The sequence below is a fragment of the Triturus cristatus genome, chromosome 4_2, assembly GCF_964204655.1.
Source record: "Triturus cristatus chromosome 4_2, aTriCri1.1, whole genome shotgun sequence".
Lineage (NCBI taxonomy): Eukaryota > Metazoa > Chordata > Amphibia > Caudata > Salamandridae > Triturus > Triturus cristatus.
Genome location: NC_140586.1, coordinates 120,540,024 through 120,612,112, shown reverse-complemented (window position 1 = coordinate 120,612,112; position 72,089 = coordinate 120,540,024).

The window sequence follows — 72,089 nt, the reverse complement described above, 5'->3', positions numbered from 1 at the left end:
TCAAACATTTGGTGCAGGGACCATCTGACGGTTTTCGGAGACAAGCGCAGGACAGTGCTAAGTTTCAGCACTTTCGTGCAGGCCCCTCAGGAATTGCGGGGGGTGCCTCAGGAAGTACGGGGAGCACAGGGAAAAAAGGAGTGTGTTTTGACTTCAATAAACAAACATATAATAGAGCCCCAGGCACAGGTTCAAGCATAACTACGGTTTCTGCGGTAATGCATCACACCCCGAAGCCAGGTGTTTCAAGAAGTCCAGGGAGAAGGGAGCAAAAAAACAAGATTGAAGAAATGTCACTTGAAAAGGCTAGATCCCCATAAACACCAGCACCATGATCCCTTGGTTAAACATGTACAATTGCCCTGAGGCTGCAAGGATGATCAGGGAGGGCAGGTTTCAGAATCCCAGCAGAAGGTTACAGTGGTGTGGCATATTGCAGGAACCAACTCTCAGTGCAGACCAATGAGAGTATAGCAGCAGCAAAAATTGAGAAGGAAGTAAAACTGGGTAGGGTGGCAGGCCCATTCGATGGTGTACCAATGAAAGATTTTGTTTGCTCACCACTAGGAGTGGTTCCCAAAAGGGTACAGGGCGAATTCCGCTTAATCCACAATCTTTCAGCGCCAAGGGGGAATTCTGTGAACGAGGCCATTTCAGACACATTGTGTAGTGTGAAGTATGCATCTTTTGACCAAGCAGTGGACATGTTGAGGAGCCTGGGGCAAGGAGCATTATTGGCAAAGTCCGACATTGAATCGGCTTTCAGACTATTGCCAATACACCCTCTGGATTTTCTTCTTCTGGGTTTCCAATTTCTGGGGAAGTATTATGTGGACAAATGCATGCCGATGGGTTGTTCAGTGTCCTGCGCCTACTTTGAGAAGTTTAGCTCTTTCTTGGAGTGGGTTTTCAGGCAGGACACAGGGCACCAATGGGTGTTGCATTACCTCGATGACTTCCTCTTTTTGGGGGGATCGGGGGAGTGCAGGTCAGCTTTAACAAAGTTCTGCGCCCTCATGCAGGAGTTCGGTGTGCCATTGGCACCCGGGAAGACAGTGGATCCTAGCACAAAGATCAAATTCCTTGGTATCGAGCTGAATTCTGTCCAAGGGGTGTCTAGGTTGCCAGCAGAGAAGGTAAATGACTTCAGGGCAGCTTTGCAGCACTGCTTGGCTAAATACAAAGTGGCTCTGCATCAGTTGCAGCAAGTAGTGGGTCAGTTGAATTTCGCACTACGCATAATCCCAATGGCACGCCCATCTTCCCGCAAAATTGCACAGGCTATGTCCGGGCTCAGAGAGAAGCACCATCACACTAGACTATCCAGCAAAGTCAAGTAGGACATGCTCATTTGGAAGGCATTCCTGCGGGATTTCAATGGTAAGGTGGTATGGCCTAGCCCGCCCAGGTCCAGTTCCGAGTTGGGTTTGATGACCGACTCAGCATGGAGCGAGGGTTTCGGTGCCATTTTAGGGTCTGAATGGATCGCACAGCGTTGGCCGGGTTGGTGGAGGGACTCTGGACTCACAAGTAACATAAGGTTCCTTGAGCTCTTCCCCATCCTTGTGGTGTTGTCAGTTTGGCCCGTGCTTTTTAGGGACCAGTCTGTAATATTCTGGTCAGATAACATGGCAGTGGTGGAATGCATCAATAGTCAAGTGGCAAAGTGCAGCATGATCCTACGACTTTTAAAAGAGATCGTTTTACAGTGCATGAAATTAAATGTACTTTTTAAAGCAAAGCACATGCCAGGTATATTAAATCATGCTGCTGATGCATTGTCTCATTTTAAAATGCAGGCATTCAGGTCCCACCTCCCAGAAGCAGCGGTGCACCCAACACCTTTCCCAGAACAACTTTGGCAGCTTGGTGCCCCCAGTTATCGGACCTCGTGACATCTAGACTAGCACCCAGGACCAGGAAAGCTTATGAAGGGGCGTTTTGGTCTTTTTGTCAGTTCTTAGGGGATAGGTGGGAGGAAAAGTGGCACGACCCAGGGTCGGTGGTCGCTTATCTTGGGTTCATGAAGTATAAGGGGTGCCCAGTGGCGGGACCTAGACGTCACATCACTGCCATCTCCTTTTTTGCTAAAGCAAAAGGAAAAGGGGATCCAACGAGGAATGTTGTGGTACGCCAGGTTTTTAAGGGCTGGCAACGCTTGCAAGGGGTGCAACCCAACGACAGGAGACCAATTGGGTTGGAAACACTGGCTAAGTTGTTGGTAGCTTTACCGCGGGTTTGTAACTCCCCAAGGGAGGTTACTCTGTTTCAAGCAGCATTCTGTCTAGCATTCTATGGCGCTTTTAGGGTAGGAGAACTGATCTCAAGGAACAAACAGGATTGGCAGGGGGCCTACAGATGCAACATGTAACAATAAAAGGGGACTCCATGCTAATCTCCTTACATAGGTCCAATACTGATCAGGGAGGAAGTGGAGAGAGCATAGTGCTTCACAGGGCAAGAGGTAATACATGTTGCCTCATGGCCAGTTTGGAGACCTTTATGGCACAGCAAGTGAAGGCCACAGCGGGGCCTCTTCTAGTACATGGTGACGGGTCACCCCTCACTATCTTTCAGTTCAAAAGAGTCATGGGCCTGGCCATGCAAGGTGCTGGTTTTGACTCATCTAGCTTTGGGACCCACTCATTTAGGATCGGGGCAGCCACGGAGGCAGTAGCCATGGGCCTTAGGGAGGAGCAGGTCAAGAGGATCGGCAGGTGGTCCTCTCACTGCTATAAGCGATATGTGCAGCTACACATGCTTTAGCCAGTCCGTCCGTTTCACGTTAATTGCAAGTTTCTCATTCTGTGACTCAGAGAGGAGCTTGCGCAGGTACACGGTTACATATTGTATGTGCTGTTATGTTTGTGTTTAGCCAGACAATAGGGCAGTGCACTGATGATTGTTCTTTTCACGCTTGCCTGCAGTTTCTTCATCCTGTGACTCAGGGGAGAAGTCTGCATTGGCCCATCGTCGCAACAGGGGGAAGTCACCTCGTCATGCAGATGAACGACGGTCAACGGTCCAAGAAAGGACAGCTCAGGTTATGGCCCAGGTTCACTCCTGGGCCCCAGAACCGCAGGAAATTTGGATTGTTGGTCATTCATATGTCCGTCGTTTAAAAAATTTCTTTTCAGGGGCACACGAGGCCAGGGCGCGTAAGTTGGGAGCAAAAATAGTGTTTCATGGACAGGGAGGACTGTGCGTGGGGCAATTCAGGGAGCTGGTGAACGGCGCTTTATAAAAAAAGTAAGGGACCACCAGCAATCTGGATCCTGCACCTAGGGGGTAACGACTTGACTCGCCTGGGAAGGAGGGTACTAGTGGAGGAGCTCCTCACTCAGGTGGGTTGGTTGGCAAAGAGGTGCCCCGATACTGTAATCATCTGGTCTCACGTGATCCCAAGGTTCCAGTGGAGAGGGGGTGAGTCAGTGCGTGCATTGAATCACGCAGTAAAGCGGATCAACAATGAGTTTGATAGGCTGTTCAGGACCCCAAATCTAAAGTCAATAGGACATGGGTACATCCGGGGTGATCAGTTCTTTTTGCAAGATGGGGTTCACTTATCATCCAAAGGGAATCAGGCATCTATGGAAGACATCTTAGCATGGTTGTAGGGCACGAGACACAGGGCATGACCTCCTAGCGAGCGCAGGGGGGAGGCCAGACAGTCGGGCAACTATGCTGGCCTGTGGTGGTAAGGTCATGATTGGTAAGCATAGTCTTCGGCCCTTAGCGGCCAGCATCATGTAACTGCAGTGGCAGTGACAGACGGTCAGTAGGCTGTCGGGGTGCGGGGGCCAGGGGAGTCACACTTTCCAGTTTGCCGGTGGCCACCCTCGCATGCGCATCAGGGGTTTTCATCGGTAAAAGGGGCTTAGGCAAGTACCAGGCCATATGAGAAGTCTTGTGTGGTGGTGGCTGTCTCAGGAGAGCACTGTACACTTGCAGCCCTGGACGCTACCCCTCCCTCCTACAAGGAAGAAACTCGTTGTCTTCCAACTTGTCTCAATACTGCCTCCGCTCTCTTGGGTCAAAAGTCAGACTGCCTTGCAGCCATGCTGGGCATCTTAAACCGATCCCTACAAGAGCAGTAGAGCACCACAGCACAGCACCAACTTTTGTGGGACCCCGTCCACCTGGCGCCCGTACTTACAGACACTGCAATAGCTCCACCCACATACCCACTGCATGGGCCAGATCTAGCACAGATCGGAAATCAGATTTGGAATGAGCCAGAGCGAATTCGGACGTCGTAAGGGCAAGTTTGCTGTATAAAACACGGCTGCAGGCCAAGGGAAGCATTTGTTCGAGATCAGTGAGGCAGGGTGGACTCACTTGAAGATTGAGTCTGTAAGGTGCAGTGCAGTGTTGCTCCTTATGTTATTTATGTTTCTTTTATGACAGGCTTAAATTAATAATTACTGCACTTGTGCCAACTCACTGAGTCACCGGAAGCACAGGATCACCCATGCAGTCACTTAAGGATAGTGGGAAACTAAAAGTCTCACAATCTCATAATGCTGTTGGGGAACAACAGAGCGGAATTTCACCGACTTTTTTTGCAACTCCACGGAATTTCTCATAGTGCAACCCCAGGAGCTCCACTCACCCCTGCTTTTAACTTGCTAATAGTGCTACCCACATATAGCTTATCGAATTCACCCTTCAGTACATATACTACGCGGTCTGTATTATAGGTGATCCTGTCACGAATCGTAATACTGTGGCCCTCAGATGTCTGATACATCTTTTGATTCAATCCATATCTGCAAGCTTTACAGGAAATGTATTTAATGAAGCCCTTAGTGTTGTTTGACATCCACTTTTTTTTCTCCTCCAGGGTCAAAGAAATTACAAAATATCCCCCAATGATTTGTTTTATTTGGATTTTATTCATGGGCCAGTGCAAACAATATCTTTCAAATGTTCATCGTTATTTACCACATGCCAATTTTTTTGTAAGATATTATTCACACTGGATTGGGCCACATTATATTCAAGGAACAGCCTCTTCACCTTTTCATCATTTCGGACTGCTTTGTTGGTACAATAGCTGGTCCCTTTGGTTTTTGCTGAACCTCTCTTTTGCATTCTCCAAACACTTAAAGGATAGACCCATTTGGCAACTCTTTTCATTTTATTGAACTCCTCGTCAGTCGAACATATCTTCCTAACTCTCATCATTTTACTACAGGGGATGCTCCATTTTAAGACCCCTGGATGGCCATTATTGACATGTAGGATGGAATTGGTCTATATATATATTCACAGAAAAAAACATAGGTTTCAGGGGTGTTATAGTTAGCTGGCCATTTCACTCGTAAAAAACCATAGAAATTCCTCTGTTATAGTTAGTTCTGCTAACTATAACTCGCGCGCCCGCAATGCACCGCTGATGATGTCACATATTGCATCATTCATGACATGGTCAGTGACATCACTGATAACCTCACTGATGACGTCTCAAATGACATCACTGATGACATCACTGATTACATCATCCAGTGAATGTGGTTTAGTTTAAAATGTAAATATGTATTATATATATACCAATCAGTATTGAAGATTGAGTGGATATATAACTGTCTGGATGGAGGATTTAGTAGCTGTCTGGCTGTCTGTTTAAGTCAGTAATTAAAAGTGTCTCACTTAATACATGGATTAGTAACTAAACTATGTGAATGTGTGCAGCACTGTCTCTGTTGTTGTATAACAAGCTGCATCAGTCGGTCACTAACTACATGAGTGTGTATATTAGTTATTGATTAGTTGGGTGAGTATTTGTATGGGACACTGAGTTTGTGTGTGGTTGGATGGGGTGTGTGTAACTCTATGCAAGGATGTGTGAATGGTTGATTGACTAGGTGTATAGGTTTATGAGTGCATTTGGAAACAGTTGTTTGGGTGACTGAGTGTATTTATTTGTGTGTTGGTGAGCGAATATATGTTTTAGTTGTACATCTTCAACGAAGTAAAAAAATAAAAGGCATTGTATGTGATAGTTGGTGTATATAAATAAGTATGTGCAAGAGTCAGTGATTGTGAGAGTAACTATATGAATGAGTGTATAATTGTAATGGTGATTTTTTAACATATTAACTATGAGTTACTATGTGTTTGAATGAATGAGGTGTTGTTGGATAATTGTGTAAGTGAGTAAATGTAAGTGTGAATAATTTTTTTCATGAGTGTGTAAGATGACTGCATAACCGACTAAGATGACTGCTGATGTGTCAATGTCTATATATGTGTATAAGTGCATTTTGATAGTGTTCTATTAATTAGTTACTGCATGTATAAATGATTCTGTTGTTGAATGGGGAGTTTTGTGTGTAGACTTAGGAATCAGTGAATGGGTATGTAGTAACTGGTATTGGTGTGTCAATGGTTTCAAATATGGTACTCTGTATTTTACAGTGAGTGATGAAAGGTTACACTAGTGTATGATGAGGTGTATCAGATTGTCATGTAGACGATGTCATCAGTGATGTCATCAGTGATGTCATTTGAGATGTCATCAGTGATGTCATCAGTGATTTCACTGACCATGTCATGAATGATGCAATATGTGACATCATCAGCAGTGCATTGCGGGCGTGCGAGTTATAGTTAGCCGAACTAACTATAACGGAGGAATTTCTATGGTTTTGTACCAGTGAAATGGCAAGCTAACTATAACACCCCTGAAACCTGTGTTTTTTTCTGTGAATTTCTACGTTTTTTTAAATGCTAATTTCTAACTATAACGTCTTTGAAACCTATGGTTTTTTCAGTGAATTTCAAAGCTTTTTTAAATGTTCATTTCTAACTATAACGTCTCTGAAACCTATGGTTTTTTTCAGTGAATTTCAAAGGTTTTTTTAAATGCAAATTTTTAAGTGTGATAGTAGTTATACCTATTTTTTGTACTGATTTTCTACAGTTTTTTAACTGTTTATTTATAAATATTTTATTCATTAAATAACATTCTATATTTTTCTGAAAATTACACAATTATTTTTTTTAATTCAAACTGAAATATTGATTACTTTTTTGTTTTCATTTTTATTTTAATATATTTACATTATTTTCTTTTAAAAAACAACATTTCCCTAAAAATTTCGGAGTCGCACACCCAAAGAGTACACATCACAGTGGGTGCGCGGATTCTAGCCACCCTTTTAGAAAAGTCGTGAAAGATCCACGTACATTGTGCGACGGCTACGTGTTTTTCAGTTACATCATATACATTTAATATTACGTGATGTGCGCGATTGGTATGCGACCAGCCCGCGACTCCTGCTCCCGTGCATTCGTGACACATGCGCATTACGGTACGAGATGCTTGCGCGGTGGCGGATCCCGCGTGACTTCATATATGCGCTGCGGCGCGCTGGGTGCGCGACTCCCGCAGAAAATTTGTATGTTCCAAAATGATATGTATGTGTCTTTAATATACATATTAGGGCAAGAGATTATCTAAGATATTCCTAAAAATAATATATTTGTACTTATAATAAACTTATATTATTTTAAAATATATTTTCGCGAAGTCGGGTGCGTGCATCGTGAGCGCAGAGAACCAGGTCAGCAGAGCTGCTGTAGAGCCAGAGAAACCAGGTCAGCAGAGCCGTTGAAGAGCCAGAGAAGCAGGTCAGCAGAGCTGCTCTAGAGCCTAAGAAGCAGGTCAGCAGAGCTGCTCTAGAACCAGAGACCCAGGTCAGCAGAGCTGCTCTAGAGCCAGAGACCCAGGTCAGCAGAGCTGCTCTAGAGGCGGAGAACCAGGTCAGCAGAGCTGCTGTAGAGCCAGAGAAACCAGGTCCGCAGAGCCGTTGTAGAGCCAGAGAACCAGGTCAGCAGAGCTGCCCTAGAGCCTAAGAAGCAGGTCAGCAGAGCTGCTCTAGAACCAGAGACCCAGGTCAGCAGAGCTGCTCTAGAGCCAGAGACCATGGTCAGCAGAGCTGCTCTAGAGGCGGAGAACCAGGTCAGCAGAGCTGCTGTAGAGCCAGAAAAACCAGGTCAGCAGAGCTGCTTTAGAGGGAGAGAACCAGGCCAGCAGAACTGCTTTATATCCAGAGAACTAGGTCAGCAGAGCTGCTCTAGAGCCAGAGAACCAGGTCAGCAGAGCTGCTTTAGAGTCATAGAACCAGGTCAGCAGAGCTGCTCTAGAGGCAGAGAACCAAGTCAGCAGAACTGCTTTAGAGCCAGAGAACAAGGTCAGCAGAGCTCTTTAGAGGGAGAGAACCAGGTCAGCAGAGCTGCTTTAGAGCCAGAGAACCAGGTCAGCAGAGCTGCTCTAGAGCCAGAGAACCAGACCAGCAGAGCTGCTGTAGAGCCAGAGAACCAGGTCAGCAGAGCTGTTCTAGAGGTAGAGAACCAGGTCAGCAGAGCTGCTTTAGAGGGAGAGAACCAGATCAGTAGAGCTGCTTTAAAGCCAGAGAACCAGGTCCGCAGAGCTGCTCTAGTGCCAGAGAAACCTGGTCAGCAGAGCTGCTTTAGAGGGAGAGAACCAGGTCAGAAGAGCTGCTTTAGAGCCAGAGAATCAGGTCAGCAGTGCCTCTCTAGAGCCAGAGAACCAGGTCAGCAGAGCTGCTTCAGATCCATAGAACCAGGTCAGCAGAGCTGTTCTAGAGGCAGAGAACCAGGTCAGCAGAGCTGCTTTAGAGGGAGAGAACCAGGTCAGCAGAGCTGCTTTAAAGCCAGAGAACCAGGTCAGCAGAGCTGCTCTAGAGCCAGAGAAACCAGGTCAGCAGAGCTGCTCTAGAGCCAGAGAAACCAGGTCAGCAGAGCTGCTCTAGAGCCTAAGAACCAGGTCAGCAGAGCTGCTCTAGAGCCAGAGAACCAGGTCCGCATAGCTGCTGTAGAGCCAGAGAAACCAGGTCAGTAGAGCTGCTTTAGAGCGAGAGAACCAGGTCAGAAGAGCTGCTTTAGAGGGAGAGACGCAGGTCAGCAGAGCTGCTTTAGAGCCAAAGAACCAGGTCAGCAGAACTGCTTTAGAGCCATAGAACCGGGTCAGCAGAGCTGCTTTAGAGCCAGAGAACCAGGTCAGCAGAGCTGTTGTAGAGCCAAAGAACCAGGTCAGCAGAGCTACTCTAGAGCCTAAGAACTAGGTCAGCAGAGCTGCTCTAGAGCCAGAGAAACCAGGTCAGCAGAGCTGCTGTAGAGCCAGAGAAACCAGGTCAGCAGAGCTGCTTTAGAGCCAGATAACCAGGCCAGCAGAGCTGCTTTAGAGCCAGAGAACCAGGCCAGCAGAGCTGCTTTAGAGCCAGAGAAGCAGGTCAGCAGAGCTGCTTTAGAGCCAGAGAACCAGGTCAGCAGAGCTGCTCTAGAGCCAGAGAACCAAGTCAGCAGAGCTGCTTTAGAGCCATAGAACCAGGTCAGCAGAGCTGCTTTAGAGCCAGAGAACCAGGTCAGCAGAGCTGCTTTAGAGCCAGAGAACCAGGTCAGCAGAGCTGCTCTAGAGCCTAAGAACTAGGTCAGCAAAGCTTCTCTAGAGCCAGAGAAACCAGGTCAGCAGAGCTGCTGTAGAGCCAGAGAACCAGGCCAGCAGAGCTGATTTAGAGCCAGAGAACCAGGCCAGCAGAGCTGCTTTAGAGGGAGAGAACCAGGTCACCAGAACTGCTTTAGAGCCATAGAACCAGGTCAGCAGAGCTGTTGTAGAGCCAGAGAACCAGGTCAGCAGACCTGCTGTAGAGCCAGAGAAACCAGGTCAGCAGAGCTGCTTTAGAGAGAGAACCAGGTCAACAGAGCTGCTTTAGAGCCAGAGAACCAGGTCAGCAGAGCTGCTTTAGAGCCAGAGAACCAAGTCAGCAGAGCTGCTCTAGCTGACACTGACTGACTGACACTGACTGACTGACACTGACTGATTGACACTGACTGACACTGATTGACTGGCACTGACTGACACTGATTGACTGACACTGACTGACTGACTGACACTGATTGACTGACACTGACTGACACTGATTGACTGACACTGACTGACTGACACTGACACTGACACTGACTGACTGACACTGACACTGACTGACTGACACTGACTGACACTGACTGATTACTCTCTACTACTTTAGTACTCACGCTCTACTACTCTTTACTACTCTCTCTCTACTACTCACTCTCTACTACTCTACTACTCTCTACTCACTCTCTACTACTCTCTACTACTCACTCTCTACTACTCACTCTCTACCGCTCTCTCTCTATTACTCACTCTGTACTACTCACTCGCTACTACTCTCTACTACTCACTCTCTACTAGTCTACTACTACTCTCTACTACTCACTCTCTACTACTCACTCTCTACTACTCTCTACTACTCACTCTACTACTCTCTACCACTCACTCTCTACTACTCTACTACTCACTCTCTACTACTCTCTCTCTACTACTCTCTCTCTACTACTCTCTCTCTACTACTCACTCTACTACTCTCTCTCTACTATTCACTCTCTACTACTCACTCTCTACTACTCGCTCTCTACTAGTCTCTACTACTCACTCTCTACTACTCTCTACTACTCACTCTCCACTACTCACTCTCTACTACTTGCTCTCTACTACTCTCTACTACTCACTCTCTACTACTCACTCTCTACTACTCTACTACTCTCTACTACTCGCATATTACTCACTCTCTACTACTCTCTACTACTCACTCTACTACTCTCTACTTCTCTCTACCACTCACTCTCTACTACTCTACTACTCACTCTCTACTACTCACTCTCTACTACTCTCTCTCTACTACTCTCTCTCTACTACTCACTCACTACTACTCACTCTCTACTACTCACTCTCCACTACTCACTCTCCACTACTCACTCTCTACTACTCGCTCTCTACTACTCTCTACTACTCACTCTACTACTCTCTACTTCTCTCTACCACTCACTCTCTACTACTCTACTACTCACTCTCTACTACTCACTCTCTACTACTCTCTCTCTACTACTCTCTCTCTACTACTCACTCACTACTACTCACTCTCTACTACTCACTCTCCACTACTCACTCTCCACTACTCACTCTCTACTACTCGCTCTCTACTACTCTCTACTACTCACTCTCTAGTACTCTCTCTCAACTACTCTGCTACTCTCTACTACTCACTCTCTGCTACTCTCTACTACTCTCTACTACTCACTCTCTACCTCTCTACCTCTCTCTACCTCTCTCTCTACTACTCTCTACCTCTCTACCTCTAACTCTCTACCTCTACCTCTCTACCTCTACCTCTAAACCTCTACCTCTACACCTTTACCTCTCCACCTCTCTCTACACGCACACATATGCACATATATATGCATATGCATTTATATATATGTATGTGTATATATATATACATACATATATAAACATATATATAATCTGCATATCTATATAAATACAAATATAAATGCATGCATACATATACATATACATATATGCATACATAAGCATGTTATGTACATGAAAGTTTGAAAAACACCAATACAAGCAAAGCTAAAAAGCCACCTAATTACAAACAGAATTGCTTTAACTTAAACGAGGGCGAGACCTATTGCATTTTCAATGCTTGTTTACTTTGGTTCCATCAAGAAGGCATTCAGATATGGCACACATTTGCCATAAATTCTGAATGTTAGCACTCTAGTTGCTCATTAGATCACTGTAGTAAAGCTACTGCTCACCAGGGAAGTCTGCTGCTGGTATTCAAAGTGCATGTTTTAGTCTGCATGTCAGAATTTTTTAATGAAATAGAAGAGGATTTGAGAAGTCAAAATGTGCCCAATTTTTCTTTCTGCAGCACTAATCATAATTTCTATGGCAAAATTAACCCCCTCATTTTGTTCCTTTGCAAATTAAATGTTTTAACTGTTACCACTTTATTCCAATCAAGATGGCTTCAGGTGTGCCATACTTTTGTCATAAGTAAGACTGTTAGCGCTCTAGTTGTTCTTTAGAACACTTTGGGACATTCTGTCATTGGGCTTTACTTGGGCTACACCTTGGTGATATTTATGCTATATTTGGGCTCTTTTGTCTCTGGTGGCCATCTTGGGAGACTTATTTGTTATGAAGTTTCCTAATTTCCTCATTTACTACAGTCTCCTCAGTAGGAAATACTTTCAGTTTTTTACTTTGATTCCCTCAAGAAGGGATTCAGATGTGTCACACATTTGCCATAAATTCGGAATGTTAGCACTCTAGTTGCTTATTAGATCACTGTTGTAAAGCTACTGCTCACCAGGGAAGTCTGCTGCTGGTATTGAAAGTGCCTTTTCAGTCTGCATGTCAGAATGTTTTAATGAAATAGAAGAGGATTTGAGAAGTCACTCAAAATGTGCCCTAATTTTTCTTTTTTCAGCACTAATCATAATTTCTATGGCAAAATGAACCCCCTCATTGAGTTCCTTTTAAATTAAACTACTCACTCTCTACTACTTACTCGCTACGTGCTAACATTCAGAATTTATGGCAAATGTGTGCCACATCTGAATGCCTTCAAGACACCGTTCCACTGTTGGAACCTAGAGTTGATTACACCTGGTCAAAGGGTGGACCTTCATCTGCACTCTGAGATGCAGTTCTAACATAGTCCATTGTGGGATCAAGACACCGTTCCACTGTTGGGACCTAGAGTTGGTAGCACCTGCTCGAAGGGAGTACCTTTATCTCCACTCTCAGATGCAGTTCTAACATCGTCCATTGTGGGATCAAGACTCCGTTTCACTGTTTGGACCTGCTATAGCGCGGTGTACTCCAGCCACTGCAGTCAGCCAAACCCAATAATCATGTGCAGCAATTACCTCCTGAAGCACAGAGTCTGATGCACGTGAACAGAAGGAGTTCTGTGAAAACCCACTTGCAAGTAATATCGGATATCGTCCATTCTGGAATCAATACACCATTCCACTATTGTGACCTAGAGTTTGAAGAACTAGAACCTTTTGGACCTGGCGGCGCAGGGTACGCCCTTTGTCTCCGGGGTTCACCTGCTTCGCTACACAGAGACACGGAACACTCTGTCGGCGTTAGAAGATTGGTTTTATTTAGCTGCAGCTAGTACAGTTATCCTAGAAGTACACAAAGTAGGTTCTCAGGAGACTGCCTCTTCACTCTGTGGCGCATCAGATTAAATAGCATACAATACATGATTATTAACAAGACATACGCCCCAAGCATGGAGGAAAAGAGCCAATAGGGTAAGTGGAAAACAGAGCGGAACCAGTAAGAAAGGTTCGAAAATAGAAAGATTAGATGACTCGAAGAGACCTCTCCTCCAACTGTGTTTGTCATCCCACCCCCGAACTAATTAATTAACAGATTACAACTAACTTGCAGGTGGCGAGATACGTTTGTGTGTATTGGAGGACAGGCATGACACAAAAGAATGCTAGCAGGAGACGGTGAAGGCCAGTCGATAAGATATGATCAGGAAAGAATAGTGTGAGCCTACAGATAGTTGAAACAGGGATTAGGAAAGCCAGACAAGGATTAGTGTACTCGGCTAGTCCAAACACCAGCTTCACAAATAAAGGCCGAGGACGAATTTCGACACCAAGCTACGGGAAAAGCAGAATAGACTTCGTTCGCCGTGCTGCCTGAGTGATGGCAACACAAAATGGCGGCGGGTCACAAAATGGCGGGTCGATTCGATCGTGATCGAAAATCGAAGTTCCTCCGACCCTCCTTTTGCCAGAACTCAGGCAAGATAGACTCACGTTAATCTGAGTCCACATCGATAGCCATGAGATCATCAAGCTGTTGCTGTAACATCATCCTTATGTTTTCTGTTACTTGAGGTTTGGGTTTTGGGATGCACATAGTAGCACAAAGATCACAGATAGCGGGACCACAGTGCATACAAAGGCAACAAGAAAATACAATAGTCAAGATTATTCCAAGGAATGTCAATGCTTTCCAACCCCATTTGGACAGTAGTCCCCAAAACCATTCCGTTAAAGACCAATCTCCTTCGTCCTGATGAATAGACTCGGAGATTATATGCAACTTGGAGATAGCTTGGTATACTGTCGGAGCGTCATTAGGAATGAAAATACAACAGCTTGACCCAATCAATTTACATACTCCACCACGATCGGCAAGAATAAAGTCTAAAGCAACTCGATTTTGCAAGGTCATAAGACGATCCGCCTGTAGTTCCGCCGTGATATTACTCAAGTCTCCTACAGTGATGTCTATTGTAGTCTCTACGACACGGACCAGTTGCTTTATATTTCTGCTGTTGGTCATTGGACCCCAGAAGGGAAGAAAACCTTTAAGGAAATCTCCTCCTTCTTGTCCCGCGGTGTCTTTTGAGTCAATGATTCCTCGGCTGAGACGGGTTCGGTGATAATTGGCAGAAGCAGTGTAAGTAGGAGGAAGAAGGAAAGCTATGTAGCAGGTACCAGAGAAACCTGTTGGTAACCAGGTATAAGCTCTATCATAGCAAATGAAATAGGTGCCTTGAGACGGTACTAGAGGAGGTAAGTTTTGAAAGGAATAAATGTACGTGTAGGAGCAATTACTCTGTAGTGCAGTGTCGGAAGAGCGATCGTTTATTTTTAAACAGAAATTACCTTGATGCGGTATAGTCCAGATTGGTGAGGATTTCTCCTTTCCCATTTTATTATTAAGACTCGACATGTATTGGGTGACGTTCCAATTGGTGTATGCTTTCCTTTCGTCGATGGAAATCTTGCTGTTCTCCATGATTTTAGCCATAACTACCATACCCTTAATCAAGGAACTATGACTAAAATCCGGATAATTAATTTGTGAAGCAACGGACCGTCTAAATTTGCTTTGATATGCATTTGAAAAAATGACAAAGAATGCCCAAGCAGAACCCTCATAAGAGAAAGGGAGAACTAGATATGGTATTCCTTTCTCAGTAGTATGCGGCATAAGACCACATACCCAACAATCAGTTGTGTTAACCACTAATTGATGCTGGTGTAATAGTTGGACAAAGGAATTGTTGTAATACTCGGTTCTTCTGACAAGTTCATGTGAAGGGAAAGTATGAAAGAGGTGTGGAGAGATAGTAGAAGAAGGTAAAGAGGAAGAAGGGGAGGTATTTCTTGGCTGCAAAACATAAACTATCCAACCAATAATCGCCAAAGCAATACATAATGATATTAAAACACATAGAGTTACACTGTAACGACTGTACATCATTTTACAAGATGCTTTCTTCATTTCATTTCTTTTCTCTTTATTACTTGGTGTAGTTTCCATTTTCACTAGTGGATGCTCACGGCAATCTTCCTCGATCACAGAAGTCACGATGCTCTACCGTCCTATGACACTGAAAATCCTGCAGACCTATTGTCACTACTCAGGTCGTGACCTAGACTCCTACCGTGACCCTGCAACCTAAACAGAACACTGCACAAGGGAGAAGAAAGTTCAATTGTTCTTTTGTCTGGGCCTGAGGTGATATCGTTCCTTCCCCAGAACACTCTGATCTTGAAACAATGTTCTTGGTTCAGTCATATTCAAGCGACGATGCGATGGAATTGCTTTTTGTAAAATGTCGTCGTCCTCTTTTTCAGACAATGTCCCATTCAGGTGTGCATCGCTAAAGGGTACAAATTGTGGAACTGTTTCGCCTTCACAGTCTCCAACCCCTCTACGAACCCACTGATCAAAAGGCAAAGGCAAGGGTACTTTCTTGCAATGCACACCGTGAATCCAATTTTTCTTTCCTTCAACTTTAACTGCTGTCCTTGTCACTAGCAAGACCATTCGGGGCTCCCGCCATCTGGGTTCCAAATTATTCTTCTTCTGAAAGTTTCGGGTGCAGACCCAGTCACCTGGTCGGATGGAATGACCTGGGTCTGTGGAAGCCTCCGGCAAAGCGCTCTGAACCTGTCGATGAAGGACATGCAATTTAGTTGTAAGGTCATGCAGATAGTCAATCAACATTGTATAGGGCAAATCTGAAAACTTTTTGGGACGAGGTATTCCCCATACGTTGGCCGGACGGCCAAACACCACTTCGTAAGGGCTAAGTCCCAGACGAGAGTGCACTGCAGTTCTGGTGGATAGCAGAGCTAACGGCAAAGCATCAGGCCAATTAAGTCCTGTACTTGCTTGAATCTTCGCTAACTTCAACTTCAGAGTTCCATTGTAACATTCTACTAAACCTGCTGACTGTGGATGATTTGCCGCGTGGAACTTTTGCTTGATTCCAAGACCTGCACAAACTTTCTGCATGACTTGGCCAACAAATTCGCTCCCATTGTCACTCCAGACAATGCGCGGCAATCCAAACCTGGGAAAGAACTCTTTTAGAAGGATTTTGGCTGTGGATAAAGCTGTGTTATCTTTCAAAGGGTATGCTTCTATCCATCTCGAAAAGGCACATACTACCACCAGAACATATTTGAGGTTGTTGCATCGATCCATGTGAATGTAATCGATTTGCAACACTTCAAATGGGTATGTCGGAGGAGCAAAGCGACCTGCTGGAGTGGGGGTTCCCTTTCCTGGATTGTACATCAGACAAACAATACAATGCTTTACTACGTTGTCTGCACATTTTGGGATATTCTCATTCTGCCAAACTGGGGCTAAAAGTTTACAAATGCCTTTTGCACTAAGGTGAGCTGGACCATGAGCCATAGTAACCACTGGGAGTACATAAGCATCCGGTAACAACCAACGTTGATGTTCGGATAATTCTACCCAACAACCCATCTCATCTAACATTCCCGTACTTTCCCTCCACCTGCTCAACTCTCTTTCTGAAGCCTCTTTCTGAATCGTTGTCACGCTTTCTACTGTATTCTCACACATTCCTCTCTCCCTGACCCAATTCGCAGGACCTGCCATATACATTTCACTTGTTGAATCTCTCGCTGTTTTCTTTGCTGTTTCATCAGCAAATGCATTTCCCTGTCCAACATCATCTGTAATCTTCTTGTGTGCACTACACTTCACTATCGCTATTTGGACGGGTAAAGCAAGTGACTCAAGGAGATCAGTCACTAACTGACCATGCTGTATCTTAGTGCCATGTGAAGTTAAGAAACCCCTCTCTCTCCAGAGACGCCCAAAATTGAACTCGACACCAAAGGCATACTGACTGTCAGTGTACACGTTCACTCTTTTCCCTTTTGATAATACACATGCTCTCGTCAGTGCTATCAACTCTGCTGCTTGCGCTGAATTGTGTCTAATGCGTGCAGTTTCCACAATCGTATGTAAGGTAGTTGCAGCATAGGCTGAAACTGTATCTCCATTAGGCATTTTGAAACAAAAACCATCTACCCATAGAGTCCCATCCGGATTCTCTAACGGTGTGTCTCTTAGGTCAATTCTCCCTTTTGTCTCTTCCTCAGTACGGAAGAAACAATCATGCTGATCCTCAACACTCTCCTCATTTGGATTGGGCAACAAAGTAGCTGGATTCAGGGTATTACATCGTTTGATGTGTACGTGACTAGCCAACAGCGTCAGCTCGTAACCAGTTAAACGTGCACTCGTAAGATGCTGTGTTTTCGTTCTGTTTAGTAAGGTATCCACTGCATGTGGCACCATGACAATGAGAGTGTTATCTAACACCATTCCAGCAGACTGTCGGATAGAAATTGCTGCGGCTGCTGTGGCTTTGAGACAACTGGGCAATGTTTTAGCTACGGGATCTAATGTAGCCGAAAAATAGGCACATGGCCGCTGTCTATCTCCAAATTGTTGTGTCAAGACTGACAACGCACAACCTTCTTTCTCGTGAACATACAGCGTAAAAGGCTTAGTGTAATCTGGGGTACCCAGTACAGGAGCAGAACAGAGAGCAGTGCGTAAATCAGTGAAACTCTTTTGGCACTCATCAGTCCAAGGAAGGGGCTGAGGCGTATCTTTTAAAGTGAGTGCCAACATAGGTTTGGCAATCAAAGAGAAGTTAGGGATTCACTGTCTACAATAAGAAGTGATACCCAGAAAAGCACGTACTTCCCTTTGTGTGGATGGTACAGACATTCGTGCAATCGCTTGAATTCGTTCTGGTGTCAATCGTCGTCCCTCCTTTGATAGGAGATGACCCAAATAGGTAACCTCTCGACAAACATATTGCAGTTTGGAAGGTGAAACCTTGTGATTCAGTTTAAACAAGTGATGTAGCAGTGCAACAGTGACATCTTTGCAGATATCTTCTGAGACAGCGGCGACTAACAAGTCGTCCATATATTGGATGAGAGCAGCACCAGACGGCAAATGAAAAGTATCAAGATGGCATTTCAAAGCTTGACTATAAATGGAGGGACTTTCACAATAGCCTTGAGGTGCTCGCTTAAATCGGAAGCTTCGGCCTCCAAGGGAGAAACCAAAAATGTCCCTACTCTCTTCTGCAATGGGAATACTGAAAAAGGCATTCTTTAGATCGATAACAGAAAACCAAGTCGCTGTGGAAGGTATCATAGTCAACAAAGCAGTGATATCTGGAACAACAGGAAATTGTGGAATCACAATTTTGTTTACTTCTCGCAGATCAATCACAAACCGGTACACAGGAGGCTGAGAAGGATCAGTACGTTTAAGAACAGGAAGAATAGGACTATTGCATGTGTTGCCTCTCGTTTCTTCAACCACACTCTTCTGAATTAAGTCATGAATGATTTCCAAAAGCGCTTTTTCACCTTCAGCAGAGATTCTATATTGTGGGATACGTGGTAATTCAACGTTGGGCTTGAGAGTGACAACATAAGGCGGTATCTCAAGACAACCCACATCGTTCGGACCCGTGGCCCAAAGTGCTGTTGGAAGAGAAAGCAACTCAGAAGGAAACTGATCTTTAGACAGATACATTGGGGAGATTAACTTTTGACCTAGAGTAAGATGTACGCCTAAAGGAGAACAATATATTGTAGCATGCATTCTTTTCAATAGGTCTAGACCCAACAAATTCTCGCCACAACCATTCGTCAACAAAAGTGGAGCTTCCAAATCATAAGGACCAACTGAAATAGGCAAAGGACAAGAAACCGGATTGCGAACAGGGGCGCCAGAGAATCCTACAGAAACATTCGTTAAGCCAGACAAAGGTGCCCCAGGGAGTTTAGAATGAATGATAGAACTTCTCATTGCTCCAGTATCTAGAATAAATGGCTCTGATACACCCATTGTAGTGACGTTGACATAAGGACCATTTTGATCTACTGGGATGGGCACAACTACTCTACTTTGTCCATGGCTGTCCTAGTTAGCATGAAGACTCTCATTCTCATTTTCAACATAATGGTCTTCATTATAATACTGAGTAGATCTCACATTCTGCTGATCAAAGTAGTTCATAGAATTGGGAGAAGGAAGAGCATGCTGTTCTTGAGTTAACATACCTGGACCTCTACCTCTGTTTGCTGACTGAAGGCCAGCACGACCTCGTGGAGCAGATAACGCTCCATTGCGCTGCAATAAAATCGGGCAACTATTCTTAAAATGACCTTCCTCTCTACAATAGGCACATTGATTAGGACCTAACAAAGGTCGCGGAATGTATGACTCAGGTTTCTGATACAACCTTTGAAACTGCGGTGGTTGCTGATTCTGAGGCTGAACATAACGTGAAGGATAAGCTTGCTGCAAGAGAACCTTCATTTTTAAATCTTTCGTCTTTTTCTCTTGCTTTTCTTTTTCTTCTTTATCCCTATTCTCGTAATATTGTGCAGTAGCCAATATTTGGGCAGAAGAGGAAACAGCCCAAGAACTTTCTGAATCTTTTAATTTGTGTGACAGCTCGGGAAGCAAATTGAATACGAATTTATCCACAAATAATCGCTGTCCACCCTCGGTAGCCATGTCCTGACCACTGTGATCGATAAATGTCTCCTCGAAACGAGTAAAGAAATCAGAGACACTTTCATCTTTCTTTTGTTTACATGCTGCTAGCTTATCCCAATTCACTCTCAATGCAGGCATCATAGTTTTCATTAACGTAATGATTCTACCGGGAAGCTCTGAGATCAAAGCGTCAGGCTTTGCGCCACCCACTTGATCTCTATCTGTATCAGCTATAACATTCCAAGTAGCACCCAGTTCCTGTGCGTGATCCTCTCTACAAATCTTAGCCCATATTGTCTGTGGGACTACATTACCATTAGCATATCAATATCCGCTAGATTCATAATACAAGCATCGATTGTCTGCGATAATTCTTTGTAATAACCTGCAGGGTTCTTACGAGGATCTGGTAGAGTCTGTTAAATGGTAGCGGCAGTTTCAGTCGATAACCTTTCAAGTATTTGCCCGGCGGTAATCGCCTCTCATACCACTCGATGATTTTACCAATAAAAGAGGCAGGCGCCGGAGACTGGAAGGCAGGAAACAAAGTTTTATTCCGTCGGAGCAGAACACATCAGATCAGACAGCAAGGTATCGTCACGAGGTGCTCTAACTGCATCTCTGAGACCTGGTCTCTTATACACTGGTTTATTGCTTTATTATACATAGTACATTCTTGAGATTCCCTTGATGTGCGGGGGAAATATCCCCTGAAGCCCCGGCTCAGATCCGATCCCACACATGGTTACAGTAGAGGTTCCCATCCTACCCGCAGTGGGAGATGGCTATCGCGCAGCAGGGAATTCCGCTAATTCCCGGGGGTGTGTGCAACCGGCCGGGTCTCAGGGGGTAGGGGCTTTGATCTACTGTAATCCCTTTGATGTGGGGTGTTTCCCTTACAGTAGGGGCAATAAACTGCATCCGCAGGGCTAGGTGATGGCCTGGGACCAGTTCAGACAATGGGGCGCAGAGGAAGGGGGTTATCAAAGGAGAGGCATGACCATGTATGGGTTGTCGGTCGGAAGTGGTTCCGTAGCAGGGTCGCGCAGAAGGAGAGGGTTTATGGCCTGTATGAGAGAGCGGGGGTGGCCGGCGCGCGGGGGATGCTCGCAGCGCCGGGGGAAAGCGCTGGCGATCGAGAGTGAGCGGGGAGAGAGAGTGGGGTGCCTAAAATGGCGGCCGTGCATTTGCTATGCGTGGCGCTGGGGAGCAGCAAGATGGCGCAGATAATGTTCAGTTTGCAAGCTAAATTTCCACAGTCCTCCCTTTTAACATATCTCGCCAGCTTGTCCGGCCAATATTCACCTTTGTTAGCCTTTCAGTTACAGTATCGTCAATGTTCGTCATACATTTAAAGATACAGAGTCTTAAGGGTAGGCAGGAGTAATCTGACACATTTGTACATTGTCTCATACAGTTTGATAAAGTAGGCGAGGAGGAAGTACATTCAAAGTTGCAGTATAGTCGTGTACATGGCTGGTGTTGTATGAATGATACTATACAAAGTTACATTTTCTTAACTTCTCAGTGTATAGTCGGAAGTGATTGATGCAACATCATGAAGAAGATAGTTTAATATAATAAGGTGGTTGGGAGAGGATTTTCAACTTTGACATGGGTCCTTCTTTCCAGTGTCCTTGTTTTATAAAGAGCTATCACTGGTAAGCTCTCATTGTTGTCCTTCTTTCGTTGGCACTGTTGAGCACCGGCGGTGGAGCTAAGGTCCAGCTCAAATCCGATTTCTCACGTGGCAGGGTGTGACCACTCACTGTTCTTTGATCACAGTCCTGTTCCTTAACACAGTTCACCACAGGCACTTTGAGACAGGCTGCCGGCCTTTTGTTCCTCGGTAGTAGGTCAAAGTCATAGTCCAAATGAAAGAGGAAGAGAGAATGGGGTGGCGTGGGATCGGATCAAAAATGCGGACCAAGGAGAGCAGAATCTTTCAGCACTGGGCCCATCAATCGGGCCCGACGGGTTGAGACTTCAGGCACGCTGGTCAGTGAGCAGGGGCCTCGATGTAGCCCTTTGCGCTTATCGTTCTGATAATGGTGTCTCGTCTCACACCCTTTTTGCTTCGTCGCTTCCCCCTTGGTCGATGTCATAGATGCTTTATGATCCGCAGCCAGACTGTGCGTCACGTCCGACCCCTCTCTTCCGATGGCTGCGGGTTATCCTTGAATAGGTTATAAGAAACGAAAGTCTTAGGGATTTTGGCAGGGAAGACATTTACATACTTCATTCTCTCTCCCAACTACTGAGTAGTTGCGGAAATGCTCTTATCTGTTACTATATGATTGGTGTCTATTAACTCTGATGTTAAGGTGCGTGTTACTAATCTATTAATTACTGCTGTGGTGCAGGGTTCTGTGGATGTCCCTGTCCATCGTCTGGCCTTCTAGGTGTCAGTTTCTGCGCCCTATAATACAAGGTTTGGTAATACCCGTAAGTGCGAGGTGCTACGGTCATGCGTTCACGAGTATCCTTTTCATACAGTAGGTGACCCTTTATCAGTTTAAAACAGGGCCATCAGCTGTTTCGTTCGGGATACTCTGAGACGGCTAGTATAGGGCTGGAGTTATCTTTGGGAGAACAGGGTGCTTTAGACATTCTATTTCGGGCTAATTGGTCAGGGGTAATTCTGGGCGGTGGAGATGGTGTCCCTTAAGAACAAAAACCACTGACATATAGTCCCCGTGTTGAGGGTCAGATTGGGAAACATCAGTCGTCTTACCTGTCCTTTCCTTCTCAGCCGATTAGGCTTAACGTTTGTAAAAAGGAGAGGTAGCGACGTGGTAAAGTATGGTCGTTTTTGTTTCTGTCAATTTGTTCGAACACCACTGTGTTCAGGCCAATTATACACTTACCAAAGAGGTGTATGTCGTTAATTTATTCAAGAAGAAAAGAGGGCAAGAAAGAGCCTTTTGCGAGGGAGGGGGAGAGAGAGTGAGAGAGAGAGAGAGAGCGAGAGAGAGAGAGAGAGAGAGAGAGAGAGAGAGAGAGAGAGAGAGAGAGAGAGAGAGAGAGAGAGAGAGACGTGTGCATCAAGTAGGCTATTTTGGCATACATACGACACAAAACGAGAGAGAGAGAGATGGGTAAGATAATAGGCCACTTGGTGCACACACAACATGGAGTAGCATGGGTCTGTTCCATGTAAGAAAACACAAGCGGGGAAAAGACATAAATTCGGTGACCACGTACACACAAATGCCGGATAGGGTGTGACAGTACATGCATCAAGACGGAGACTCAGGGCTGCGTCGAGCACGGGGACCTCTCCTTTCCTGTCCTCTATTCCTATGCATGCTGCGTACCTTTAGCATTTTGGAGTTTATCTTATGGGTTGTCTGACCCTTTATTCTCCTCCCTTTGATCGGTGGACGAGCACCTCAATCATACGATGACGCTCTCTTCAAGTGACCCGAACATGAAATGCATACACATTCATATCGTATAATCGTAGTACACACGCACAATCATATCATACAGTTTTTCATGTTCCCAATGGTGGTCTGTAATTTTATGCACTATCTCACAACGTTTGTCTATGTTTTCCCTGATATTGAACTTGGTGCGGTCCATGTCCACTCCACTCTTCAGTCGGAACTTCGTCGTGACCTATAGAGGGGAAAATAAGAGGGGAGGGGAGGTGCAGTATTCAAAATACCCCAGCGCGCGCAGACACGAAAAGTTCTACCTACCATGTACCAGGCTAGCCGCAGGGGTGGGTAATACCACGGACCTATTATTCTTTAGTTCGAGGCAAAGATGCTCTAGTTCATTCATCTCCTAAATTCGGGTTCCCTGGTCGTGCATGTATTTCTCAATTGGTCGTGTATTATGGTGCAAGATACCATACCTTGCGTGCGACATATACCTTAAGTTATAGTTCATTATTGATTTGACAATTCTTGGAAAAAGGGGGGCAGGCGTGATGGGCACAAATTCCGTTAAACAAAAATATTTTAGGCAAATTGAGTCCGTATTATCTGTATGCTTTCGCTTAGGAGTGACAATCTTTTATTTAAAAGAGAAACCTTCAACAACCCAGATGATTAGTCATGACACTGATTCCGTAATTCCTTTTTAAGAAGCCCTTTATTTAAAACAATGTCAGTGTAGAAATACGGGCCTACAGCCGCTATAGGCCGGCCACGGTGCGAGAGGCGTCGAGCAACATGAGCAACACTAGATTAACATAAAAATCGGTGTCCCCCCCCTCTCCCCCACCATCATGTGTGAAAGCATCGCATACATATATTTATATATCTCTTTTTAACACAACTGTCACGTGGCTGGAACGCCACAAGGAGTTGTAGGCCACTCCTACATCAGCGCCATCTTGGGGCGGGGTCGGGCCAGTGCACAGTCTAAGTCTTTCCATGAATTAGCTGTTGAACCAGAATTCCTTTCGGTAGTTCGAGAACTTTCGTTAGCGTCAACTTTGCGTCAGCATGGCGTCACTGCAACCTTGTAGCAATGCCACGGTTTGTTCTTAGGGCGGGGCAGCAGGCGGGTTCTTCCGCCGACGCTTTACTGTCTCACTGCACCAAGCGGAGGCAAGGTGGCTGCCGCCCGGGGGCAAAAAGAGCAATGGTGGTGGTTTTGTCCTTATCGGAAGTCCGCAGGAGTCGAATGTCAAATGACTCCAACCAATTCTGCAAGGCTGAGGGGAGCGTTCTGTCAAGGGTGGGGCCCATGCCCTAGCAAACAAGCTTTCGAGTCCAGAATAGTCTCACGGTGGGACAGGCCTGGAACCGGAGGGGTCAACCGCCGGAGTTCAAGGGCAGCAGTAGCAGCAGCTCTTCGGTACAGTCACCGGAGAGGAGCCAGCAGCAGTAACAGCGGCAGTCCGGATGGTACTGCCACCAGGGTGATTCCAGTAGCAGTGACGACAGCAGTTTGGATGGTATCACCACCGGGGTGGGTCCCCGATTACCTTGCTGCGGGGGCCCACTCCTCACGTCGGGTGCTAGCGGCAGTCCTGGTGAACCCGGTGCTTGGGTGGTTGCCTGGCGGCCGCGTGCAGGGGTGCCGGCTCAGCCGAACGGCGAATGCAGTGGCAGGGCGCAACTCAGCTGGCTGACGTGTGAAAGATGCGGTTTGGGGTGCCCTCATCTGCTGGCGAGCCTCCACCTGGGGAGGTGGGGGAGGCCCGTCCGCGTCGCCTCCCCCCGCCAGGGCACCCTCCGTTATTGAAGGAAGAAGTGACTGGGAAGATCCGCACAGCGTGCCAGGGTGAAATTCAGCAGGCCGATGAAAAAGATGGCTGGGTGCAGCTTAGCTGGTCGGCGAGTTAAAGATGGTTGGGGTGCCCGGCGAGCCTCCACCTGGGGAGGTGGGGGAGGCCCGTCCGCGTCGCCTCCCCCCGCCAGGGCACCAGCCCTCATTAAAGAAAGAAGAGAAAGCAGAAAGGCCCGCACAGCGTAGCGGGCTCCGCCTTGGTGTTGCCAGAACTTCGGCGCTTCGTATAGCCTCCGGCCTATTCGCACAATCGCCCGCCACTGATGTCAAGGGATTTTTGCATGGCTTTTATAGCCCAAAGTCAACTAAGAGGGACCGCCCAAAACAGGCCAATGTTGCGATTTCGAGGAAGGAGAGGCGAGGACGGTGTCACGTGGACGTTAAGGCTTTGGGATGGAGGTTGCAGCAGACTGTCATGTAAATAGTTGTTTTAAAACGTGTTTTAACCTGTTTACCCTGTTGGTGTGTTTGTTATATCCTATAAGTTATTAAAATGTTATAACTACATTACTTCGTTGGAGTGTTTGTACATATTTGCAGTCTGATGACGAGCACAAGGAGGTTACTGTGCAATCGGAAAAATAACATAGCCCAATTGTGCGCGATCTAGCCCTAGTTTGGTGACGTCGATGGTGGGTGTCAGCAGGCTTCCGTTTGTGCGGGATTTTGTCATGCTTATTGGGCGGGGTGGGCAGTAGGACAGACATGTTTAGGTAGCGAGAGTAATGGAGTCGGGCTACCTCGCGGTCGTCTCGACCGTGAGCTTGACTCCTTCCCTTGGTTTCATATGTCCCACAAAGGGCTAACTCCTAGCGTTATTTTAGTTTTTGTAAGGTCAAAAAGGATCCTACCAGTGCCTTTACTATCTTGTCGAATCCTGTTCGTTCATCCTTAGTTAATCGATTCATTCTGGTGGACTCTTTCTTTCCTATCTCATGGTCGTCTAGCGTTGTAGTCGACGTTGGGTTCGGCACAAGAGGCTCAGCCGGCGCGGAGGCCGTGAGGGCCGAGGCCCCTGTACTGCTTTCGCTCGTGTTCGGGGGTTGTGGGTGTTGCACTATTGATTGGGAGGGTGCATACGGAGGGGGCATGTAAATGATCGGGGGACCTAACAGTAACTCGTCATTCGTTCGCTGCTTGGAGGACAACTCAGGGTAGAGCAAAGAAGGGGTCCTAACAGCGTACTGGCCTGAGGTTTCGGGCTCCTGTCTTAGTTTAGTTTCCCTTCTCTCCTTTATGTCTTCTTCTAACTTTCTAGCGGCAAGGTGAGCTGCCTTTCGTAATTCCTTTTCTGCTTTTACTTCTTCCCTCTTTTTCCGTTGCGTCGCTTCTTTGCGCCACATGCCGATACTGTCAAGCATAGTAGGCGTCGTCTTATTGCTACGCAGAGCTATTTCTAGCGCTTCTATCTTATGGTCGTCGAAGGATCCCATCAGTGGCCACTGACTCTCGGGGTCCTTCTTTGTATATTTATGCCATAGCTTGGTATAAGCTACGGCGACTAGTCCATATTTAGTGAACATGTCCTTATTAGGGGTGCCCTCCGGTGGAGCCGGATGGTTCACCTCTAATAAGCGGTCCGGGCAGAACCAACTACCAATCAGTGGGGAGAAGATAGGCATGACGGGTTTCAACGGGGACAAAAGTCAGCACTACCTATCTTTTCACTGCTTGCAAAGACTAGACAGAATATCTCTATTCTTCGTTATTTGCAAGCAGAGAATACCTCCAAAGAACCAATGTCGAACAACTAGTGTTCGGACAATCAATCAATCAATCAATCAATGGGAGATAAAGATAGGCATGACGGGTTTCAACGGGGACAAAAGTCAGCATTACCTACCCTTCACTATTTGCAAAGACTAGACAGAATATTCCTATTCTACGTTATTTGCAAACAGAGAATATCTCAAAAAGCACTATTCTCCAAAACAATCAATGTTCGGACAATCAATCAATGGGGAGATAAAGATAGGCACGACGGGTTTCAACGGGGACAAAAGTCTGCGTTACCTACCCTTCACTATCTGCAAAGGGAGAGAGAGAGAGTATTTCTACTCCTCCCCGTTTGTAGACAGCGAATATCTCAAAGAGAACAATCAATGAGCACAATCAATGAGCAATACTAGTATTTCCAGAGCATCAAACAATCAATCAATTATTTCTCAATTTGTCGTGTATCACGACCTTACCCGGACCGCGTGGACAGTTTCTCGTCTTCCGCCTCCAGCGCCCGATCGTCCTCTACTCTCCGTATTTGCCGCGGCACTCCTGATGGTTCCCAGTCAGGACCGTAGATCACTCGAGAGAGGTCTGCTCGGAACCAGTGAAGTTCGGATGATCGGCTGCCAGACGAGGGTCTATTGGGCAGGAGCTCTCCCGATCGTTGCAGTCGTTCACTCTGTCGTCGGGACCTCTCCCACTGGATCCACGTGTCGCTGATGGGCCCCACGTTTGGGACGCCAATTGTTAAATGGTAGCGGCAGTTTCAGTCGATAACCTTTCAAGTATTTGCCCGGCGGTAATCGCCTCTCATACCACTCGATGATTTTACCAATAAAAGAGGCAGGCGCCGGAGACTGGAAGGCAGGAAACAAAGTTTTATTCCGTCGGAGCAGAACACATCAGATCAGACAGCAAGGTATCATCACGAGGTGCTCTAACTGCATCTCTGAGACCTGGTCTCTTATACACTGGTTTATTGCTTTATTATACATAGTACATTCTTGAGATTCCCTTGATGTGCGGGGGAAATATCCCCTGAAGCCCCGGCTCAGATCCGATCCCACACATGGTTACAGTAGAGGTTCCCACCCTACCCGCAGTGGGAGATGGCTATCGCGCAGCAGGGAATTCCGCTAATTCCCGGGGGTGTGTGCAACCGGCCGGGTCTCAGGGGGTAGGGGCTTTGATCTACTGTAATCCCTTTGATGTGGGGTGTTTCCCTTACAGTAGGGGCAATAAACTGCATCCGCAGGGCTAGGTGATGGCCTGGGACCAGTTCAGACAATGGGGCGCAGAGGAAGGGGGTTATCAAAGGAGAGGCATGACCATGTATGGGTTGTCGGTCGGAAGTGGTTCCGTAGCAGGGTCGCGCAGAAGGAGAGGGTTTATGGCCTGTATGAGAGAGCGGGGGTGGCCGGCGCGCGGGGGATGCTCGCAGCGCCGGGGGAAAGCGCTGGCGATCGAGAGTGAGCGGGGAGAGAGAGTGGGGTGCCTAAAATGGCGGCCGTGCATTTGCTATGCGTGGCGCTGGGGAGAGGCAAGATGGCGCAGATAATGTTCAGTTTGCAAGCTAAATTTCCACAAGTCTGCTTAAGGGCCAAAACTTCAGATCTCTTCCATGGCACATGTACCCATATATGCTGAAAGTGAGCAGGAATAGCTGGATTAGCCCCTGCTGCCGCAACTTCCTCCTTCCATACTGGAGGAACCTCTCTCATAGGATAATTTTTCGACGTCAGTTTAACCGACGGATCAGAATCAAGAAAAATCTGAGAGAACAATAAGGTTCTATAAGAGATGAGTGTTCTTACAGCTTCCTCGACTTTAGAACCTACAATAAGTCCTTTTTCAAAATCGGCTTGAACATTTAACAAATCTTGTGAGATTGGGCTCGAACTCACATCTTCCCATTCTTTAATGAGAATATTGCACATTACATTGAAAACATACATTTGCGTAGGCGCGTTCCATTGCAAAAAGGTAGGCATAATATCAGACACACTATATTGTGGACCCTTCTTGATCCATCTTTGTGCAAGAGAATCTAGCTTCTCTCGTTCCTCAAAATCTGGAAACTGACTACGAGATTGTCTTCGAACAAAAGCCGGAGACACATTAAAAGCTCCAAAGAAAGGAGATAAATTACTAGTGACAGAATCTGTGAGACGCTTACGCATAGACGGTGAATTGGACATCAGAACTGGAGACAGAGTATTAGGAGAACTAACAGGAGAAGAACTAGAAATTACAGGAGGAGCAGAAGGCAAAGGAGAGCTAAGATCAGGAGATGAAGGTTGAGAAGTTGAAACTAATGGTAAAATCGGCAAGGGCGGTAGTACTGGAGGAGGCAAATGCTGAAGAGCCGGAACCGGCGGAGGTACTACCAGCAACAGAGCAGGCTGTAACGGCTGAGGAACATTGGCATTTTGCGCATAGGGCGGAGGCAACCTTAATAAATGGGACATTAGGGGATCTTCTTCTATATCTTTCTTATTATCAGAAGGAGAAACAGGCAACACCGGATAGCATTTATCTATCGCCATACGATGTTGTCTTTCTGAAATTTCAATCGCATTGTCAATTTCATCATTCTTGAACTGTTGGGCAGCCTGTATAATCTTCATACCCTGTGCTTTCTTATCTCGTTTTGCTTGTTTCATTTCTTTTTGTTTGGCTTCCTTACGCCAAAGGCGGAAAGAGTCAAACATTGCCGGCCGGGCTTTTCTTTTGAACAGAACTGCTTCCAAATTATCTAGCACATCAGGGTCAAAACTACCGTTTTCTGGCCATTTAAGAACACCATCTTTCATCGTGTATCGAGTCCATGTCTCATTAAAGGCAATGGGGCCGATACCATGTTTCGAATAGAGCTCATATGTGGGAGTTCCAACCGAAGGAATCGGACAAGAGTCCTCAAGTCGGGAGTCCCTATTACAACCAAGGCAACAAATTCTTCCAAACTTAGTCAGACCAGGCATTTCACAATGTCTCTGGACTGTTCACAAACTTCAAGGGAGTAAAACTCAGTTTACGCAGCACAAATGCACTTACCCTCGGCTTTAGTCGTTGCAATGACTAAATCTAAGTAACCTAAGGACATCAAACAAAGAACCAAAATTTGTGGGCGCGACCCACGAAAATACTTAACTTAACTAAGGATGTCTTCTTCCACCAACAGAGGCCCGTCTATCGTCTCGCTTTACCATACATCACCAAAGGAATGGGCCAAAGCAGGGCGGCAGTCAGGGCAGCGGTCGCCAGTAGCCGTCAGGAAGGAGTAACCGCGCTGCAAAAGACCTTCGTACCACTTTCGACATACAGGGGTCGCTTAGTGTGGCTCGCGAACCCTCCGGAATTTTCTTGCGAGGTTCCTCACGACCTTCGAGCAGAACCGGTACCACTGAAGCCGCCCCACGTTGGGCGCCAATTGAAGAACCAGAACCTTTTAGACCTGGCGGCGCAGGGTACGCCCTTTGTCTCCGGGGTTCACCTGCTTCGCTACACAGAGACACGGGACACTCTGTCGGCGTTAGAAGATTGGATTTATTTAGCTGCAGCTAGTACAGTTATCCTAGAAGTACACAAAGTAGGTTCTCAGGAGACTGCCACTTCACTCTGTGGCGCATCAGATTAAATAGCATGCAATACATGATTAATAACAAGACATACGCCCCAAGCATGGAAGAAAAGAGCCAATAGGGTAAGTGGAAAACAGAGCGGAACCAGTAAGAAAGGTTCGAAAATAGAAAGATCAGATGACTCGAAGAGACCTCTCCTCCAACTGTGTTTGTCATCCCACCCCGAACTAATTCATTAACAGATTACAACTAACTTGCAGGTGGCGAGATACGTTTGTGTGTATTGGAGGACAGGCATGACACAAGAGAATGCTAGCAGGAGACGTTGAAGGCCAGTCGATAAGATATGATCGGGAAAGAATAGTGTGAGCCTACAGATAGTTGAAACAGGGATTAGGAAAGCCAGACAAGGATTAGTGTACTCGGCTAGTCCAAACACCAGCTTCACAAATAAAGGCCGAGGACGAATTTCGACACCAAGCTACGGGAAAAGCAGAATAGACTTCGTTCGCCGTGCTGCCTGAGTGATGGCGACACAAAATGGCGGCGGGTCACAAAATGGCGGGTCGATTCGATCGTGATCGAAAATCGAAGTTCCTCAAGTTGGTTGCACCTGCTCCAAGGGAGTACCATCATCTCCACTCTCAGATGCAGTTCTAACATCGTCCATTGTGGATCAAGATACCGTTCCACTGTTGGTACCTGTTTGACTACTGTGTTAGTAGTATACAGAGCACTCCACGCTGCTGGGCCTCAAACTGAACGCTGTGTGCCTGTGTCGCGGTAGCCAGCGTTGATCTGAGGAACCTTCCGACCTCGCAGAACCCGCCCAAGGAGCTTCCGCCGGCACGTGGTGGGCCCTCTTTCACATAATGCGGTAGCGAAAAGGTGAACTGTGGGGCATATGTGCGTTGCAGTGGCCACAATGGTTTCTGAGTACCAGCAGGCTGAGAGCATCATTCACGTAGCCACCTTCACTCACGAGGTCAACCTCATGGCAGTGTAAGCTGCGCAGACCTGGCAGACACGTTCGCCATTCCGGAAGAGAACCACACCCAGAGAAATGTGCCTTTTATTCATACCCCTACGCTAGCCTTGCGTACTCCGAGCCAGCCCACTACGCTAAAGATTTGGGGGGGGGGGAGGGCACGTACGCGCTATGTTTTTGAAATCTTCCCTACTGACTATACTATTATGGTTCCGTCCACTATCTACTTCACTCAATAGACCATCAGTGTATGGTCACATGTACATGTGTGTGCTCTGTATACTCAAGTCTGTCCGGCACATCTCCTCAACACTTTGCATTGTATACTTTTATAATCGAGAATCACTTGCCACCTTCGCACATACTTTGCTCCCATCTCTCCCCACATTCTGCATTGTGTAACAGAGGTGCTATGCCATGTTTGCTTTGTGTACATGGCTAGCCACGGTTCCCACAGTACGTAGTGTCGTTGTGTCTGATAGGTGTACATGTTGTTTGTCATGTTGTATGCAATTATATAAGGTAGCGCGTTTATTCACGAGCTGTGGTTTCACCCATTTACATATTGCTGTCTTAAAGAGCATACAGAAGTTTTTCTCACAGGTGCAAACTGTGACCACAATGGCAGTCATTCATTACTATGCAAGAATTTCCAACTGCACGACACTTCTAAGCTTACAGCCCCCAATCTTGCCTGCTTTCTTGACAGCACACCAACTCCCACAATCACACCAACATTCACACAGCTTTCTAACAGCAGTTATCTGCTTCGCAATAACATGCACTCCTACGGAATGTGAGGTGGCATACCGTATGTTCTTACTGTTTCAAACCGAGTAACTTCCTGTAGCAATGTCTAGTCCCACCCACACAAATTAACTCCCAAACTTCAACTTGGCCATGAATCCCTACTTTGCAAACAGATTTAATGAAACTAACCAAACTAAAGCGCTTTTCTTCAAAACAGAAGTGTCCCTCACTTCTGCAAAAGATATTTATCGCCTGCAGATAGCACGGACTTCCAGTAAAATTCAGTCCCTTTTAAATTCGAACCTCCCATTACACTTTGTGAATTGTTACCCAATTTTCAACACATCTCTCACTCAAGGTCTGGCACACTTTTTTAATATGGTCTCCTCCGGCCTTCTCACAGCCTTTCAAACTGTTTTTGGTATAATACCACACTTCTTTCATTCGATCATCTCCGGAATAACATGAACAGTGGCCAAAATTCTCACTCTCTTTGCGGCCATCCTACTACTATTTTTGCTTCTAAAAAATGACTGCGCTCCCTGTGGTAACAAGCATCTCCGACAGAATATGCCTCTACGCGAAGCTTCATCAATACCGTGAAAAAATGCATCAACTTTTCGGCTGCCTGCCTCTATCTATTATCGGAGCCAGCTACAACATGACATTTATTTACACATATACAATCTGCGTGCAACCATCTTTCTATTGCAAAACTTGCCCATTCAACTGGCGAATGGATGTATGCCTTGCCAACATCCCAACAATCGCTCCCGATATCCAGCAGGTAATGGAGTTTCTTGAAAACCATGAACTCGATTGTTCAGGCAGTAGAGCAATGGCGGATGCAACGCAAAAAGGTATTGTGGCGGAATGGGATTTCTGCGCAGCCGTGAAAGATCTACTGCAACATACGACCTTTGACAACATCGCAGATTGCCTGCCAATTCAAATTTCCGCTCCAACATTCGAGGAACATTACTGTCCCTTCGAAGATATGAATTGGATCGCTTCCCTTTTCTCACACGATGGCAGCAATGACCTCTTGGAACATTATGCATCTCAAGCCGCTGAAGAACTTCCGGACTGCAATCTCCAAGACTTGTAAGAAATTCATGTTCTTCTTGGATTGATTTTTACCAACTTTTTTGACTTTTTCCTTTCAATTTTTTTAATACACTTCAATTGAACTATTTTCATATAATAACTTTCTAAGTATGCTCAGGCATTTGAACTCAGTTTTCATTATTGCCCCTTACGTCTCCAGTGTAACCAGGGATGGGTGATGTATGGCCTATCCAAATACGCAATTTACTTCCTAAATTAGCCTAAACCCGACATCCATTTTGAAACCATCTCTATTCTTTGTGCACACATCTCTCTGCCTACCTGTTATCCACGAAGCCCTTTCACACAAATGTACTCATCCTCAGCCTCTACTCACGAGCTGGCGATCAACATCAAAAAACACGACATTGTTTGGGAACTGGTTGGCACAGTGTGCTAATCGTATCCGACCTTTATTTTCATTATAGAATTGAGTCATTCATGTCTAATAGCTATTGTTTATGTCACATGGAACTGTTACATGTAATGTGGAATTCACTATTGCAGCAGCTTCAGATTTGAATATAACAGAATCGGTTGGAATTTGCCTCAGCTCGGTGCCTTAGCTCTTTACACAAGAATTTATTTTTGAAAGAGCTGAAGACAATAATGTATGGTTTGACGAGAAGGGTACCTAATGTGCTTCTCAGAAGCACAATTTTGTGCTAGCAAAAGACGTCTATCTGCTTTAAGTGTCCAGTCCACACATTTAAAATGTGATAAGTACTTTCGGAAGTGTGACGGAGGTTTAAGTACGAACTGGTCAATAAATATTTGTTCTTTCGCACATTCAAAACTGACGAACGTCACTTTGTCACTGTCCTCTCTTCAAAAAACTTTTGTTGTGGCCCCACTCCATCACACCAGCGTTGATGGCTTTTCAGGGGTGTTTTATGCATTTAATCCCGGTTCATCTTTTTCTGGTCTCCCCTTCCATTTTGAACCTTCTAAGCGTCTATTTCACAATTGATTAGTTACATCACAGTCGGTGGTATCAATAGCTCAGATTACCGTGCCCCCATGCATGATGGTCATCGTAGTTATTTAGACAGTGGTGCATTTTCACACGATGTGCATCAGTGTAAATACTGAGAAGTATTTTAATCAATGTGAAGCCCATAAGAGGAGTGTAGCAGTGCCTGTTTGAAAGTATTTGTGTAAAAACTTGATATTATATGACAAGCAGTACCTGTCGCCTGATTTGTTAAGGCTAACCTTTGGAGCTGACATTGTCAATACATTTCTCTTTTTCGATACATCCAGCAGCTTAGCAAGGGTGCCATGCGCCCCAGTGCAGGAAAGGAAATGGCCCCTTTAACTCACATTGGCAGCAATGTACAGCAGTTATCAAGGTTCAAGGGGCCCCGGCGCCAGTGTACGCGCTGTGCCAGTGGTAGCTACGCCCCTGAGTCCATCTAAAGCCCGCACTACTGACTGCGGTTTATGGAACTGGTTAACAGAGATACACGTTACATGCTGATTGTGAAATGTAAATGCCAGCATTTGTAAAGGCACAGCTACCTCCGACGGAGGTGTCCCGGCGCTGGGGGCCGTTGGGAAGATTAAGCAAGCTATTGCCCAGAGTCACATGGTGCTGGGCTCACCTGCCGCCGGAGCCGGGGATCGAACCATGAACCCTGTGGTCCGGAGTCAGGCACCCTGGCCGCTGCGCCACACCGCTTCCATTGTTCAATCCTTTGTGTATTAGACACACTGCAGGACAAGAGAGCAGCCTGCCGACATATCTGGCTCTGGATAAAAGATGCAACTTGTTCCACAGAACGCCAAGGCAACATGAAAAGTGACCCGGCACATCCCATTGGGGTTCAGGGTGCTTCTCCCTCCGGAATCTTTCTCCCTCCGGAATCTTTGGGAGGACTTACTTGGACAAAATTATGCCACGTGGGGCTGTATACATCACATGTTTAAGTATATTGGCTAGAAATGGGTTTAAAGTCAGTTCCGAAGAGGAACTATTTTAGCATTCCCTAACTTTAGAAATCGTCACAGTGCCTAGAAGCATTATTTCTCTATCACATCAAAACTGCACGTGCCTTTGAGAAGACCTGCAAATAACGCTGTGTTAGCTATGTGAGTATATTTGGGCCACAGGAGAATCATTCCATTGTATGTAAGCACACGTCCAAAGTATTTGTGTCAGTATTCCAGGCTGCTAAAATGTAGATTTTAGAATGCTGTTAAATAGTCCAGGGTGTTGCTACTAATAGTATGCTCCTGCTATCACCCAGAAAAGGGTGCGGTTCAAATATTTATTTAATCATGTATTCATTGTATTGAGTCTATCTGTATAGCTCTGGCTCAGCAACATAAGAAATAAAGCGCTTCTCCTGGAACGAGATCTTAACTCAGTGCCAGTCAAGCGTCAGATAAGCAGTCACATCAGGAGCTGTGCTGAGTGTACCCACCTGCTAGTGGTCACTGGTGCTCAAACACGCCTGCCCACGCCATGACTGCTCATACTGCCAGGGGCTGCTCCCTGATGACAACTGGGGTCCCTCAGTGTTAACGATGCTAGAACTCTCGCTCAAGGCGCTATGATGGGTGCAGGTTACTCTTAACCTGAGTGATAATACTGCAGGCTCAGGACACTGGCCTAGCCAATGGTCATGGGCCCTAGTGCATAAAAGGACCCCCCCCCCCCCCGGGCTGCTGCTTGAAGTTTGAAAGACAAAAATTATCAGGGCTCAGTGTGCCCCTCAGGCCACTGTGCCCTGGTTCTACTGCACCTGCTGCGCCAATGGAAGCTAGCCACCTGGCTCAGGAATCGCACAGTAGCATCAGCCATCAGGTTCCAGGTGTCCCCATGACGCAAGGTTATTAATTTCAGCACAGTCCCAGAGGGTAGAGCCCACACTGACATGCAATTTTCCAAAATATTTCTGGTAACTGAGCCTCATTTGTATTTCCAACCTCCCCAGTTCTACAATATAACTGCAGCACTGGTTTCTATAAGCTCTACTGTCGGGGTTGGGGGGGCCTTACTTCTCTTCTTCTGCCTTCTCTTCTCCTTCCTCTCTCCCTCCCTCGGTGCATCTCACGCCTACAAGAAACGATGTAAGGTGAGAAGACTCCTCTTCCTTCGGTTGCAATGAGTCAAACCAGTAACCAATCGGTGCAAATACCAGATGTGACTTGAATCCAGTGGCATTGTGTGCCCGGGACCCATGTCTGGGCATACCCAGCGCACTTAGGGCTAAAAAAAACAATGGATTTAGGCCCAGGTCTCAGTACTGGGGTGATGTATGACATTGTTCTGCATTCTGTCCATCAATTGTTCTTTTTGCATTTGTCACTCCGTGTGGGACGGGTATGCTCAGACGTGGGTCCCGTGCTCTCCATGCCACTGGAGCCATTTGCAATGCAATAGGTCTCGCATTTATGCAAGTTTGAGTATTGACATTGAAAATAACAAAGTCTTTTATTTTTTTTAAAAACATAATTTAAAGAAAGGCATTGTCATTTACAATGCCAATAGCTTAAACTCGCATAAATGCGAGACCTATTGCATTGCAAATGCTTGTTTGAAGGCAGGATGTGATCCAGTCGAGAGCAGTCCCCTCTATGCCGGCTTTGTAGAGTCTTTGGAAAAGAGTGTCATGTTAATCTGTGTCTAAGTCAGCAGAAACATCTAAGAGAAATAGTTCAGAGACCCCGTTCCAGTTTACTATGTTTTCACAGTCATCCCAGATCGTGATGCGGGTAGAGTCTGTGCCTCTGCCTAGATGGAATCCTGTTTGAAAATCGGATAGTATGGGGTGCACCCAGGAAAGGTCCATTTGTAATCAGTCTATAGTTGTTTGGTCATGTGGGTCCAGGTTTGTTTTCTTTAGTAATAGCTGTATGTATTCTTTTTTTAAGTATTCTGGAAAGACTCCAGTAGTTAAAGAATCATTGATGGCTGTACTGCCAGGTGTGACAGCAGAGGTTGTTAAATAAACGTTCTTGAAGAATTGTGGTGCACAAGGGTCAGAAGGGAAGATGGCTGACCTGCTTGCTTTGATACAATTTATAAATTTGCTTTCTGATAGTTGTTTGAAGGAATACAAAGTATGGGTTAGCCTGCCCTTGAAGGGTATGGTTGGAAATGGTTTGGACAATATGGGGGGGGGGGGGGGGGGGAGAATATGTTCCCCCCCGATTCACTGCCTTGCATTCCCCTCAATAACTCCTACTTTATAGTTATGATGCTATGAAGGAAGTATTCATGGCGCACCAGTAAGTATCACCCACGTATAGTAAACAGAATCATCCACGTACAGTAAACCGGCTACATGCATGCCGGCTACATGCATGCCATTGTCTGTTGGTCAATCAGTATCACACTTCGTGAGGTGGTGATACATGTCATTTATAAATATGTTAAGCAATAAAAGTGCCAAAGGGCACCCCTGAATATCCCCTTGGACATAGGAATCTGTGTAGCTCTCTGCCCCTTGGTCTTTATTGGACAACCGCTGAATTCTATGTCAGGAGCGGAGGCTTCTGATTAGGCTTATTCTTTCTCCATTTTATTACTCCAGCAGCTTTTTTCAAAACAAACATCATTCATCATTTGAACTACATTTTCCAAGAACACAGGGGAAAGGTGAAAACTGAAAATGTCCCAACAGCATTAGCCAATCCCGTGTCAGGGCGCCTCATATCCTCCCCTGCGGGCGCTCTATCCTCCTCTTTCTTCGCTGCTCCAGTAGCATTCAGATGAGTGTTCCGTTATTTCTCCTTATGATTTAATCGTTTTTGTTGTGATTTTGTTGGGTAATGACCTCATAAGCATTTATTTGTCTTGACAAATGTTTAATGTTTGCTGCTGACAAAATTGCCCGCTTTGTGTGTGTTTCACCGCGGGAGCGTCTCCTCGCTCCTTCGCGGTGCCGGTGATCTCCTCAGGCTCTTTGCGCGGTGCATCCTCCCACCGCTAGGGGACCGCGCGCCTGAGCACTCTCGCTCCGTGGAGAGCTTTACCCCCCAGGCGGACGCGAGTCGTCTAGTTCTGCTCCAGTGACATCGGCGGTACAGACGGACTCGCGCGCCGTGGGGGAAGATACGTTTGGTTGCTTTGAGCGCTTGGGCTAAGTTCTACTTCAACGAGCCCCTGCCTAGAGCCTGAACACATGCGCTGCGTGTAGGATATCTCCTTATTCCTAAGAGGACCTGAACACATGCGCTGCGTGTAAGATAGCTCTTTATTCCTAAAGGACCGGCCCAGGCAGGTTGCAGGTTTTTTTCCTTCAGAATATTGAGGGTGATCGGTCCTGATTTACACAGTGCTCCCATTAAGTGAGGGCTGATTGTTTCAGGGTACTGCCCTTTGATTTATCCCCTGATTGTGTCTGTTTGGACCTCTACCATTCACTTTATAATGGAGTATGATGAGTATTATGAGGAGGAGGAGGAAGTGATGTACTTACCGGTCGATGACCATTTTTGCCATGTTATGGACTCATCTATCTTTAAAGCGGTGTCTCAGGTGGTTGCGCCACTGGAGAAGAGGATAGACATGATTCAGGCACAGTGTCAACCCCTCTCGCAGAGGGAAGATCTCTCGGGGTCCTCAGCCCCCTTACCTCTTGGCCAACCTACCGCTAATGTAATACTGCCCAAACGGAAGCGTTCTGGGGCCGCGAGGGTGGATTTGGATGCCTTTTTGTGCCTCAAGAAAGCCTTCATGGAAACCAAGGCCCCTGTACCCCCTAGTACTCCGGAGAAGAGTCTGACTGGACCCTCTGCGGTTCCTGACGATGGATCTACACTGGATCCAGTCGACTCCCCTCAGACTTCTGATGGGGAGGGGGAATCGGATCGTCCATGGCGCCCCTCTCATTCTGAACAGTCCACGTCTTCAGATCTCGGTGCAGACATGCTCAATCCCGACAAACTTTTGCATCCTCGTTCATAGCAATGGGTTCTGGCCCCCAAGGAGGCGGCCTACATGGTGGCCAGATTACGTAAACCCTTTAGATCAAGAGGTGCAGAGCTGCCTGCGAGCAGAGTGCCCGCGTCCTACCCTGGAGGGTAAGGTTGCGGTTACTCCTGAAATAGACGCTAAGATGACCACTTATTTGTCAAAGTTTCAAAAAGACCCCAAAAAAGGGATTGATCGCTCGTGGAGAGCGTGCCAAGATAAACTCTTGGACACGGCAGGGCATTTGGCAAAAATTTTAGACATGGCTGAGGACGCCAAAGCCTCAGGCACTTTAATTTCCCCGGTCACGCTCTCTGGATGGGCTCTGAGAGCGATCGTATTTCTGGGGAATGCGAACGTGGCCATCTCTACGGAGCGTCGCAGGTCCATTCTCATTAAAATTGATCCCAAGTTAGGGGAGTTAGCCACTTCTGAGGCAGGTCCGGTTGCTGAGGGCAATCTCTTTGGAAAACCCTTCATCAAGGAACTTGGCAAGTTCGTCAATACTTTTCATTCCTTAGACAAAGCCCAATCGTCAATCAAGCGCATTTTTTCCCCGCGTGTTTTTGGCGCAGCCGATCGTGGCAGGGGGCGCATGGCCGGCCGACCCTACAGTAGAGCCTCCTTCAGACAAGGCGAATCCCACAAAGGGCAGTATCAGGATCCTGAAAAATTCGGGAACTTCTACCCGACTAGGAGTTTCCCCCGTCGCTGAGGTGGCAGAGGCAGAGGAGGCGGTGGTCACAACTTTCAGAGAGGTGAGAGTTCAGCCTGCGAAGGGTGTGAGGTTGGTGGGCAGACTCCAATTTTTTCTTCCTAGATGGTCTTTACTTTCCTCCGACGCTTGGGTCTTGCAAACCGTTAGAGGGTTTCAAATCGAGTACTCAGACATTCCCATCCAGTCCCTTCGACCCAGACCTATAGTCTTTACTCCAGCTCAGAGAGTGTTGATAGACAACGAAATATCGGACCTATTGAGGAAAGGTGCGATTCATCATCAATTCAGGCGATATTTCCGGGCCCTCTATACTACAGGGCCCTTCAGTGTCTCAAAACCTTCCACTTACGCAAGGGTCTCACCTACTCTCAGGCGGTAATTCTCATGAAAGAGGTAAGAACGGAATTGCAATGGTGGGTCGAGCACATGGACGCTTGGAACGGCAGAGCGATTTTTGGTTCCAAGCCGGATCTTGTAATCGAGTCCGATGCCAGTGGCTCGGGTTATGGCGCTCATTGCGGCGACGTTTCTATAGGCGGAAGATGGTCCTCTTCAGAAAAAACCCTGCACATCAACTGTTTGGAGTTGATGGCGGGTTCATTTGCAGTTAAGTGTTGGACGAAGGACAAGATCCAAAGTTGTGTTCTACTCAAGATGGACAATGTGGCAGCGGTGCGCTACATCAACCATCTCGGGGTACTCGGTCGAAAGCGTTATCCAACCTGGCCCGCGATCTCTGGGAATATTGTCTGGCCAATCAGATTTCCCTGTCGGCGGAACATCTTCCGGGATCATCCAACCAGGTGGCAGATTGGTGCTCTCGCCACTGGAAGGATACCAGTCTATGGCAACTCCAACCTAGTGTTTTCAAAGAAATCCAGGCCCGATGGGGTCCATTCTCGGTAGACCTCTTCGCCTCTCGGTTGGACACACAACTGACGAGGTATTACAGTTGGCGTCCGGATCCGCACACATTGGCGGTGGATGCGTTTCTTCAGGATTGGAGCAAGGAGCGGGGCTATGCGTTTCCCACCTCCGCGATGATCATGAGATTATCCACCCAGGTGAGGAGACAACAGGCGGACCTAGTAGTGATTTCCCCGATATGGAGGTCGCAAGCCTGGTTTCCGGTTCTGATGGAACTTTCCTGGGATTTTCCAGTCCCTCTACCCCTCAGTCCAGATCTCCTCAAAGATCCTGAGGGGAATCCTCACCACCTTCTGACCACGGACAGTCTACGCCTGATGGCCTGGCGGGTTACAGGCAATGTTGGAAAGTCCTAGGCCTTTCACAACACGCTGCCATGTTGCTCGCAAAATCCTGGGATGACAGCACCAATAAGAGATACCGTTCAGCCTGGTCTCGATGGAGTGGTTGGTGTATGCAACAACAGGTGGATCCGGTGGGGGCGGATGTTGTCCACATCCTTAACTTCTTAGCCTCCCTGGCAAGAGAGGGATTGGCTTATCGGTCAGTTAACACTTTTCGCTCAGCGATCTCGGCGGGCCATGCTCCATTGGACAATCGCCCGGTGGGGGAACATCCTTTAGTCTGTAAATTGTTGAGGGGTATTAGATTGTCAACTCCCCCGGAGCCATGTTACTCAGTCTTATGGGATGTGAACAAGGTTTTACCCCTGTTTCGTTCGAGGCCTTCTAACATATATCTATCACGCAAACAGATGTCAGCCAAGCTAGCAATGTTGCTGTGTTTGATTTCTTGTTGAAGGGTTTCAGATGTGAGAGCTCTGGACCTCTCAGGTCGGGTTTTTACTCCGGAAGGAGTTACCTTTCACATTTCCAGATGTACAAAGTGTAATTCACGCTTGGTGTCCTATCCTGCATTCCCTGATGATCCCAAACTGTGTGTGGTGCGAGCTCTCAAAGCATATAAGGTTGCAACGGTAGATATACACCCTCAGGGTGTCAAGCAGTTGTTTATTGCTCTTACAAAGCCACACGGACGGTGTCGTCCTCTACAATTGCAAGGTGGGTTCGCTGGGTTATGCAGGAAGCTGGTATTGACTTCTCCCGTTTTGGGGCGCATTCTGTCAGGGGTGCAATGGCACCTAAGGCTTTTACCCTGGGAGCACGGCTGGAGGACATTTTAAATGCTGTGGACTGGTCCTCAGACTCCACCTTCAAGAGATTCTACTTTAAACCAGTGGTATCCCTGGGTTCTTTAGTAGTGGGCAAGCTTTAAACTAGCCTAATCAGAAGCCTCTGCTCCTGACATAGAATGCAAAATTTCCTAGCTAACGTGCAGGAAAGTTTCAATTCTATTAAGGAGGCGGAGGCGAGGATTAGCCCACCCGGTCTTCATTCGAACCCTCCCAGAAATCTGCGTTGCTATGGTGAGTAAACTCTTTATGGAAGTATCTTGTTCCAGACTGTGATAATGATGACGTTGTTGTTCAATACCGTTGGCCTGATGAAATTCTGTGCAGTGTTGTCTTGGGAGGTTACTTCCATGAGCTTACTTAGCTTTCTTTTCCGTAGGTTCTGATTCTGGCAAGCAGGAATAAGTGGAAGACTACCATGAAAGAGTCGCAGGAAGAAAGAGGAGGATAGACCGCCCGCAGGGGAGGATATGAGGCGCCCTGACATGGGATTGGCTAATGCTGTTGGGACATTTTCAGTTTTCACCTTTCCCCTGTGTTCATGGGAAATGTAGCTCAAATGATGAATGATGTTTGTTTTAAAAAAAGCTGCTGGAGTAATAAAATGTAGAAAGAATAAGCCTAATTCTCGACTCCGCCTCCTTAATAGAATTGAAACTTTCCTGCACGTTAGCTAGGAAATTTTGCATTATTAGTTACATAAAGTAGCATCAGTCAATACTGGTGACATTTATCTGTTTCAGAGCCTACCCTAAAAGCAGTCTATTCACATTATCAGAGCTACCATCGACATTGAGAAAGGCAAACATGAGCATCCCCTTCCTCAGAGCAGCATGTTTTATAACAGTGTAACCATAAGACCCATTTAATAGGGCCAAGACCTGTTCAAAAAGCTTGCTTAACAATCAATAATAATATTGTTAGTGGACTGATGTGTCTTGAGTCTAATAGCCAGCCATTTTACTGCACAATTTTCGCACCACATCCAGAAGAGAAATGGGACTTTAATTGCTTAGAGTAGTGCAGCCCCCACTTTTGGTTTCGCCTACCAGAGAGTTTTAATCCTCTTGTGGACCATACCAAAATTTAAAGTGGGGTTAGAGCCCACCCACTGCTTACGGTTGTTTGGCTTTATTATCACTTTCATTTGCTTGCTTCTTATTCAATTCGTATTCATTGCTTGCCTGTCTCTTTAGTACAAAGCCTAAAAGACAGTACAGCTCAACCTTCCACTCCACTCTACCACACTCCATTTCAATCTCCACCACTCTATGTCACTTCACTGTAGGCCAGTCACCTAAAATCCACGCTGCTCTACTCTACAACACTCCACTCTATGACACTCAGCAACACTTTATGCCACTCTATGACACTTCATGCCACTTTTACTCCACTCCAAGCCACTCTACGCTATGCTACTCCAGTCCACATCACTCCACTCAATGCCACTCCACTCTATGCCCCTCCACTCTATGACACTCTACTTTACTCTACTCTATGACACTGTACTCCTCTTTATGACACTCTACATCAGTCCACTCTACAACACTCTACAACACTCTATTCCGCTATGTGACACTCAACTCTAGGCCACACTACTCCCCTCTGTGCCACTACACCCTACATCACTCCGCTCTACGCCATTTGACTTCAGACTGTGACTCTAACGCACTCCACTCCACAACCCTCCACACCATGACACTTCTCTCTCAGACACTTTATTCCACTCTACTCCCATCTACTCTATGTTCCTCCACAACTTTACAGTCCATGACAATCAACGACATTCCACTCCACTCTTCGTCACTCTACTCCACTCTTCACCACTCTACTATATGACACTCCACTCTACACCACTCTCCTTCACATCATTAACTTTTAGCCATGCTGAACTGCAGCCATACTGGTGTACAACATGTCTAAAACACACTGGCAAAGCCATTAGCTTTTCCAATGCTTGTCTTGTTTATCATTGTCTGACTTATATCCTTTCACTGCTCACATTTAGGAAACAGTTTTTTTCCTATTCTTTCAACACAATATGAGAATGCTTGTGTTTTCCAACTCTCTTCCTCCAGTGCTGTTTCTCTCCTCCAGTCGCATGCCCCATTGTACGCTCTGTTTTCGTCCCTCATCCCTCTTCACAAGCTCGTCAAAAGCTTTCCGCACTCCTTCCTTGTTTTCATATTTTTATTTCCTGCCTCCTCCAGCGCAGCCTCAAGTGATCTGTCGCTCACTTGCTCACTGCCCACTCCCCTTTGCTTCCTCACCACCCGCTTCTCCATTGCTCCCCAGATCCTTTGAAGTCAGTAACATTGTTTTTAATTATTTATTTATTTATTGGAGGGCCGGCAGCTTCTGTTTGCTGCAAAAAGAGCTATTGCGCATATGAAATGATTTTTTTTATTTACCGTTCCAAAGGGCGACTGCTATCTTGGATCGGTAACTGAACAATTCACTTGCATCATTCACTAGACTTACGCTTCCGTGGTGACGCATGGACAAACCACACATACACATACTTATGTCATCACACATATGTGCACCTATGGGATGAGCCAGCAGCTATCATAATTGCTCTTTTTTCCTCATTGGTTTTTCTTTTTGCTGATGCTACTCAACACTGACAAAAAGTATTTTACGTTTTTTTTACAATGCTGTACAGCATCGGCAGAAAGTATTGGCAAAGCCAATGGGCCACAAATGCAAACCCTTTGGCTTCTGCTAATGTTTACTAATAAAGGCATGGCTGTTTATTATAATGGAAGAATTGGTCTGACTGAATAATCTTATTAAACAAACATTGGCAAAGCCAATAATTTGCACCTATGCAAAAACTGTTGACTTTACCAATGTCTTTTAGCCATGTTTGTCAGCACTGGCTGCATCATAGCACTTTTCTTTCTTATAGGGGTGGGAGTGGGCAACATGGACAATGAGAGAGAGGGTGGTAATGGGCAACACATACAATGGGATGGCAACGGAATGGAAACAAAAGCAATATGACACATCCAAGGATGGCCGCGTCATAGCTTTTGTTTTTAAGGGCAGGGGGCAACACAGCAATAGGAGGGTGGGAGGGAAGATGCAATAAGGTCAATCAGAGGGTGGCGGCATGGGAGAAAATAAGTCACATGGACAAGGATGTGGATTGGGAAGGTAAGAAGCAACAGGTATAAGCGGAGGGGTGGGAGGGGAAGAAGAAATACAGACAAGGGGTGGGGAGTCAGAGGGTCAGAAGCAATGGGGCGTTGAAGGTTGAAGATGCGACACTGACAAGAAGAATAAAGAAAATAGTCCCTGAATCACAGCAAGCAGTGGATGGACAGCAGAATGGACATTAACCAAAGTAAAGCATTCAGTACGTGGTCCATGATCCAAATGAAAGAACAGGAAGTGACATCTGCAAGAGCTGACCAATTAGGAGGCCAATGCAAAAGAAACAATTGATGGACGGAATGCTGGACAATGCAAACATTCACCCCCAGTCACAAGGATCTGTGTTTAATCCATCATTCTTTTGCTCACCACACCACCCCAGTTTGGACCGAGCCATATGCAAATCAGTCTTGACCCTGTTCCTTCTCGCAGCCACAGCACTTGCACTCTCAGCAGGATTGTTTTTCTGCACGAACGGGCACCTTCCTGCACAGGAACAATCCTAAGAGACGTTTTCCTCAATCAATGTGTGCTGCTGAATACAGCACACATAGAAAGAGGACAAAACACAGAGAAATAAAGTTATTTCTCCTCATGACGCTGGACCATGGGAGACGTAAGTTTTCAGCACTTACCTAGGTATCCATGCTCTTGTAAATCTGGGGAAGTGTCAAAATCCATGGTTGCTGCGTGACGAACTCCACAGCCATGCCCGTGGAACGCCTCCAGAGTGCAGAGTAAGGCAACACAGCGATTTGCGCTGCCTTGCCTTACTCCATATCCATGAGGCCATTCAAAGCCACACATGGAGCCTCATAGATATGAAAATGTGATTTGCATAGCTAGAGTGTCACAAAAAGTGATGCTCCGGTGACACAAGGGGCTCATAAATATCCCCAACGTTCACAAGTGAATAGTACTTCAATGGCCCGTTCTTTTGCTTCAACTCACCACAGTTATCAAATGTCTTCCTGTAGCTGCAACATAGGAATAGATTTCTTCCACCCCATTGGATCACACTGGACATTCCATCAGTCAAACCAAGTAATACAATGACAGCTATTCCGGACTCCCATTGGAGTCGGTTTTGAGGCACCAATCAACACAAAAATATGCTCTCCTGACCTTTGACCCCTGTTTCAGTTTGCATTTTATTGGTCAGCCAATGTGTAAGGCCTCTCGTGACAAATACAATAGAACGCAGATGTGTCTAGTAGAGCAGAGATATAAACAGTATTTATTACCATGTTGGCCAAACCGATGAAATTGTGTAGACACCCATCTTACACGACAAAACAGATCACAGACAAGTCCAACACAGCATATACACGACAAGCAGCCAGCACACAATGCACATAAACCTAACCGCAGCACCAAGAGACACATTGGGGCAGTGAAGATTGTGTTTGACTTCTCAACGAGCAACAAGATTTTTACACAAATGGTTAATCCCTGCAGTCCCAGCTCTAAAATGATACACTCCTCATCCCTTAGTAATCAAGACAATGTTACCTAACCATCTAACAAGGCCATTGATGGCCCTCCTCAATAGATGCCCATGCACCACCTTCACATCACCCAATGGTCTCAATATTGTTTTTGGGATGATCCAGGACTTCTCATTTCTCGTCTCTGACACCAACTAAGTATCAGCCCCTTTTATGATTACTTCATATTGTCCGGCTGCCCACATTATTAAGAACCTCCTTGCAGTGATACTTTGCTACCTGTACACTATGCTATGATATTTAGGTCATTTTCTACAAGAGAATCACATTCTTCAAGTTGCTTGCTTCTGAATCAGTTTTACCACTTACTTCTAATGATTTTATTTTGTGGAAACAGACATGAAGGCACCTTGAGGTTAGTGAGACTGACACTATGACGCTTATTCCACTGATCGGCCCGTGACCTTGCTGGCAGTAACTAGGGCATACATATGAAATCAAGAAACTTTAGTGTGTGCCTCTGAGAGTTCCTTGTTCTGAGGAAGGCTCGAAGCCTGGCTCGAGTTTGGATCAAAACATGTCGCATGTCCATTTTCTTTGATAGATATTCCTGGTCTGTGCAATGAAATGAAGCCCAATAGGCAGCTTTGCGGTGGTCTGAACCTTAACACATAAAAGAGTATTCAATAAGGACATATAACAAACTAAACTCCAAGGTACAAGCATGTGGTGAGAGATCCCTCTACACTCAACACTTGCCCTTCAGTAAGTAGCTCCCTCCCCACTATCCATCGCCTCACGTTTGACGTCCTCTAATTATCGACAGGCCGAAAAAAACTGTTTCCTGCCATTGCCTCATGAAGCTTCTCTTTTTGCAACCGCTAGGAATACTGGATCTCACACAGTGCCACGAGCTCCATATTCCCACTCCACCTGTAAAATGCGTGCCCCTGTTGCTCTTTAAGTCTCCATAGGCCATCTAGTTATGAATGTATTTATTTCTGCAATAGACTGACAGAACGTGCTGGACTGTAATTATAATCAGCCCCCTGGTTGCAAAAAATTGATTTTTTTTTCTTTTCGTCTTTCAAGGAGGCTGTGATGAATATTTATGTGGAGTCGCCTACCCTGAGTGATGCAGGTCTGTGATTTCATATATCAAACAGTACAGTGCCCGGTTATTGACCAGCAGGCTTCAGGTGGGGGAACTTAAAGCCATTAGGTGCTGTGTGGAAAAGGGGATGTATTATTACCCAAGATATCACAGCCCCCTCTACCAACCCCATCACAAGTGGTAATCAGTTTCTAAGTAACATTGAATGGATCAATTTCCTAATACAGTGCCCACAGACAAAATGGCCGGCCCAAGCTTCCATTTTATCTTATGTCACTGAACACTCTAAATTCAGCTGGGAAAAATGTAACTGAAAGCTAAGCTCTTTTAATAAGGCACAGGGGAACTTATTTTAGCATCATACACTGATTGGCCCCTTCAAATCCTTATGACTTTTTCAATTTTGCTCAAATTTTTTACCCTCATTCTTATTCACAATCTCCGTCTTGGTATCCCCCCCCCCCCTTTTATTCTGTGCTGTATTTCCATTCATTGGTCCAGAGAATTTTCCATCTTTTTTCGACGTGCACAGGTTGTAGTGGGCATAGAAGAGTGTTCAATGCGACACGTTGCTTCCATTGTCCTGAAATAATATATTTAGCAGTTTGGAATGTTTTAGGAATTTTGTATTTATATTTAAAGACCTGGGATTACTTACCGTCGTGGCACATTTTTTGATGAAAATCGTTAGCGATTAAAAAAAAAAATCCCTCATTTTGATGATCGCTTAAACTGAGAATTTACCAGGCGCAGCCGGCACAGGTTACTGGGGGAGGGGGGAAGGGGTGTGGGGAGGGGGGAGAGGACAGACGTCAGGATAGGGAAAGTTGAATAAAAACACTTACCTAGCGATGCGGCGAGTGCAAGGTAAGAGGTTTTATTTATTTTTTTATTTTACTTTACCTATCCAGTCCTCTGTCCACTTGCCCCACCCCGCCCCACCGCACACCGCTGTTACCTGTGCCGGCCGTGCCTGGAATGTACCAGTGGGTGATGCCAGGCTTATCTTTCTCTAATTTGCTTCCAGACAATATAAGGCAATGTCAAGGTAGTAAGGGTACAGTATAGAGATGTAAAAATGAATGCGTCAGATAAATCGATGATCATGTCACCACTCAATCGGTTTATTTCCGCAACATTCTCAAAGGACTAACACAGCTAAGGGTGATACTATGTTTCGGTTATTCTGAAGACTTGCATTAGTTGACCAGGCCTGTTAAAATGTTTCGAGTGTTGTACAAGATTTATGTCCATAGCAACTACTTTTTCATTGTAAAGTCTGAGCAAATAAACAGCGACTGTGTGATGTCTATGTGCCCAGCAAGAGATCTGAGTCCTGAAGAAGACCCTTTTTACAATGAGCGCATTGTATCGGAATCCGTGTGTGTAGTCCTCTCCACTCCTGATGTAGCAAAGGAAAGAACAATTGTGAGCAACTTGCTAATACCATTGAGGTAGAAATGTCACTTTTCAAGTTGTATTTCCATCCAATAGTATCTGAAGCCTGATAAAAGGAAACCTTAAATATTTGAGCATCGTTCCTGCATTCTAGTAGGCACAGTTTGCCAGGATACAAGAAGAGATCTAGGTACATAGTAAGTCTGGAGAAAGCCCCTGGTCGCAGTGGGATACACATTTAATTTAACTCATATAAGTAATATCAGACCATGCCTACCTCAGTTATAATGCGACACTTGATTTTAGGCACACAAGCTGTAATCCTCATCACTTTTTAGGTCTTGTCTCAGCGAATGTAATGCCTGCAGCAAGACATATGGTTACTTTACCGTGGTTTTCGAGCCCGCTCATTACTTACCATCAGTTGACTTCATTGTCACTCTCATTTGGTTGCTTCTACTTTATTAGCAAGTATGGGTTTCACTTCCTCTTCCTTGGTTTGTAGCTCCCCTGTAGAATGGACCCTTTACTTGTGTCCTTCCACTGCTCTGTTTCGGGGGGGATACTTTTTTCTTTTTGTTTAAGCACTCAATGAGAATGTGTGTGTTTTCCTGCTGTCTCCCTCGTGTACCTCTCCTTCTCTTCTGCACTAACTTCCTGTGTGCTTCTCCCTACCCTTGTGCGCTTTTACTACTCCCTGCATATTTTTTCACCTGAATGCCTCAGCCCCACCTCTGCGTTGAGCTCTCTAGCTTTCCTTTGCTTCCCACACATGCCTTTCCCTGTCCATTTTGCTCCCGCTCCATGTTCCTTCCCTGCGACCTCTGTGTTGCTTCATGAACCCTCTCCTGCTGCATTTCCCCACCCCAGTGTTGCTTACACCCCCCCCAGGTGTTCCCTCCACATTGCCTCCCATTTCCCCCTTATTGCTCCCCCCACATGGGCTATCATTTTTGGTTTTGGTTCACCAATCCAGGCCCTTGCGTCATTTTGTAGGTGCGCACATTCTTGATGCGCGTGGCATGGCTGGCCGTCTATAGCTTTTCTAATGTTTTTAACAGACATGCGGCACAGCATCGAGGATGCTGTACAGCATGGCCACAACAATTGGCAAATCCAAAAGGTCCCAAAGCAAAAACGATTGGCTTTGCCAAGGCTTGTTTGATAATACACAGACATGGGCCTCAAGGAAACACAAGTTCAGCAGAGATAAACTGTACTCCCCATCCAACAGTCAGCATGTAAGGGTAAAAGCACAGCCATGAGTTAAAGTTAAAGATTGCGAGACAGCCATCGGAGTACACTCTTGCCAGGCCCTCTGAGGCAGCGACAAAGCCAATGTGCCCACAACGAATGGCATAGGATTATATAAAAATCATGCAACACAATATAACATCTGAAAGGCCCTATTACAGCCTATGCCACGCTTCTTACACTACTAAGTTTACACGAAGCAGTGTGTCATTAGCCCCTAACCTTTCTTTTTTTTTTTTTAAATCAGGCAATAGCCGAACATAAATCCAGTGAAGGAAGATGGTGCAAAGGTGTTCCACTATCACTTTCCATACTCTTGCAGCGCAAAATATGGCTTTTTATGGTATTTTTTTTTCCGGAGTGCTAGAGGCAACACACAGACTCATCTATTACCAAACACTTCCCCTTACGAAAAGCCAAACACATTTGGTTTTGCCAATGTTTGTTTAGACAGTCCTCCGTCCCCAGTACGTTCTATCCTAGCTATAAGGGGGGCAGAGTAGGAGCACTGCTTATGGCCTCACATATTACATGACTCATGACATGTTCTGTAACATCATTGATAAAGTCACTGATGCAACGATGACAACACCATGCACAGCGGGGGTGCGAGTTATAGATAACTACAACCTTTGAATTCAAGTGTGTTTTTTAGTTTAAAATGTTAAGTTAAAACTGACATTTTCAAAGAGCTATAAAGTCGCTCTGACCTTTGTGTGTTTTTTCAGTGAATATGGATATGTTTTTGTGGCTCGAGAGATGGAGTGAGAAGCCAGGAGCGCGGTGCTTACACATACAGAAGAAGTAGGACACACAGGAATGTTTGGATAGCTGCTTGTCTTTAGTGGCATGCTGGAATGGGTTGTGGTGGGAAGAAAGGGGGCCATGGGACCCTAGCCCAATTAGTAATAGAGTAACCTATTCACAATATACGGGGCAAAAAGGCACCCACGTAAGGTGTATTGTAGAAGGGGCCTCACAAAAATCTGCACTCTTCTTTTTGACACAAAAGTGTACTGCAAGATGATAGGACATGTGTTGTATTCAGGGTGTGCACACCCATCTTCTAACACGTGAATGACCCTTTTGGCTTTTTGCGACTGCCTTGAAGCCTCGGATCTTAGAGACATCACCTTTAAACCTTTAGCTGACAGCAATGTCAGGAGCACCAAGCGCCATAGGTCATGCGTGACACCTTCAGAGTATCCTGGATATACAGTCAACAGCGTCTAGCGTCTGTCCAAAGCAATAGGCGTGATGGTGGGTGGAGGGGCAGAGGCCATTAACAGCCCTTTGTAATGAGTAACGTCGTTTCGCTATTCTAAGTATGGAACTGCAAATCCTGGCATGCAAAGAGCTTTCGGCTAAAAAGACTGTAAGGGCTTGAAGATGTCACTTATGACAAGTCTTAAAGGACCTTGTCCGATCTTGAATTTGGGACCTGCAGGTTACACACATCACCGCAGCGTATTTCGGTTAGTTTGTAATACTATTGTTCAACAACTTCGAGTTTAGTCGGGTCTAGGAAGTACAGCACTGTTGTCAAGGATCCCAGTTTTGGTTAAGTGGAGAACTGGAATTACAACTCAGTCACCCTGGGCACACACTCAACTATGCAGGCATTAGATTATATTTTGTTATTAGGTGTTGAGAGCACAGTGTCTAGGTCGATATAGGGAGAAGAGAGCCCACTTCAGGACTTTATTGCTCAGTCAAGCCTGTTGTCTGCATTCTGTCTCCGTTTGGCGTCCAAGATGACTATAGTTACATTTGGCACTTACAGTGGCGGCTCCTCCGCTAAGGCAGAGGAGCGTCGCCCCACTGCTATGCAGCAGTGTAAATGAAAGAAAAATAAAATGATAATGATGTTATTGCATTTTATTTTTTCCAGCTACGGCAACTGTGCAGGGGCTGCTCTGTTCACAGAGTGGTGGGGCCAGCCAAACAGTCATGCGCACTTTGCATGTTTTCCACCCAGGCTGCATTACAACCTGGGTGGAGAACGTGCCCAGGCTTCCAGTCCCAGTCTGAGCACCGAGCCACAGCGCTCAGACCAATCACAGCCCTGCCTGGGTGATTCCTGCTACGGCCTAACACTGAAGAGAGACGTGGCAATTAGGTAAGTTTTTTTTCATCTTTTTTTACACCCCTTAACTCCCCCACCTCACCACTCCCAATCCGTGCCGGCCGCCACTGGGGACTTACCTACGACAACTTGATAAACGCACTGCTCCTACATTTCCCATTCTCTGAGATTGACTCTCCAGATCCCTGTTTATAGCCAGATATTTTATCCTCAGTATGTATCTGTAATACAGCCCTAATGGTAAAATATGTTAGACACTTGCAAGAAAAGTTGCTCCACTCCTTAAATGATCTATTGGAGCGCCAAACAATCTACGGCAGCAGAACCTTCTATCAAGAAGAGGCCGAGATAGATTTCAGAAGACACCAAGAACTCATGACTAGGAGATAGACATAACCACCAGAATCTGTTACAGGGTTCTAATATGTGCACTTCTGAAGGACACAACCTTTGTTAGCGCATTACAATGCTGAGAGCTCCAGTGAAGACAATGGAGTGGCTCAGGGGCAATAACCGCTGGTATAGGCCTTCTGAAATAATCTAACGCTTGCCTTTCTGTTTCTCCATATATATTTTAGAAAATTCTACCCTTGATGGAGCAGGTAAAACAACATTTTGTATACCTCCTCTATTTTGCATGAAACTAATTACCTAATCATTCTAAGAATTAACTCGTACTAATTAGTTTGAAGTGAGAAACTACTAACCAACCCTTACACCTTGATAAACACAAGACACACGTGGGACTAAATTGCTAATTACATGGCAGAACAACTCATTAATTAACTGTGGTACGCAAACTAACTTTAGATTGTGGTGAAATAGAGAATTGCATGATTCATGTTGCTTTTGTGATGGTTTGTGCTTTCAGTACTGCCGAATGATGAGTATTATTGCTTTAAATGTTGCTACAAGCTAGGAAAATACTAATATACGTTGGGATTAGATTGGGATTAAACATTAGAATCTTAATTTCTATATTCTAATTACTGTTATGTCTGTTTTTGCTTAAATTGGCATTCGAGCATGCTAGGCCACAGTACTTAAAATGGAGCTCCTGTGGTGCCGTCGTCATGTGAGCGCGATGACTACTGCGCAGAATCGGATGGCTCTGGAGATCTCCAAGTGACCTCAGCCCTGTACCATTGTGTTCCTTGTCAAGGATAGGAGCATGGAGGGTTGCCAAGTGATGAACGGTGTGAACTATCAAGGGGACAATGGCTTGTTATTACTTCGGAACTTTCACCTGTGAACCGAAGGATACAGGACATTTTGTGCTTTGCTATGCCAAGTCTCATGGAAAGCCAGTTGGTCCTGGGAAACTTTTAATAACTTGCAAATTGACTCAGAATGGCCAACCAGAACAGTTTCTACCCCTAAATTGTTGCATTATTGATCTGAAGTAAGAGGGAAAAAGGGTATAAAAATCCCTCATCTGCCCAAAGGGGGGTTCACTGGGCTGATCTTCCGTGGCTTTGGGTCTACGTTGAGCTGATGATTTCCATGGTTTACCTTGGGTTTCTTTGATTTTCGGGAAGCTATTTCATCTGATTGTTTGATCATTGTTGTGGGTTGGACAATTTATCCCGGAGATTGTAGCAGAGATTTTGAATAATCCTCTGTGTGATCAGAGGGTCGCCAACTTTTGCTACCTGGTAACTATCAATTGCATTTCTAAATCTATGCTTATGTTTCAAAGATTTGGATTTCTTCTTGAAATAAACCGAATTATGTTATAATCTGTAGCGCCTAAATGCTAATGCAGAGCAAATTAATATTAGATAAACAAATTTGGATTAACAAGAAATTAGTTTGTGATTCTTTAATGGAGTACTGAAAATTAATCAAATGTTTCCTAGGCGTTAATTGTGTTTTAGCTGGTTCTAAATCACCATCAACCAGTCCAACTAATTGGTCCGTTGACCAAGTGGTGGAGTGCCTTGATAGGGTCAGGATTCCATAGTTGCAGATGTATATAATGTGTGTAATGTAAATAAATTGTAATCCTGCTAGGTAAAAAGGTACCCCCATGACCTGCGCTTTTTCTCCTGTGTACAGATTTGTGTAAGACGAGTGCGTGTTGGTGTTATGGGCCCCACCAATGAATGAGTGTATGGATGAGTTAGTGTGATGACGAGTCTGTGACAAAGGGAGAATATGTAAATTTGCCTTTTCCGCTGGAGCAGTTTTCTTGGTAGCAGATTGATGGTTATTATTGACTAGTTTGGTGATTAGTAATGGTTATTTTTACTAGTTTAGTGTATATAAAACCCCTATATTCAAAGGTTTATGTCTAACAATTTATTTTGAGTTGTGTTGCATTTTAGGGTGTTAAATGTTCTAAAAGACTTCCGGGAAGTAGGAAGTTGGTTGCCCTGTATGCAGGCAGGGGAAATGTGTGTGGCAAGTGAAGTCGCACAGCTCATTGTCTGGTTTCAAGGTGGTAACATCGTCGTGTGTTATCGGTAGGGACCTTTCCATATGAATGTGTGTGAGTGAAATAGCAATAGGTTCTCTTGTGAAACTCTGGCCTTAATTCTTAGTAGTAGTGTAGTCTCCACATGTGTTTTATCCCCAGAGAAACAGGTTAGCCTTTTGCTTGTAAGAAGGGTAAGGTAGAGGGAAGTGCTACTTTATCGGCGAAACAGAATAATTCTATGTTAGGGTAGAGGTAAGCGCTGCCTACTGGAAATACAGAATTCTTGTGTAAGTGGACAAAAACTATCTTGTTGGTTTAGCGAAACAGGCAATGGAGATGTTTTATGTTGTTAATAAAAGATTTGATTAAAGAAAACGTAAGAAAACGTTTGCCGATAAAATTTTGTAAAGGAGGGGTCAGCAGGAGTAGCGAGAAAGGCTGACGTCAGAAAGACCGTGCTGGGATTGGTCAGCTGTAGGGAGATGAAGCTTTCACTGATTGGTGCGTTAGTGTGAGTCGCGCTGGGATTTGAGAATTACCGGTGTGACGTAGACGCCCAGGATTGGTGCGTTAGTGTGAGTCGAGCTGGGATTGGACAGAATACGGAGAAGCCGTGAAAGAAGTGATTTGCAAAGCCTAGTTGATTAAGAACTTGGAAAAATAAAAATGATGTACTACGATCCACCTGAGAAAGAAAAAAAAATCATGGTTTGGGAAAATTAAAAATCTATTTAAGAAGGATAAGCTGATTGTGACTAGGGAAGGACAGATACTTCCTCCACCGAAATCACCTGCATCTTTTATGGTAGCAAAATATGGTTATCATACATGTATCTGGTTGGAGAATTGGGCAAGGTATACCAAAGAGGATGGAGTACTAGCGTTTCCAGAAAGTGGTTCGTTTAGTTTGGCTGTATTACGAAATTTAAGAGAAAGAATGATGAGGTTAGAACCGAAACCCAGATCTACCCAATTCGAGGCTTTAACTGAATGGGAAGAAGAGATGTATGAAAGGGAAAGGCATCGGAGTGGAAGAAGGTATAATTACATGTTTGGTAGAAATTGTGGTCAAGAAAGTCATGATGACAGAATGAGAAGATGGCGGAATGCGAATATGACTGATGGTATGTTTCCTCTGAGAAAAGCTGAAGAGACGAGTGGCAGGACATGTACAGAAAAGAGAAATAACACAAGGTCAGAAGGTTATAGATATGGAGTGAGTGAATCAGAAGATGAAGTGCTGGAGGACATGTTCTATAAAAATCCACCCTCATATCAACCGAATTCTACGTTACTGTCGCCGAGTGCGCCGGTAAAAGAAACTGTGATGAATACAAATTTTGAGCAAACACCACCTAATTTGGGAAAAATTAAAACATTTAAAGATTCTGAAATGCCACAGCCCATTAGACTGGAAATGAAAATTCAGCAGAGTTAGCTAGAACTGCACTGGAATTAACTGAGAAAATTAGAGAGTTAACCAAGAATATGGAAGCAGTGACCGTACCTGTAACTATTGGGCCGGTGATGCCTGTCATTGATAAACAGAAAGATAGTGAGCATTGTTTAACAGTTCCTTATAATTGTAGTAGGCAAAAAGAGACAGAAAGAATCGGTTCCGGAGGGAATGAATGGAAAGATATGGAAGGAACATCAGGTTTAAGTACTCCTAAAAATGTAACTGTAAATCAAAGTCCAGCGAGTAAGACACTTATGACAACAGAATCAGCAACTGAAACCCCAGAGAGAATAACGAATAAAATAAGAATTGAGACAATCCCTGTACGACCCACATCTGAAGAATTAAGTGATTGGTTAAGAAGTTTACAGAGAAAAGATACAGAACCACAACCTTTAGATGTTGCAAAATTAAAGGTAACATTAGAAGAATTAATTGTAGGAACCATTCCAACTGAAAAATTAAAATCATATCAGGATGAGGAGCTAATGTTCCTCTGCAAAAGTATAACTTGGAGAGCGAGGACTTTACATGAAAAATTAGAAGAGACAGTGAGTGAAATGGGAATTGATTTTGAGAAAATAAGGTCATTACAAAAACCATATAGGGTAGATTTTTCTGAAAAGGATATTGAAAACTTGAATACTGCAGGAAGGTTGACCCAAATTAAATAACTGATTGCCTTGCTAAGGAAATGGGGAGATGTGGATCGGTGGAAAAGTAGATGGTTCCGAAAAAGAGAGGATACTACAGATAAGGCTTTCTCAGCATTCCCGGTGAGAGAGAAAGAGCCAGTGGTAACAGAATGTCCCATGAGAGAAATCCTAGGAGGAGGTAATGTGCACGTCCCTTGGATTAAACAGGATATTTTGTCATTTACCAATGATTTCCCAAGGTTAAGAGAAAGCCCAGTTGAATGGTACCGACAGGTAGAAAGATTTGTCAAACTGTCAAAGGTGTTGTGGATAGATTTGAATGGTCTTTTTGATATCATTGTACCTGCAGATTTATGGGCAGAATGTAAAATTACAATAGATTGGCCAATGCAAGAGTATCCTAGGGATCCTAAAACTGGAGCCCCTGATCCGGAGGTAATGAAAAAATATGATCAGGTAGTTACCTTTTTGAAAAATAAAGTACCTCCAAAATAAACTGACTGGGTAAAACTTGACAGAACTCACCAAGAGGCTAAATAATCTGTACATGCATATTATGAGAGGTTATTGTTATCCTTTAAGCAATATAGTGGAGTTGAGAAATTAAGCGAAAAGGATCTGAGTCATTTTGTGTACAGATTTGTTTATGGTTTAAAGCCCGAAGTGAGTGAAATGATCAAACAACATACAGTAGATTGGCAGAATAAAAAGATAGATGAGGTGGTACGACATGCAAAATATTTTAGTGATGAAATTGAAGCCAAACAACGAAAACTGAAGGAAAAAGCAATGTGGGTACAGGTTAAGGTAGCTGAGCGACCAGAAGCCCAGTTGATCGAGCAAGTGAATGGTATGGGTCAGGCAAAACAAAAGCCTAATATTGGAAAAGGAAAAGGACAGGTCAGCATAGAGGAAGCTAAGAAGAAGTGGCCATGTCTTAATTGCGGAAAATTAGGGCATTGGAAATCCGAGTGTAAATTACCACCGAGAGCTAATGGTGATAATTCATCATTGAATCCGCAGGTGCAGAATGAGGTGAGTTGCCAACCGCCGTGACAGCAGCAGGTTGTTACCCAACAGTGTCAGGTGCCAAATCCACCTTTTCCACAGCACGTAAATCCTCAGAGATAGAGAAATGAGACCGGATTCTACACCGAGGAACAGGTAACAAAGCTAACGCGTGCTAGTGTTGTTTCGCAGTATTGGCTGTAACGCGATGAGAGTGAGTCAGAAGAGAGTTATTGATTGTGCCTAGGAGAGGAAGCGGAGTGCGTACTTGGTGCAACTCTAGAGGTAGACCAGACAGGACCCTTTGTGGATGGAAAGGTGAATGAAGAGAACATCACCTTCCTAGTAGATACTGGTGCTACTCGTTCAACTGTTAGATCAGCTGATGTTAAAAATCTTCCTCTCTCTGGTGAAACAATCCAAGTAGTTGGAGTCTCAAACAAACAGATAAAAGCTTATCTTACGGATCCTGTTAAGGTTAAAATAGGGAAATTCATCGACATTCATCGATTTGTCGTGTGTGACACTAGCCCTGTAAATCTGTTGGGGAGAGATTTGTTGTGCAAAATGAATTGCACTATTTTCTGTACCCCTGATGGCATAGCTTTTGAAACTCCTGATGAAGACGTACTGTATAGAATGACAATGGCAAACTTAAAACCTGAAATCACTGAGGCATTTGTTGAATTTGATCCGAAAGGATTGCCTCAAGAGTTGAAGAAAACCGTAAAACCCGAAGTATGGGATTTCACAGGAGAGGATATTGGATTGATGAAAAGAGTAGATCCTGTGAAAATAATTGTAAAAGAAGAAGTAAATTACCCTAATGTTCCTCAGTATAAACTGACACCAGAAATAATTGCAGGAGTAACGCCTGTAATTGACAGAATGATTGAACAAGGAATTCTGAGAGAGATAATGAGTAGTCCATATAATTCTCCGATCATGGGTTTGAAAAAACCGAATGGGACTTTTATGATAGTACAGGATTTGAGAAAAGTGAATAAAATCGTTGTTTCATGTTGTCCCATTGTACCGAACCCTTTGGTAATCCTATATCAGATTCCCCATGATGCAGAATGGTACACTGTCATTGACTTGTGTCATGCTTTCTTTTCTATCCCATTGCACCCTGCTAGCCAACACATTTTTGCGTTCCGGTTCGGCGAGCGTATTTTGGCATGGTGCCGTATCCCTCAAGGGTATACAGAAAGTCCATCCATATTTAATCAGATTCTAAAGAAGTCCCTGGAAGATTTAAAAATGCCCGAAAGTTCAGTGCTCATGCAATACATCGATTACCTATTGGTGGCATCAAAGACACGAGAGGCATGTGTGGTGGACACAGTTGCACTGTTAAATCATTTGGCTGATGGAGGACTCAAAGTATCCCCATCGAAATTACAGTTTTGTCAGAAAGAAGTACAATACTTAGGTCATAAGATCGAAAAGGGTCTGAGAAAGGTGACTGTGGACAGGATTAGAATAATAAAAGGAATGAGAGCACCAATGACACAAAGAGAAGTCAGAATGTTTCTTGGGATGGTAGGATATTGTCGCCAGTGGATCAGCAACGTTTCGCTGATTGCAAAACCATTGGTACGCTTAACAAAAAGTGATGTAAATGATCCTCTTGAACTGAATAAAGAAGAAATGAAGGCTTTTAGACAATTGAGAGACAGCTTGTGTGAAGCACCAGCTCTTGGAATGCCTGATTACGAAAAAGAATGTGAGCTCTATTGCAGTGAGAGAGATGGATGTGCAGTTTCAGTTTTGGTACAAAGGCATGGAAGATTGAGACGACCGATTGCCTATTTTTCAGCTGTGGTAGACCCAGTAGCTGTAGCTTTGCCTGGTTGTTTGAAAGCTGTGGCATCCACGTGTAAAAGTTTGGAACACAGTGAAGGAATTGTGATGGGATATCCTGTGAGAGTGTTTGTGCCCCATGATGTGGCAATCCTTTTGACAAGGAGCAAAACTCAGGTCATGACGCATAGTCGTCGGACCAAATATGAAAAGGTCATTCTGGGTGCTACAAATGTGAATCTTGTAAGATGCACTAATGTGAACCCATCGACACTACTACCTGATGCTGTGAATGCGGAAGTGAAGGATGATGTTGATCATGACTGTTTGGAAGTGCTTGATTTTTGCACCAAACCGCGTCCGGACATAAAAGATGTGCCTCTGAAAGAGAGTGACTATGTGATGTTTGTGGATGGGTCATGCTTGCCAACTGGAGAAGGGATTTTGAGTGCTGCATATGCTGTATGTACTGTAGCGACTGTGTTGGAAGCATCTTGTTTGAGAGGAGTACGGTCTGCTCAAGTTGCTGAGTTTTTTGCACTGATTAGAGCATGCAAGAATCTGGAAAGAATCTGCGAGTCACTGTGGTTACTGACAGTCAGTATGGGTGTGGAGTGGTGCATGACTTTGGGCAAATTTGGTCCCATAGAGGTACCTTGAAGTCAAGTAGAACTACCATTAGAAATGCAGAAATGGTTGGAAAATTACTTGAGGCGATACAGCTGCCTAAACAAATTGCAGTTATAAAATGTGCAGCGCATATGAAGGGAACTGACTATGTATCAGCCGGCAATGAGTTTGCCAATGACATAGCACAATATTGTGTGCGAAATCAAAACTCCTTGAACCATAATAGGGAGAGGGAAATGGAGTCATGTCCCTTGCTTTTTACTAACCCAGTGAATACATGGGATGAAGTGAGGCAGTTACAGGAAGAGGCAGGGGAAGAAGAAAAGAAACAGTGGATAAAATCAGGATGTGCACCACAAGAGGCAGACCGAGTTTGGGTTTGCTGCGATGGAAGACCAGTAATGCCTGATAGCATGATCTCTACCATGGCACGGATGTACAATGGGAAGGCTCACATAGGTAGGGATGCCATGATTAGATTTTTTAAACAGACCTGGTATAATGCAAAATTTTGGCTTATAGCTGAGAGCCTTTGTCAAAGATGCCTTATATGCCAGCAATATAATCCAGGATGAAAAACTGTGGTGAGTTTGGGAACCATAGGACGGGAAGGAGGTCCTTTCACTCGAATGCAGCTTGATTTCATTGAAACGCCCTCATGTAACAGGCTAAGATACGTACTGGTGATTGTCGGTCTGTTTTCACGATGGGTGAAGGCTTACCTGACCAGAAGGAATGATGGAGTTACTGTAGCAAAACTCCTACTAAAAGAGTTTATTCCTAGGTTTGGTTTCCCAGTGACAATTGAATCAGATAGAGAAACGCATTTCCAGAATGAAATTATAAAATTGATTTGTGAAGCATTGAATGTACAACAGAAACTGCATTGTGCCTACCGACCAGAAGCTTCTGGAGTGGTTGAGCAGATAAATGGCACCATAAAGAACAGATTGGGAAAAATGTGTTTGGCCACATGTCTAAAATGGCCAGATGTCTTGCCTCTCGTACTCATGACAATTAGATCAATTCCAGATAGGAACACTGGTCTGAGTCCCCATGAAATTATCATGGGTAGAGCAATGAGACATGTTTTCATTCCTGTCAACAACCTACTGCCTATATCTGATGACTTCATCTTGGATTATTGCAAGGGATTGGCTGATATGGTACATTCTGTGTTTCATCAGGTTGGACCAGATGCGACCACTCTTAAAAAGAAGCCAGCTCATGGCTTGAGTCCTGGAGATTGGGTACGCATCAAAGTACACAGAAGGAGAAATTGTCTGGTTCCACGCTGGGGGAAACCACGTCAAGTGATTCTGACCACAACAACTGCTGTGAAGTGTGCAAAGGTAAAGAATTGGATTCATGCCAGTCACACTCTTCGAGTTCCCAGTCCTGCAAATCGATCTGAAGAAGAGTATCAGGAAGCATCAGATACCAGCTCTGAATCAGAATCTGAAGAACCAACCAAGTACAAGACAAAACCCAGGAGTAGGCAAAGCGGATTTGAGTCAAATTGTGGGTCAAGAGAATATACCACTAAGAAGACGACTTGAAATTTCTACTACCAGTTCTGAGTCAGAGACTGAACAAGTGGGAATACAAGAGAGAATAAATTAGAATACTGGAGAAACCGAACAAGAAATCTTTGGTAAGGAAGTCCCGAGTACAAGCACAAGAGAAATTCCGGCCGAAATCATAGAAATAGAAGGTGAGGAATTAGATACAGAGAGTGAGTGTAAGATAATTGCGGAAGACCCCCGAGGAGGTGTAGGGACAACACACACCCAGGTAGAAAAAGGGACAGTTAGTCAGCAGGAAGATTGCGTGGAAGAAACACGAGGAGGGATAAATGTAGATAGTGAACCTGAGGTCCTGAGGATAAAATCCAAAGAAAGTAAAAGCCAGACCGATACAGAATCTGAAGAGAGTGAAGTAGAAAACAAAGAAAGAAGATCTTTAAGGAAAAGAGCTTGGAAAATGGAGCGAGAAGGGAGTGGAACAAAATTAAAGAGGCCATCAAAAGAAGAAATTTGGCCCAACAAACTCAAAAGATTGAGATACCGATTAACGAGAATAAAATCTTCTAATGCTGAACAAGTGAATGAAGTGTCTAGTCAAGAAAAATCAGGAGACACTGATCAGAAACACTTGCAAGGAGCAAAAAGAATAAAGAAACCGAACCAGAAGTACAAGTCACCGGAATGGAGATATGTGGCACTTCCTGATATACAAGAGGAAGCGGAAAGCCAAGAAAGTCTAGGAGTGACTGTGCAGGGAGTGGTTGAAGAAGAAGATTCGGAGATCCTGAGAGTTATCTTGTCTGACATCAGAGAAGAAACGGATGATCAGGAAGTTCTGAACCAAGATTTTGAACCTAAAGATAAAGACGATCCATGCATGGATTGAAATGACAAAGAAAATCACAAGGAATTAAAACTCCAGACGAGACACGTAACCAGAAAAGAACCAAGTAGGCAATCAAAGCCTTAGGTTTAGACAAAGGAAAATTGTTGACTAAAAGAGGCTAAATCAAAAGACACTGATCATTACCGAAATGGCAAACAGAGAAAGTAGAAAACCTACATGTGGGTTTCTCCGAAGATGGTGTAAAATGTGTTTTTGTTGTACAGGATTACTAATGCTTGTCTGGATCATATTAGCAATAACAATTTCATTTAGAGTAACATTTGAAGATATAGAAAAACACACCGAGAACAGGAACAATAAGGGAAAGATTGATGACAGTCACGTTACAAAACTGGTAGAGAGAACAGAACTTCACAAAGATAAGTCCATAAGTGATTTTTCTAATAATGTTCTTTCAAAGTTACTGAACGAGTATGTAAAGACTATGGAGGTTAGGGACTGTTACGTCTGCATGCAGTTACCTGCATCTGTGTCAGAAGGTGTCACTTATCATCATCTTCCTTTGACATATGGGATAACTTGTAGTGTTTTAGCTAGTTTATTTTATAAAACAGGAAAATTAGAATGCTATTACACTGATGTAGTTAATATTTTCTCACAGATACCTGTAGTTCCTGAACTAAACTAGGTGATTCCTGGTAGAATCTTAGGTGAATTTTTCTTGGAAACAAGGGAGTTAACTTTAGAAGAAGTATTTAAGAATAATCTTGCTTATAGTTTGAGAAAGGAAGAGAAAACCTTCCTGAACATGGTAGAGGAGAGGAGAGTTAAGATGCAAAGAAAAGTGTCTGGTGGAGAAGATGGAAACAACATTTTGGGATGTTGGAAAGGAAAATCATTTAAAAGGAGAAACAAATCCAGCAATGGTTTTAGATTGGCCCCAGAAAGGGAAATTGTGCATCAGTAGAGATAATACTGTCTATGATAATTACTTTGTAGGTGCAAGTGAATGCCATGATTTATATAAAATCATGGGAGGATGGGGATTTAAAGTAGGCCTGGGCGAAAATTCCGTTCCGCTGGCGGAAATTGCGATAATTTGACATTTTCGCGTTCCGCGGAGAGCGCAAAAATGTCAAAATGTCCGCAATCCGCATCTTACCGGAAATTTTTTTCTTGCTCGCGCTGTAAAAAAATACATTCTCGCGCGCGCGCGATCGGCTTACCTGAATCCCCGCGTTCGCCGACAAGTTTTCCCGATCCGGTCGCATTCTCCACGAGATGTTGGATTGTTGGTAGCCATTTGCGCTGTCTCGCGACAGTTCGCGCCCGCCTTAACGTCCTTTGTCACGCAATCACGTCATTCGTCGCGCGATCACGTCTTTCTTCTGGCGATCATGCACCGCGGGAGTATGAGATGATTGAGATCTCAAACACGTCATTCTCCACCGCGAGCGAGAGCGTGAGGACGCGGGCACGTCATATCGAACATGAGCGGGCGGGACAAGTGAAAACAAGATGGCCGCGCCCGTGAGCAACCGCATGGGTAAGTTGGCGAGCCACGATCACGCCGAAAATACCGCGAACGGGCGGGAAAAAAACTTCCACGTCTTCGCGATATTTCCACGTGTTTGTGGAGATTTTTAACATTTTCGCGATAGTTTGCAAAAGTGAATTTCGCAAATTCCACCCACCCCTAATTTAAAGGAGGAAATTATCCGGTATTCCCTGGAATATATTACATCTGTGGGAACAGAGCTTATTATAGGTTACCGGATATTTCATGTGGGAAGGGGAGAGGACGGTTTGCACGAAATAGGTAGACAACTAACACGTAGAAGGAGGGAGAGGTGGTCAGAAATTATAGGGCATAATACCAGCAGTTGGAATATCTCTGAATGCGCATGAAATTAGAAAACTGTCTACAGTTGTGGATCGTTTATGATCCAGCACAGCTGGAGGGTTCTTAATGGTGAATACCGAAATGGTTGCCATGAGAGCTATGATTATGCAAAATCAACTTGCCCTTGAGTCTGACATTATATTGGCTAAAGAGGGAGGAGTCTGTGGAATGCTGAAAGTGCAACATTGTTGTACTTACATTCCTGATGAAAGTCAGAACCTAAAGAAATACATTAAGAATATAACTGATTTGCATGAAGAAATTGTTCCACTGGAGGTTGAAAGTGTTTGGGAGAAACTTGGTAAAAGTATTTCTACTATTAAGAATTTATTAACAAAATTAGGTAGTTCTTTTGTGTGTAAAATACTGATACCTGTGACCTTTGTGATTATATTAGTGTTAATATTGAAACTAGGATGTGTGTGCATAAAAAGAAGAAAATTACAAAATAAGATAAAAAGGGAAGTTAAGAAAAGAAAAGAGAAGTAAATAAGAGAAAGAGAGATAGAAGATATAGAATTAGAAGAGTTGCAAGAAAACATGTATAAGAGAACAAGAGAGAATGATATGGGAAACACTATGATGTAACCTAACAAATGCAAGGGACCTGAGTAAACCATTTCCGTAGAAACATTTAGAAAACTTTAGTGATTAGTGGTGATGTTAAAAATCACCAAAGGGGGGATTGATGGAGTAGGTAAAACAACATTTTGTATACCTCCTCTATTTTGCATGAAACTAATTACTTAATCATTCTAAGAATTAATTTGTACTAATTAGTTTGAAGTGAGAAACTACTTACCAACCCTTACACCTTGATAAACACAAGACACATGTGGGACTAAATTGCTAATTACATGGCAGAACAACTCATTAATTAACTGTGGTACGCAAACTAACTTTAGATTGTGGTGAAATAGAGAATTGCATGATTCATGTTGCTTTTGTGATGGTTTGTGCTTTCAGTACTGCAGAATGGTGAGTATTATTGCTTTAAATGTTGCTACAAGCTAGGAAAATACTAATATATGTTGGGATTAGATTGGGATTAAACATCAGAATCTTAATTTCTATATTCTAATTACTGGTATGTCTGTTTTGTTTAAATTGGTGGAAGTGTGGCTCAATGATTAGAGCAGCAGACCCTGATGCAGAGGTCTAGCCCGGGACCAGGGTTCAATTCCCCGCCTCGGCGGGTCTTGGGTTAAAAAATTCCACGGACCTGATAATTCTCGCCTCGTGCCTATTCCAATCATGGAGTCCCACTCTGCAACTCTGGGCAATAGCTTGCTTAATCACCACAACGGCCCCCATAATGCTAAGGATGCCTGGCCTCCAACTTGGGGGTGCCCAGGAGTGGACGCCTCACAGGGAAAGCCAGGATGGGTTCCACAGCGGTATTCGTACCAGCGCCTTGAGAGCCTTGCGGGTGAGTAGTGCGCTATACAAGTATCAATTTACATTTAGACCTGGCACCTTGGCGTGAGTCTCCCTTCCACTTTTTATCGCTGTGCCTCATGTGTTTTTATGGTGTTGGCCGCTCAGAGCACTGTGCCACTGCCAACCAGTGCCACAGTGCAAGTGCTCCGTATGTAAAATGTATATGTTGGTTGGACTCCATGATTGGTTTATTTGGTTTACTGTCAGACCCCAGTAAAGTGCACCAGGAGTGCCCAGGGCTTGTAAATACAAATGCTGCTGGTGGGCTTGCAGCACTGGTTGTGCCACCCACAGAAGCGGCCTGGTAAAATGTATCTAGGGTCTGCCATTGCAGAACCTGCGTGCAGTCTGGTACTGTCATGCTGACTAGGGTAAGTGCACACACTTCCCAGTCCCTAAACCTTCCCTTAACTTCATATTAGTCACCCCTATGGTAGGCCCAAGGGCAGGGTGCATTGTAAGCATAAGGTAGGACAAGCCCTGATGTGTGTGGCATGTCCTAATAGTGAATTTCAGCCATTTTCGTTTTTCAATATTGTAAGGCTACCTGTTCTCCATAGGCCAGAATGGGCTGTTAGAATTGTTACATCCTATGATCCTGACAGACCCAGGGAACATGGTAGAATTTCGAGTTTAGTATGCCTGAACTCAGAATAATAAAATACATCTTTTAGTAAAGTTTATTTTAATATTCTGTGTTTGCAAATACCACTTTTAGAAAGTTGGTATTTGCTTGCCTGACCATTTCAGCCCGCCTCTGCTATGATGTGTATCTGCCTGTCTGGTTGTGTGAGTGACAGGGCTGGGGAAACCCAGAGGGGCAGGGCTAGGCAGCCTGGTGGTGAATAGGAAGATTGGCAGTCAGATGGGTGGGAGGAGTACACCTGGGCTCTGAATAGGGTTGTGCTCTGCTACCACAATGCTGGCTCCACCTCCAGCGGAGCGGCTGATGTCTCTGCCCTGCACCCTGAATAGAAAGGCAGAGTCATGTCAACAGAGTGCTCAAGTACTGGTTTGGACTGGGCAAAGGCCCCTCTACCCCAGAGGAACAAAGGAATTAGGGGTATAAGTATTGAGACCCTGTTCCCAAGAAATTAGATCAGATCCAGCTGAAACAAGAAGAACCTCTGCCAGAAGAGAAGGAACTGGGAAAGCTGTAGGAGGAGTAACTGTCCCTGACTTGGGGTATTGGCCTGCAGTGGTTGCCTTGCTGCTGAAGGAGAGGAGAAAAGACTACAAAGACTTTTATTTCAACTTGTGCTTAAAGATCTCCAAGGGCTTGAACTAAGCTTGCCCCCTGAACGAAGTCCCAGAACCAGTGGACTTCATCCCCAGCTCCCCAAAGTCTTTTGGAAGTGCCGGCTGCTGTTGTTGGGCCTTCTGAGGGACTGCGTGTCGCAAGGAGCTGGAAGCACGACGCAAGGAAGAGAAGCGTGCCGCCGTCAGAGCTGTTGCCGTCGCATCTCGCACAGAGTGCTGCCGCTGCAGCATCGCATCGAGCGGAAGCGTCTCACATCATTCCGGAAGTGTCTCGCAACGTCGAAAAAGCGTGTTGCCATCGCAGCCATCGTAGCTGTCGCATTGCACCTCATCGAGAGGAGAGTCTCGCATCGAGGAGGAAGCGTGTCGCCATTGCAGCCATCGTAGTTGTCGCATTGCACCGCATCCAGAAAAGCGCCTCGCATCCACGGAGAAGCGTGCCGCCGTCGGAGCCGCTGTCATCGCATCTCGCAGAAGGGGTGTCGCCGCTGCAGCATCGCATCGAGCGGAAGCGTCTCGCAACGTCGGAGGAGAGTGCCGCTGCCAAGGCCGCTGTCGTCGCATCTCGTCAAGGGTGACGCCGCTGTAGCTGACGCATCGAGTCGAGCCTTCTCGCAACATCGGAGAAGCGTACCGCATCTGGAAGATCCCGTCTTTATTTCTTTTGCACCAAGAACTTCAACGCATCTGCATCGCTGCAACACTTTCGTTGCCCTGCGTGTCGCATCTAAGGTACATTGACTTAAAGTGTCGCATTTAAGAATTTAAGAGAAACTAAGCAATCTTCTACCAACTAAGCAACTGTATTGTGTATTTTTAATCGTTTAATGGTCTTGTGATAATCCTATATAAAGAATCCTTATTTTTAATATAAATCCCTGTGTGGTGCCCATTTGTAGTGTTGTCACTTGGTTACTGGATGTGTTCACAAATGCTTAACCTATAACGCTCTGAGATAAGCCTTGTCTGCTCGCGCCAAGCTACCTAGAGGGTGAGCAGGGGTTATTTTAGGAGTGTAACCCCTTACCCTGACTAGAGGAAAGGTTCCCTGCTTGTCACAAGTACCTACCTGTGCCAACCAGAGAACCCGGATTCTAACAGTTGGCATTCGGGCCTGCTAGGCCGCAGTTCTTAAAATGGAGCTCCTGTGGTGCCGTCGTCATGTGAGCGCGATGACTAATGCGCAGTATCGGATGGCTCTGGAAATGTCCAAGTGACCTCAGCCCTGTACCATCGTGTTCCTTGTCAAGGATAGGAGCATGGAGGGTTGTCAAGTGATGAACGGTGTGAACTACCAAGGGAACAATGGCTTTTTATTACTTCGGATCTTTCGCCTGTGAACCGAAGGATACAGGACATTTTGCACTTTGCTATGCCACATCTCATAGAAAACCAGTTGGTCCTGGGTAACTTTTAATAACTTGCAAATTGACTCAGAATTGCCAATCAGAAGAGTTCCTACCCCTAAATTGTTGCATTATTGATCTGAAGTAAGAGGGGGAAAAGGGTATAAAAATCCCTCATCTGCCCAATGGGGGGTTCACTGGGCTGATCTTCCGTGGCGTTGGGTCTATATTGAGCTGATGAAGATTCCCATGGTTTACCTTGGGTTTCTTTGATTTTCGGGAAGTTATTTCATTTGATGGTTTGATCATTGCTGTGGGTTGGACAATTTATCCCGGAGATTGTAGCAGAGATTTTGAATAATCCTGTGTGATCGGAGGGTCGCCAACTTTTGCTACCTGGTAACTATCAATTGCATTTCTAAATCTATGCCTATGTTCAAAAGATTTGGTTTTCTTCTTAAAATAAACCGAATTATGTTATAATCTGTAGCGCTTAAATGCTAACGCAGAGCAAATTAATATTAGATAAACAAATTTGGATTAATAAGAAATTAGTTTGTGATTCTTTAAAGGAGTACTGAAAATTAATCAAATGTTTCCTAGGCTTTAATTTTGTTTTAGCTGGTTCTAAATCCCCATCAACCAGTCCAACTAATTGGTTTGTCGACCAAGTGGTGGAGTGCCTTGATGTTAAGGTCAGGATTCCATAGGTGCAGGTGTATATAATGTGTATAATGTAAAGAAATTTTAATCCTGATAGGTAAAAAGGTACCCACATGTCCAGCGCTTTTTCTCCTGTGTACAGATTCGTGTAAGACGAGTGCGTGTTGGTGTTATGGGCCCCACCAATGAATGAGTGTATGGAGAAGTTAGTGTGATGACGAGTCTGTGACATAGGGAAAATATGTAAATTTGCCTTTTCCGCTGGAGCACTCTCAATAGGTGGAATGTTGCAAAAGAATTATGACCCTCTCCCTCGTTCTAGGCCCTAGCCTGCGCCTCAGTCCTATAATTCAAGATCAGACCCTTTTACGACTGTTATAGCCCCTTGGTAGTGGACTATAATGCTATATTATAGCAACAAGTCCAAAACACAAAATAGTAGCATTCAGGTACGGGTTAGATCAAGGAATCCAACAAAACAAAACAAGAACAGGTAACACAATTGTGGGTAACACCTATGCAGGGTGGAGGTAAGGACAAATGCCCTTTTCACAATGGTTGGGCTCCTATACTCCATGGCTGCTAGAAAATGAGGTTCACAGGCAGCAGATACCATTTCTTTACCCATACTCTGACATTTGCAAACACCAGGTGAAGATCCTCATAGGAGTTTCCATCAGCTGTATCCCTTAAGGACTATTTACCCTGTGTTTTCCTTCAGACAGAGGAAAGGAGACAGCTCTACTGCGGTGTAGGCTGGGAATACCAAATTCAATTTATCAACATGGCAGAATACCACAATATCAAGGGACAAAATATCAAAAGGTAAGTGTCTATAAATTTTCTATACCTAGCTCCACATATATGTACCCTGTTTATTTTTTTTTTATTTTCTATTTTATATAGTGCAAACTCGACCCGAATGTATTGGAGCGATTTACATGAGCACCACTTACGTCACACAAGAACACATTAATTTTTGGTAGGCAGGAGATTAAGTAATTTGCTAGAATGACAGGATGTTGAGCGGACGCCGAGATTCGAACCTGGCTCCCCAACTCCAAAAGTCAGTGGCTCTGACCGTTAGGTATATATATCCTCAAGGGACGTACATGTGGAGTTAAGAATAGTAAATTCCTACCTGCCTCTGTGCACCTAACTTCTGATATTTTGTCCCTCGATATTGTGGTAACAATATTCTGTCCTGTCGATATTTGGGATTCCATATTCCCTATTGCAATCACTAATACAAGACTCTTCGGGTATATTACAGGTAGAATCTGACAATGCAGATACAAGGCTTCTTGTATGGAACCCGCAAATGTAATAGACTGCTGCCTTTTGCATGAGTTGAAGCCATTGGCGACAGTGATGGAGGAGACTGCATACTGAGTATTACATTAGGTCTGATATGATCTTTCATATAGCTCCAGCAGTGTAACTGTGTGCTTGGGGGAACCAAAAAGCTAGTTATTTCCCTGGCTCAGCTGCCAGAAGCAATTCTTGGTAGTGATCATGTTTAATCCTAATTTTTTAATACAGTGTTCCAATTTCTTAAAAAATGGGGACTTTATCAAGAGAAATCTGATTTCTGTCTGTTAAAGATAAATGTGATTTCTTCAGCCCATACCACATTAAAAAGAAGGCAGCTGCTTCTCGCCCATGTTTCAATACTCCCAAGATAAAAGAAAGCTTCAAATAAACAGGTGTGAGAGTGGGAAGCCAAATTTAATGCCTTAAGGATATTGTAGTGAGAAATCGTGCTATGACTGAAAATGTTTGTAAACAGTGGGGTGTATGGCTGTGCTCCACAGGTGAGGAAATAAATAGGACCAGAACTCGCATGGGGATTTCTGGAACGCAAAAAAGGAATGCAAACATTTCAGTTCCAAGGTGATATGTGAAATATATACATATATATATATATATATATATATATATAATATATATATTCACTGAAAAAAACCATAGGTTTCAGGGGCGTTATAGTTAGTTGGACATTTCCCTCGTACAAAACCCATGAAATTCCCCTGTTATAGTTAGTTCACCTAATTATAACTCGCGCACCTGCAATGCACTGCTGATGACGTCACATATTACATCACTCATGACATGGTCAGTGAAATCACTCATGACATCACTGATGACATCTCAAATGACATCACTGATGACATCATCCAGTGAATGTGTGATTCTCTGAAAATTAAATATGTTTTATATATGCATATCTCAAGGTCGATGGAAGAATAAATGGGTATATAAGTGTCTAAATGGATGATTTTTGTTGTTGTAAAATTGATTGTATTAAGGACTGATTAAGTGTATCTTAGTGAATACATGGGTTAATGAGTAATGTTTAAATATGTAAATATCCGTATCAGTCTCTCTCTTTGCGTATAAGTGACTGCATGGGTTGGTGAGTAGCTACATGAGTGTCTAAATGGGTTATTACTTGGTTTTTCGAATATCAGTATGAGTGTAGGTATGGTTCAGTGGAGGATATTACTTAGTGCATAGATGCATGAATGAGTGCGTCACTGTTTGTATGTGTTGAAGACAGTATGTGTGCAGGACTGTATGGCTGGATGAGTGTGTGTATGGGTGTGTTAGTGTGTGAATGACTGTCTCAATAGTGTCTTTATAAGTAACTACATATATTTTAAACTAGTATATGTGAGTATTGGTGTATATAAGTGAGTATATGTGAGAGTGAGAGATTGGGAGAGTTCCTGTACAAATAAGAAGGTGTTTCTATAAGTGAT